General features: G+C 38.7%; 1 protein-coding gene across 1 annotated transcript; it reads left to right on the top strand.

Annotated features, from left to right (window-relative positions):
- Positions 1-38,701: 38,701 nt before the first annotated feature.
- On the top strand, positions 38,702-67,619 carry LOC146004524 (transient receptor potential cation channel subfamily A member 1-like). The gene is made up of 4 exons (XM_083143405.1): positions 38,702-38,836; positions 61,244-61,884; positions 63,007-63,173; positions 65,548-67,619. Exons 2-4 carry the CDS (start codon positions 61,318-61,320, stop codon positions 67,481-67,483), a joined length of 2,670 nt encoding a protein of 889 aa, XP_082999531.1. The 5' UTR covers positions 38,702-38,836; positions 61,244-61,317; the 3' UTR covers positions 67,484-67,619.
- The last annotated feature ends 4,470 nt before the right edge of the window (positions 67,620-72,089 follow it).

The raw sequence follows: 72,089 nt of genomic DNA, 5'->3' as shown, positions 1-72,089 counted from the left end.
TACCAGGGTTGCCTACATGCAAGGAGCACATTTTCCACGGGGCCTCTTTTAACAGACTCGCCCAGTAATAGTAATCCATTGAATATGAACATGGATTTTATCTTAAGTGGAAATTTCCCTTGCTAAAGTAAAATTGTGTTGCGACAATATGCGAATTTGACCTTATTTATTTTTCTGTTTTATCGAAAAATGTTCAAAGTGTTACTATTAAGTATACTTACTACATTTATTACAACATACAGGGAATAAATAATACAGTAATATTGCTAATAGAACTACATCATCAAAATGATGCACCTGCTTTAAATTAAGCAGTATACAAACAGTAAGCATTATATTTTAAGAAATGATATTATTAATCTAATCACTATTGAGAATACTGTTTTTATGTCTTTGTAGTGCACTTATGGTATAATTCTTCACAATTACCTCATGAAAACACCGAACACACATTTTTGTAATGCATTAATACAAGGAAAGTAAGCAAGAAAATATTTACATATATTTCTTTGCAGGCTTTCGAGAATATTAATTTAATGGGGTGTCAATACTTTCATAGGGTTCCGCGATATTTACTCTGTTCCAGCTTCTATTTTGGGTCAATCCATATGAAGTGGTACAACATGGTTGCTTGACCATTTTTAAAAAAGTTTATTTTTTGTGTGGTGTGAGCCTCATATGTTGACAGTTCAGAACCAGTGTTATATAATTTTTACTATCCCCGATTTGAGGATGGCGGGCATTTTTTATCATTCTACGCGTCATTTTCTCCATTCGTAAGCATCAGCGGCAACGTTTGTATCTCAGTTCTGGTAAGTCCTATGACAATGAGACAAAATCTGTGATGTTAACTACATTATAGGCTACAATTATATTTGTGTGTAATTTTCTAAATATTATTCCTTCATAATAAATTTTAAGGTCATAATTGTGTATTTTAATCGCTCAAAATGACATTTTTGGACATTTGTTTTAGTGGGAAGGCAGTTTGTTTGACTCTTGAATTCTTTTGTGCAAGTACCAATAGTGTGAGTCAAAATTATTTGAAGCTTGAGACTTTACTCCTTTCTTCTCTTCAGGATCATAAACATGTACTTTTTCTTAAAAAGATCCAAGTTCAGGGTTAAATATCTCTGGTGGGGAGTTGTTTAAAAATGTGAAATTTGTACACAATACAGTACTCCACGATAAGTAACTTCAGTAAAAATTTTGAGTTCGAGATTCAATTGGTTTAAGAGATACAAAACTCGTGAAAATTTCAATATTTTGCATTAAATATGGTATGCCTAATTTCATTTCTTATTAACATTTTGTGTTAAAATTCTGCAAACTGTAATTTGGAATGTCAATGAACAACATTACAATCCTGAAATGGCTCTGCAATAAAGTATATATACGAGGGCGTGCTGAAAAGTAAAGCTTCCTATGTTTTTTTTCTTTGTTACCTTGTAAACGCATTTTTAATTTTGGGTAACCATACATTGCACGTATAAAACTTTCCCGCTTCTCCATTGAACGTTTCAAACTTCTATCGCCAGGGGGTGCTGAACTATAGCGAGGAAAATGGCATCATGTAAACATGCAATGTCGGTGGAGCGCCTGAAGTAGCGTGCTGTGATCGAGTTTCTAACAGCAGGCAATGTGCTACAAATTGATATTCATCTGAGACTGAGGGCATTTTATGGGGATGAATGCGTATACATCAGTACTGTGCGATCTTGGGATTTTCATGCTCGTAAAGAAAACCCCAGCTGAACACGATTCCGATGACCTCCATCAGTTGCAGTACGCGGCCTTCCACTCCATTCTCTCGCATACACTGAGAGTTCTTCAGCTGGAACACACAAATATAATTGTAGCCTATAATGTGGTTAACATCACAGATTTTGTCTCATTGTCGTAGGACTGACCAGAGCTGAGATACAAAAGTTGCCGATGATGCTTACGAATGGAGAAAATGACGCGCACCATGATAAAAAAAATGCCCGCCATCTTCAAATCGGTGATAGTAAAAATTATATAACAGTGGTTCTCAACTGTCAACATATGAGGCTCACACCACACAAAAAATAAACTATTTAATAATGGTCAAGGAATCATGTTGTGTGACTTCATATGGATTGGCCCTTTTGCAGCTTTGGCGCCAAAAACGTGTTGATACCATGTAGCTCAATATTGTCCCGAAAATATAATGTTCGAACCCTTCCCGACTACAGAAATCCCTTGATACGACTTTTACCAATGGCGTTTTCTAAGACCATCATGACGGCATGTTTCTCTTATATTTTTCCTCTTATTTAGATTTATTTTCTTTTTGTGAGAGCCATAGGCTGTACGCACTACATAGTTTTGATTTTTCTACAATATTTTGTTACATTTAGTTTTCTCTTAAGCTGTCTCTTACTTTGTCCCTTATATACACATTCTTCCCCTCCCTCGACAGTTCTTCTTTCAGTCTTTCTTCCTTCTTCCTCGCCCCACTTCTCTTTCTGCACTCTCACAAAAAAACGCATACATTTTACTTTACACACACTTACACTACAAAGAGCAAGATCACTCATTTCGCTGCCTTCTCCAATAGCTTTTCCCCGCCGTTCTCTTACTTCTCCCAGGTATTTCCCCACTTGCTGCCCCTCTTTCTTTATCTTTATTCTGTCTTCTACCACTTCTATCACCTCCCTCCCTGTTACGTTTTTCATCCATTTGTCCCTTAGGTCACGTGTAGAAGGGCAGTTCAGTAGGATATGCTTGTCCGTCTCCTTACCATCGCACAAAGGACATATCGTTTCCCCTACTTCATTTCTCTTTCTTAGTTGTTTCCATCCCCCTGATCTGAACCATGCCAGCGCGCCTCTTTCATTTTTTCCCACAACCTGAATATATTTCGCTTTCACCCATTCTCTTACTCTTAGCTGTTCCCTGATTGAGGTCCTTGTTTGGCAGTCTGCTATTATTTCTTGTCTGTCTGTGTCGAGTAACCTGTCCCTGATTTGATTTTCTGTTGAGATGCCCCCGCCCCCCTTCCTCCCTCTTCCCATACCCAACCCATTCCGCTATTATATAACATATTTTTCACTTCCAGACCCCAGCTGTAAACGTTTTCCTCCCTTGTCTGTATTTCCAAACATTGTCCCTTCAGCGTAGTTTGGCCCTCTTGTGACAATCGCATCCAATATTTAACAACCCTCATCCGTGCTTGTACCGCGTCTCTGTTCAGGCCCAATTCCTTGAGAATCCCACAGTTAGCCGTACCTCTGCTTACGCCCATTACTCTCTTATAAAATTCGGTTTGTATGCCAATTATTGTGTTGTCCCCCCTTAACCCCCACAGTTCTACTCCATAGTTTAATGTACCTAATACTATTGATGAATATAGGTTTTGAATGACCGGGAAAGGCATTTGAGGTGCCTTATTTATTGTCCTTATGAGATTTTCTATTGCATATTTTGTTTTAGTTTTTCTTGTCCTTATGTGGTGTGTCCAGCTTCCTGTCATGGAGAGTGTTGTCCCCAGGTATGTGAAGTTTTTAACCCACTCGATTAAATCCCCCCGTATGTCCATGTCTCCTGTCTGCTAAATATGTAGCCATTTTTGAAAGCAATGATTTTTGTTTTTTTAATGTTTACCTTCATTTTACATTTGCTGCACCCCTCATATATGCTATCTATGCCCCTTTGAAGACCCTCTATTGTCTCGGGCAAGATGACTATGTCTGCATACATAAGGATTGGTATACTTTGCACTCCTATACATGGGATAATAGAATCCTGGTCCATTTTAATTTCATGCGCTACCCAATCTATGAACAGTGAGAATAGCACTGGTGACAGGATGAATCCTTGTTTGAGTCCCCTGGGCGAAGGCTGCAGTGCCGAGACTTGGGTTCCTTCGCTTCTTAATCAGAATTCTACCCTTGCATATAATGCTTGCAGTGCTCTTATCATGCGCGCGAACATTCCCTTCTCATACAATTTTCCCCACAAAATATCCCTATGAACTTTGTCGAATGCTTTTTCAAAATCAATGAAACATGCGTATAATTTCCCCCGCTTCCGTTTTATTTTCCTCTGTACGAGAGTTTGTAATATGAATATGTTGTCTAACGTGCTGTACCCTTTCCTGAAGCCCGCTTGTAGTGGTGAGATTTTGTCGAATATTTCTGTCCATTTCTGGATCCTACGGTTTAAGATGTGTGTGTAAATTTTACTCCATATACGTAATAAAGAAATGCCCCTGAAATTGTTTGCGTCATTTCTGTCCCCTTTCCCTTTATAAATAGGACAGATTATGGAGCTTGCCCAGTCCTTCGGAAAGTACCACTCTTTAAAAACCTTGTCCATTAATTTGCTTTGTGCTTCCACCATATGAATGTCAGTTTCGGTGGCTTTGAAAAATTCCGCCCCAATGGAGTCAAGTCCTGCGGCTTTCCCCTTTTTCAGTTTCCTTATCGCTATTTTTATCTCATCGACCCCTACATCTTCGTCGAGAATCGAAACAAAATCCCCTAAAAAGTATATTTTCCGCGTAACTTCTAGGCGTGGTGCCCCCCCCATCCCCCCCCCCCCCGACAACACGGCGACAGTGTGCTTCCAAAATGTAAGGTTCAATATGTGCCTATTTGCTGTTTTGGCCCCGTAATTTCCGTAATATGTCCCACATATTCTTTTCTGCTACGGCCTTTATTATAGCCTATATTCAAAATTTCCCTGTTCCCATTTCTCCTGTTCTTCCGTTAAAATGTTATTACGTATAAGCCTTTCTACTCGATATACAGGGTGTTAATTTTAACTTGACATATGAAAATAGCGGGAGTGATATGCATGTGAGGAAAATTTGGTCCAAACAAACCATGATCCTTGTCGGGGGGGGGGGGGAGTTAATGGCGTACAAATGAGCCCTCGCACAGGGCCCCCCTGGGGACAGGGGGGCACGTTGTGTTTTTCAAATAGGAACCCCCGAATTTTGTTTCATTTTGGGATTCGCGGAGTCAAAATAAATAATAATTATGCTTGACATGGGTGCAACAACATGCGAAATAAAAAAGATATGGCCATGTGTATGTTTGGAAACACGTAAATGTCGTGCATGGAAAAACGGTAACAGGCCCCCACGAAAATACGAAGAATGGCGTGTGCAGAGGAAAATTTCATTGCTGTCGATGGTGTCATTGAAGAGTGGAAGAAGTACCAAAAGAAGAGTGCGGAGGGGATAGGGGGAGGGGGCAGCATGCAACGAACAAAGTGGAAATACATCTGCTGGATTAATGCAGATGCCAAGGATATGAGGGAAACAAAATAACGAATTGTGCCTGTGCCAGAAAAGTGAAGGGGTAGGGGTGTAAATCGTGTTTCCAGAACTCACGCGAAGAGTATGTTATCGCCACCGACGTTGTCGGATCAGCTGTGTTATCAGACGCCAGCCACACGTAAGGTACAAACTAGGCCATTTGACCTTGCGCTGAAGTCAGCTCTCTGTGCCCGTGTTTGCTTGGGGAAATAGGTGGTTATTGGGCGTGAGTGCTTCAGAAGGTTAGTTGACTTGCCCGTGTTCGAAGTGAGTGCAGTGTAAAAGTGCAGGTATACCTAGGACGATGGAGCGTGTATCTGTGGAAGACAGAATTGAAATGATATTCATGCATGGTGAATGTCGACGGAATGTGGACAATGCTGTCACCGAATATGCCAGACGCTATCCGAACAGAGTGCGTTCGCGGTCGACTTTCGCCAGGGTTGTCAAGCAATTTGCAACAGTAGGAAGCGTGTGTCCGCAACAAAGACGGCGTCGAAGAACTGTCACTGGGGAAAATAATGAAATCGCTTTATTAGCTGCAGTGGCGTATGATCCCCATTCCAGCAGGCGTAACATAGCTCGCGAGAGTGGGATGTTCCATGTCAGTGTTTGGAACATACACAAGAGGCACAAGTTTCACCCGTACCATGTGTCCCTGCACCAGGAACTTCATGGTGATGATTTCCGTGCACGGATGGTGTTTTGTGAATGGGCACGTGGACAAATACATCGAAATCCGGCATTCTTTCGGGACGTTCTGTTCTCCGACGAAGCAACATTCACAAACCATGGCCAGGTTAACCGGCACAACATGCACTACTGGAGTGCCGACAACCCACACTGGTTGCGTGAAGTTGAACATCAACGCCCGTGGTCAGTGAACGTATGGTGTGGCATCATGGGTGACAAACTCATTGGTCCATTTTTCATTGACGGTACATTGAATGGGCGAAAGTATCGCAATTTCTTGCAGGACGAACTACCGATATTGCTGGAGGATCTAAGCCTTGCAGAGCGACAGGCCATGTGGTATCAGCATGATGGTTGTCCGTCGCATTATGCTTCCATAGCTCGGGAAGTATTAACGCGCAAGTTCCATCATCGCTGGATCGGACGACGTGGTCCTGTCAATTGGCCGGCTAGATCACCAGACCTTACTGCGCCAGATTTCTTTTTGTGGGGTTTTCTTAAAGGAATGGTGTATCAAACTGTACCCACAACGCGCAACGACATGATGCAACGAATACGAAATGCTTGCACACAAATTGATGCCGCCACACTTTTGCGTTGTGAACAGTCATTTCATGCAAGAATAAATAAATGCATCGACGTTCATGGTCACCATTTCGAGCATTTGCTTGGGTAAGGCATGCATGCCCACGCACCACCCCACCCCCACAGGTGAGAGGCAAGGGGACTCACGTGAAACAAGCACCCGACAGGTGAGAGGCAAGGGGACTCACTTGAAACAAGCACCCCACACGTGAGAGGGAAGGGGACTCACGTGAAACAAGCACCCCACAGGTGAGAGGCAAGGGGACTCACTTGAAACAAGCACCCCACAGGTGAAAGGCAAGGGGACTCACGTGAAACAAGCAGCCCACAGGTGAGAGGCAAGGAGACTCACGTGAAACAAGCACCCCACAGGTGAGAGGCAAGGGGACTCACGTGAAACAAGCACCCCACAGGTGAGAGGCAAAGAAACTCCCTTGAAACAAGCACCCCACAGGTTCGAGGGTAATAGTATTTGCATTTCATCCATCCCATCTCCTACACTTTTCTGGCATCCCTGAATACGTTTTAGTGTTTCCCTCATCTCCATGCCATCTGCATTAATCCAGCAGATGTATTTCCACTTTGTTTGTTGCATGCTGCCCCCTCCCCCTATCCCCTCCGCACTCTTCTTTTGGTACTTCTTCCACTCTTCAATGACACCATCGACAGCAATGAAATTTTCCTCTGCACACGCCATTCTTCGTATTTTCGTGGGGGCCTGTTACCGTTTTTCCATGCACGACATTTACGTGTTTCCAAACATACACATGGCCATATCTTTTTTATTTCGCATGTTGTTGCACCCATGTCAAGCATAATTATTATTTATTTTGACTCCGCGAATCCCAAAATGAAACAAAATTCGGGGGTTCCTATTTGAAAAACACAACGTGCCCCCCTGTCCCCCCGGGGGTCCCTGTGCCAAACGTTCCCCCGCGACAAGGATCATGGTTTGTTTGGACCAAATTTTCCTCACATGCATATCACTCCCGCTATTTTCATATGTCAAGTTAAAATTAACACCCTGTATAGTTCTTTCTGGTTTCCATGCTATTTACGTATCTATACCCTTTTAACGCGTGATATAGAATCTTTTTCATCGCTTTACACTTCCCGTTGTACCACCCTGTCTTTACAGGCCTGTCCCCCTTCACCCCTCCCTTGCCTTATTTCTTCCTGCACGTTTAAAGATATGATATCCCAGCTGGACCGCTTCGTCTATATTGGATTCGTCTAAGGCTGCGCACATGCGTTCACGCATCATTTTTGTTACGTCATCCCCCATAAAACCCACTGAAACTGATAAAACGACCCATTCATTTGCGTTGATCTTCAAAACGCGACCACTTTTGCGGCCGTACATTTGCAACCAAAAACATTTTGCACAAGTGTTTCAAGGCTATTAAATCAAGACGTTTGGTAATCTTATAATTGCATTATTGTTACGACAATGCACTAGTGAGTCCTATTTTGAATATCTGACTTCTATTATTCTTGGAAGCCAACAATACTTGTGTGCTAACTGTTTCCATAGAAATGATCATATTAAAACGCTATTAAAATATAAGTCTATCTTGAAATGCGGTTCAAAGAATAAAAGGTAATTAGAGCTTTTGCAATAATATAAATAGTGTATGCTTGTTTTCTTTCTGTCTCCGGTGCTCGAAGTGGAAATTACTACTTAAAGTTATGTTTGTTAGGGGAAGCGGAAGATGGTTGTATGAGCAACATGGAGACAATGCAGTAGGTGGGGATGCCTATGCAGATTATCCCAATTGGGGAAAGCTTTATGAAAATATTCTTAACTGAGTGCTAACCACTCTTCCACGTAGGTCGTCTTCATACTTTCGAAAACTCTGAAATCACATTAGATGTCTCCTGCAGATGTCGGCAAACTAAAATTACACATTTTATACATGTTAGATAGCAATTATTGGTGCAAAGAAATGTAATGTTTTAATTTATACACAAACTTACATTTTATTTGTCAGGCTATGACACCTTCAACGAGCCATGTGTACTGGATGATGGAGCTAAGTTAACTTCCTAGCCAGGCTGTGACGTCAAAGAAGCCAAGAACATGAAGCCATCCAAGAACAGCACCTGCCAAGAGGAGTGCCTTGTTAGTAGCAGGTAAGCTTTGAAGATAGACGTATGCTTTGATTAATTGATTTAGTTTATTTTACTTCGCTTTTCTGCCACTTTTGGCTAATTGCGAAGATGAATCACGATATGATTAAATGAATGAGGAGACACTCCCTTGCATAACCACGGATGCAAGATGGCTTTGACAGCAAAAATGGTTGTCCAGCAATGAAAATGAAGACCATATTATTTTTGGATGAGAATGCTCTAGGCATGGCAGCCAGGCGGGAACCAGACGAGACAGAAAGCGAGTCAGACGTCTGTAAAATCAAGGCTTACCACTAAGAGATTCTCGATTCACTGCAGACATCGAAAAACTAGACTGTTTTGCTGTTTGGTCTATTCGTTTCAGACAAAACAAGGGGACGTGTGATTATTACTTATGGATTGCTTGTGTACAAGAAAATTTAGATTTTTTAGTCCGTTTTAGTAATAGCGTGTGTGTATATATTTCACACCGTCTTCCTCTTTCATGACAGTCTGAATACGTAATGCCGCCGGCCTATTTTTTTCCGCCTAGTTCGTTGCACTCTTTGACTCTGCATTTACACGTCTAGTTAGTTTAAAAAGTGCCGCACCGAGGCGCCTACTTCGCTGATTTGGTGCCACGTAGTGTATTTGGTGTCTCCAGAGTTTGCACTACGTTCTGAAGCGGTGTAGTGTGTGTGGTGTAGGGTCACGTGGCACGTGGTAACCAATTAAATGAATTATGACAGCAGCAGAAAGGGATTTGTTGAATCTCCTGAACTTGAACATCGCTTATCGTCTACTTGGTTGAACACAGTTTCTTTGCACCAGCCTGACACCTTGTGTCAAAAAGTGTAGCCAACTAGGCGGGGCTATTGATAACGTCTGGTTGCATTTGGCTTCAGCTGAAATAAATAACTTTGCAGCACTTGGTTGATTTGCGTCTTACTTTGTCCCTTTCAGAGGCAACAGAGTGACACAAGGACGACAGCGAAATTCAGACACCAAGTGCTGCCTCCTGGGAGCAGAAAACTCACATGGGGCTGGTGAGTACCATATTCCATATTATTTCTATCACTCTTTGATAACAGCATGGATGCTATTAAACAATCCACAGGAAGGACTCAGTTTAGGTTCAAAATCCATTCATACATTTAATGCACTCCTGTATTTGTTTTGAGCTTGCCAGTGATTTAGTCTCATTGTTATAATTACAAACATTGTTGATTTTACAACATGTTTAGTATGAATATGTTCAATGTATTTTTAAAACGCAGCATGTTCCTTTTTCACAGAAACTAGGAGGTATATGAAGATGAAATTTTAACATAATAGTTTTAGTATTCGTTATCACTTCAGCACAGGTTTCTCCTATCATTGTGATGATATTTAAATAATTTAAATAATGGAAGTATACAATTGAAATACAATATTAGTACATAATAACCAGGCTATATCAATACAGGTAATATCAGCTGAATCACTCTCCTTAGATAAATCTGTAGGTACAGATTTTTCACTTTTTCTAATACGCGTTACTTCATAAAATATAATAATGTACCTGGTGACTTGATTAGTTAATACAGTTCCAGCTTTAAGATATCTGAAACCAAAATCTGAAAATTCATATTTCAGATATATTTCTAACACCATTAAGGGTGTTTCGTTTTTTTTGTTTTTTTTTTGTGATTCCAAAATTTACATTTCACAGCTTCACGCGACATGGTCTTTCATATGTGAGAAAATATGTCGGAATTTATAGTAAACAATGTCACATTGTTTTGAGAAAAGAAAAATACCTGTCAATGTGGACAAGAAATAACTTTTCTGTTAATGTTTTTCACAGTAGTGAAGGGTGGGGGGAGGGTTCCACCTGAGCACCCCCTAATGTGTCCTCAAAAAATGAGAAACAAGAAACATCGGTTTAAAATTCCGTCCAGAGCATCTTAGCGGGGTTTACTTTCATTGTTGCCTAGTTTTTTTGCGATAATCGTGGCACTGTAAGCTTATTTTCTATCACTTACATATCTGGACAGCAGAGAAATTAAAACACACAAATATCCGTTTCAGTGCTTTAGAAGGAATTCTGAACAAATGGTTGTTTTTTTTTCAGAATATGAAATATCATATCGCAGGCTAAAGATCCAGGACAGCCGTAACTAGAAATATTAAGCGTCAACTATTATACACTGTGCTACATCAGATTATTGTTCGATTGTTTGAGATTTTTAAGTTCACTTTGTGAACACATACATTGAAACTGGACCTACAGTTTAAAGTGCGATCCCAACCACTATGTGCATCCAGCCGGTATCGAACCTGGGGCCCTTTTATTACAAGGCGACGACGTTACAACGACGCCACTTAGATTAATTATTATTTTAAGAGGAGTCACCAGGGTGGGATAATGGGGGTTATAATCTCCCTTTGATCCAACGTTCATACAACAAGTATTGAAATGCTGTACAATATAGTAGTGACTACTAAATGAAGCATATCTCCTAAATGGTCATGCCATACCCCAACTTATGAAATTTCTGCGAACGCCACTGGCTGTCTCATTGCAATGCTTTAGCTGAGGCTTCAACAACTCTATTACCCTTGTGGAGACATGAGCGTTCCGTGCAGTGTGAGCTTAACGCCTGCACCTTAAGGCCAGCCAGCGGGAGAGCAGGAGAAGGAAAGCCGTTTGCATTGAGTGGTAAAAATAGTGTGGGAGAAGGTGAACTCATTTTCTTGGAACCACCCACTGTTCCTTCTGCCTTGATAACAATGCCACGCTGCACTGTTACACAGGAATCGAATAACGGGGGTTTTCTCATTGCACTATTAAGTCTCATCCCCTTCTCCTCTCTCCTCCTCAAGTGCTACAGTACCGCCGCTCGCTCTGCAATCAACACATGCGCACGAGAGCTCTCTTCCACAAACACGGTGGGTTGCCCAGGGCTGCTTTAGCTAATATGAGTAGAGGTGTTGTACGAAGCTTAATTTCTAACCTGAAATTAAGGTGTACTGCTGAGTACTGAAGAGTTTTTGTTGACTTTTGAAGTCCACTTTAAGCACAGATTAGTGGGGTGCCCAAGGGGTGATTGGTGGGAGTCATAAACCTTCCTTTTTCTCTTATATACGTTTATCTAGAATGTGAGATTAATATTGGTGGACTTCTTGCATTCTATTTGCATTTTTGCTAATTACCGTCGTATTTCTGCCACTTTGGCTAATCGCTGCGATGAGGACGAGTGGTGATTAGCTAAAATTGGTGAAGAATTGCCCCCATGACCATACCTGGATTCTAACCAGGAAACTTTCATCGTGTGATCTAAGTAGACCACGTAATGCGCTCGCCACCGAGTCGACAGGAACTTCATTATGTATAAAAGCAAATATGAACTAAGAATGTTCCAAACGTAGTTTGCGTAAGAGTGAAGATTTTCACAAAGCTTTAAATGAACTTGAATAATTCATTTATAAAAGTTCAGTTTTTACATTAAGGATATACAAGGCAGATTAATTATATTGCTGCTGGAAGTATTCTTGTACTTTTTTCTAGTAGGGAATTATCAGAGGATACAAGGTAAGACATGTTTATGATAAATGCTACTTGTTAACTGTTTACACCCAAAGGCCAGCGAAGAAGTGCGTGTCAATGACGACTGTAGCGCCAAGATTTCTTAACAGGAAGACGAACAACGCAAGCAATGCATATTCTGCACTGTACGGACACGCAAACCAGCCTCCTGAAGTGATTATTATACAAAATAAAGGAAATAGCTAATTAACGTTGTTTTTCAATCTAACAAACAGGACTAAAATAGATGATATTTTTTGTTACAGGTTCCACAAAAAAAAAAAAACCCATCGTTCATTGCCTAAGAAATCCCTCCCTCGATAAAAGGCCAGTTTCAGGGCCAGATGAAACACTGGAGTTCATTTCTTAAGGGTTGACTCACGAGTAGGGGAAGGGGGGAGGGTTTCAGAGGGGGGAGAAACAGCACTGCGGAGGGGTGAATGGTCCGTGGGGGATGTAACCCAGGCCGGGAGGGACGTAGGCACCAGCGGGTTGCTGAAAAAGAAGTCGTTGGTGAAAACTCCATACTTCCACCCTTTGCCGAGCCCTGTCTGAATGGGCTCCTTGGGGCTCCTGGTCTCGGTATCGGGGTGGTGTGATGGCGTACAGGAGGCGTGGGTGACTGCTCGCCTCTGTCGGTGTTCTTGAGAGGCGGGGGAGGCCGTCCCTTTTCCCTCCTTAGTTGTGTAGAGGAAGGGTTGCAGGGGATGTAGTGGTTGCATGGAAACTCGCACGAGTCACTCCTCTACACTCCACACCGCTCGGTCCTCTGTCGCCTGGAAGCAGTTCGATCTCCTTTGAATTTTTTCCAGATTTTTTCCAGTATTCTTCCAGTGACTCATGTTTCACAAGCAGCGCAGCCAGCTAAAGTAGGCATAATTTTTGGCTACACTGCATTTTGGTTATTTAACATCCGCTTTTTACTTCCTCAGGCTAATCGCAACAACAAAATGAATGACAAAAAATAAGGGACAAATGCAATGACTCTTTCATATCATCTGTTAATGCGTGTATATATTTTTTGGGACACTCTATAGCACGTGCGTTCTTTCGAACATCAGACAGTATTTATAGGAACTCTATTTCACTTTTCCTACCACAGTTTATATATCAATTTTTTTTCGAAAGCACAGACAAACACAAACTATAAATACTTGCTCAAAATAAAAATATTCATATTTTAGACCAAAACTTCATTTAGCACTGTATATACTATGTTATCTCACGTCTCAAATAACTACAGACCTCCTAGCTACTAATATCACACAACTTACCTTAGTAATAAAGATCTCTCTAACCACACTTACTTATATTAATTTCTTGTATTTTCACCATAATCTGGGAATGAGCTCGTAGGGACAGCTTCTCTTCATGTTTTGTTCCCCTTTCTTATGATTAGGAAATTATGGCATGCTTACTCAATATGTAGGACTTTAAGTCAAAATGTACGACACAAATCACTCTAACTAAATAATACATTCTAGAACATGTTAGCAACTAATGTAAAACTGATACATTCTTAGCTTTGAAATATTATGATTTTATTATGATTTCTTAAATACAAAATTTTCCAAACTTCTAATCAATACTAAAAAATAAATTCTTACTACACTTGTTTTCAGTGGCACTTCTTAGAGGAAGCAATTTTTCTCAAAATTTCAGGTTTAATCAAAGTATACATGTACAACTCCGAATAGCCAATCTCTTTGAAATTATACTGAATCAGTACCAAACCTTTCACAGACTCTGTGAGAAATGTATTTCTCTCGTCAGTTCATTCTTCTGACATTAATGAAAATAGTCTTTCAACATTTGCATTATGACCTGGAATGGCATGCAAATATTCAGCAATTAACATAAGTTGAAATACAAAATATGAAATATAATGACCCTAACATAACTTGAAATCGTTCTAGAAGTTTCACTTGGTGTGGTTATCAGTTCAAAAAAATCAAAACATTGAATTAGATTGGGAAGCACTTTGAAGGATCCATGATTACTTCCAATCGGTAATACCGTTCAGGCATTGAACAGAATGTGACTCCAAAACTTTGTTCATTAATAGCATCAGTCAGTCCTTGTCCTAGCACAACACACTATTGTTTTCAATGTCTGAATCAAATGAATTTAACTATTGACTTTGGGAGTGCAATCCACAGACTTCTAACTTACATTATTTTTTTCTTCAATTGAAGCAAGTATTTCCTCAACTTAAATTATGTAACGCTCAAAATTTAGGACATTCATGATTTCTTTTTCCAAATTCCTCCTGGAATATGTCCTGGCTATAGAGGACTCCTGGCAACCCAACCCTTTCTTCCCATTAAGCAGCCCAAAGCGTTGTTCTCTTCCTTACTCTTCCTTCTTTCTTCCACATTGCCATACATTGCCGTCTTCTACCACTTCTAAAATCTCTTTCTTGTTCAGTTCACACCTTACAAATCCATTTAAAACTTTCAATTCTCCACCAAAGCCACATATCGAATGCTTCTAGTCTTTCCCATCTCTGGTTGATGTCAGCACATAACAGACTCCTATTACTTGTGCAGTACAATACATTGATGCCTCTATCAATTTTCCATGTGACAACTTTTCACATCAGTTGCTGTTAACATTCTAAAGGCTTCCTAGCATAAAAATATATTTACAAAGCTTCTAAATCAATTTAAGCCGTACTAAGGTCCATGTGTTCAAATCTTCCTTTCGCCATATTCATCTTCTTCTCTTGCACTACAGCAGTTGGTGGGCTTTGGCATCCCAAACAATCCTCCTCCACCTCATTCTGTCTTGAGCTACATTCTCCCAATTACGTACATTCTTGCTTTCCAAATCATCATCAACTTCATCGATACATCTCCCCTAGGTCGTCCTTTAGGCCTTGTTTCTCAAAGTTTCTGGTTTAATACGAAGCATAGTAATCTGTCCTCCACCATTCTCACCAGATGTCTTGCCCATCTTTGATGTATCTCACCACGTGTTTATGTTGGATCAACTTTCTCTCTTCCTCTCAACAACATTTAGAAAAAACACAAGAACACACATTTAGGGTCAGATTACACGGTTAGGTAAGGTGAAGGCTACTTCCTAATAAGGATATTGCATCTTATCATTCATACAGTTATAGACAGAAATATTGGTGGTATAATAGCTTTGACATAGAACAAACAAAGTATTTTCATTTTTACGTCGCCTCTTACTTATCTAAGGTAATCGCGACGATGATGATACAGAGTTAATTTATAAACTAGATAGGGACACAAACTCAACATGCGTGCCTTATTCAGGATTCACACCCAGAGTAGACAAATGACGTAGGTATCCGAAAGCCATTGGATACTGAATGTGAACATGAGTCACTGGATCACGAACATCTATTTCTTTGTTATTGTCTCCATTCGCTTTACCTCGTTCATTTTAATATAAGTTGCTAATTGTCAAGCATATCATTGGTATGCGTATAATGTTAGATTCACTCAGGCTTTCTTCATAATCTTACCTTGTGGTCATTTTACGTTACATGTCAATCTCTCTATACTAATCGAAACGATGAGTGATGAAATATGTTATCAGGACAAACATATCGGCATATTCATGCTTTCAGTAAGATTCGAGCCCAGGAATCCTGAATTGGTGTGTGTCACGTGTGTGCCACTTTATCACGAAGACCAATTTCGTTAATGTAGACCTACTAGTAAACCGTTTTAGAGTTCTAAGTTTCTTCACTTGACTCTTCGTATTCCCTTAAATATACTTCATTGCTAAATTTGCCCACTAGTATTTATCCTTTAGTTTTAAATTTTAGCATATCATTTCTTACATCGGTTGTCCACTTACCCATAGTTCTTCTTGTTTGGTATTTTACCAGTAGCCGCTATTCGGAGCCAAAACTTTGGGGCAAGGGCAGTTTACTTTTTTACCAGGCTTAGCATTAAGAAGCCATAGTTTATGAGCAAAAAATGGGCCAACTGCCCCCACATCACTGTATCTTACCTTCATTTATTTGAATTCCCACCATCCTTGTAGTTTCCTGTCACTTTCCTAGGCCCTGCATGCTACCAATTTTTATAATTTTATTTTGATTACATTTCGTTGTTTTGAACTTCTCTAGCTTAATCACGGCGAATAGGAGGGATCATGAATAGGGAGGACCTTGATTTTTCGCTTTTAATTAAGGGAATTAATCGGTGTTGTTTATATCGCTTTTCGTGACATTTTCCTCAGAATTTGAGTTTTCAAGAATCAAAGCTGGACTCGGCATTAAAATAACAAATAAAACAAACGTTATTAATGCTTATTTCTTTCCGAAATTAATTTAATACACATGAACTACTTTGGACAGCAAACAAATATATTTTTGACAGAAAAGACTGTCCAAAGAACCTCGGTTGTACTGAAGAACCTAATGTATATTACTTATGTAACATCCAGCGAGAAACGTGACACTTCGTTCCTTCACTTATATCTATACGTCTTTTATATAAGATTTACAAAAACCTTTCTTTATGTGAACCAGAGATCCCGCTAAGCCATAAGGTCAGATCTCATAATTTCGATGCGGGGCTTCACATGAGTTCCAATATTTTGATGTTCACCCAGCATCTTGAAGATAATAGGTAAGAACCTAGATTTTTCGGCGTTGCATTTTTTCCAAAATTCGTGTTATTTTCTTACTTTTCCGTGCTATATATCCCAAAATTCACATTCTATTTTAGGACACTGCTCTGACAAATATTACCTAAACGTACCCCTTCATTGTGCTTTTAAATAATTATATTAGTAATTTGTAGGTCACATGGCCTTCGCTCTTCGTGATGGTTTCGTACTTTGGAACCGATTTTCGAGGAAGATATTTTCCATTATTTTTCGCGCGACAAATACTGATGTTACAACTCTTGTGTGACCCTAAGTGTTCACTCGATCTCCGTCAGAACAGCACCATTGTGGTCGGTGAAGTAAAAAGTTTCTCACGCGACAAATACCGATGTTACGGTCCCCGGGTGGCGATAAGTGTGCACTCGATGTCCGCCAAAATCATGACTCTTTGCTCGGTAAAGCAAAAGGTTTCCAGCATGATAAATATCTATGTTATGACTCCGGAGTGAGCAGTCAATCATCTGTCAGAACCCAGCCACTTTGCTCGGTGATTCACAACGTACGCACAAAAGGTGAAACATCGTGGAGAACATCCCCATAAACATGGTTTCGCCTATCTCTCGAAATGTATCCATGTATAACAAGCACCATAGTTTCTTGGGAGTATAAAACGCCCATAAATATGCCATATTTTATTTTTAAGCCTAATGTTGTATTTTCGAGGTATTTTTAGCCTTTTAAGTTATGTGTTGAAATTCGCGAAAAGGGCCACAATTCGCATTTTATGCCAAATTAGGGTTATTTTGCTATTAGGAATTTGTCAAAAATGTGTTTAGAACATGCCACTGTACATACAGCAACTATTTTGTGCAACAATTAATATTTTTCGGTGTTATCGCGTTTCCGAAAAATCAAGGTCCCTAATCATGAATTGATGAAACGTCCATGTTTTATGAAAGATTCGAACCTACGGCCTCTGCCTTCGAAGCGCTAACCACTCTGCAAGGAGACAGGCGTTACCTCCAGTTTTAAACCCTTTCAAGAGGATATCGGACTGCTTCTATGTTCCTTCCTTGCTTTCTTTTTGTCTTCCTAGTCGTTATTCATATTTGGGTCTTTCATGTATATATTTTCTCTCAAGCCATGTTTAACAGGGGAAATATCTTTATCACTACTCTTATGCATCGTTGATTGATTATTTCTTGACTATTTTCCAATTTGACTCTATCATACGATATAATTGGAAGTCATCTTCAGTTACTTCTTACCATTTGGCCTTTAGGTCATATACTTAACAACTGCATTGCTGTGAACGTAGATAGCGTCTGGATTAGTATATAAATATAGCTATACAGTATGTACACTATGAATAAACATAGATGCAAGTTACTAGTGGAAGAAAATAGAGATAGGGAGGTGTGAATAGATAAAGCAATATCAAATAGAAATCTAAGACCCGCTAAGATTTAGCTGAACATCAAGATTATAGAAAAATGATGATGTGCTTGTCACACCATGATATGCATTGATCTAAGAGATAGGGTTCTGTGATGGTACGGCGTGCCTTTGCGTATCACCAGAAAAAAAAACTCTGGATATTATTAGGTGAAAGATTCTGGCAGGAGGACAGTTAGTTTTATCTAATCCACATATAATTTAACAGTAAGTCAAACTACTGATAGGTACAAATCAGTACATAGTTTCAATGCTTCTGCTATCAAAGTAGTAGGGCCCCTTAGAAGGAATTAGGAATTATTATTGACTTTCAGAAACTACAATATAAAATAGGAAATTTCATTTATATGAAGTAGACCTAGTTTGAAATGAAGAAAATTATTTTGCAAGGATATACATACATACAACCAAAGTTTATTAGGTTTCAATGCTTCTAATATCAAAGAAATAGGGCTCCTTAGAAGGCATTACGAATTATTACGGATTAAGAATTATTAGGAATTAAGAATTATTATTGACTTTCAGAATCTACAGTACTATGTAATGACGAAATTTCATTTATATGAACTAGACCTAGTTTGAAATGAAGAAAATTATTTCGCAAGGCTATACATACAAGCAAATTTTATTAGGTTTCAATTATTCTACTATGAAATAAGTTGAGACCCTTAGAAGGGATTTGGATTTATTAGGAATTATTATTGAATTTCAGAAACTACAACACAAAATGAGGAAATTTCATTTATATTAAGTAATCCTACTTTGAAATTAAGAAAATTATCTTGCAAGGATATACACACAAGCAAGGCTTATTAGGATTGATTATATTGATATCAACCAGTTATCTGCCAACTACTTCAGAAAGTGGTACACTCATTGTACAAAGACAAAACGTTGGAAATAGGAAATTAATAGATATGAAAATATTCATGTATTTGTTGAGAATGTTAGGTTTATAATTTAGTTTTATAAGTGTCAAAGCAAGGTTTCAGATTGGAAATGATAGTAATATTATATAAATATAGAAATAAGGTGTAAAGTACAGTTACGTTCAACTTAGATAAATTATAAGTTAGGTTTAGGTTAAGGTTTAAGATGATTGATTGATTGATTGATTTGTTGTTGTAAGTCCACTTTATGCACAGTAAGGCTAATCGGGACTGGACCTACAGTTAAAAGTGGGATCCGAACCACTTGTGCCTCCACCGGGTATCGAACCCGAGTAAGGTTTAAGATGAAAGCAACGATAGTTTACAGTATTTGTAATATCGCTCAAATAGTTTGTAACATGACATCCATTCTGTCGACACTACAATCACCCATCTTCACCATTATCTGAGTTTCAAGAGGCAACAAGAGACAAAGGGGAACGGCTACGAGGCTGGGCGTAAACATGTTGTTACAGATAAACTATCTCCACATACAACAGGGTTTCCGTGTTACCGCTATTTCCGAGGTAGTGTATAGGATTTTAAGAGTGGTCTCCGGCCGTTCGAGCGGTTAGAGACCACAATAGTGATTAAGGGTGACATCCGGCTGCTGTATGGCGGCTGGTGTCACAGTAGTTACTAAGTGGTGGTTTCTGGCCGTTCGAGCGGCTGGAGACCCAATAGTTAATAAGGGTGACATCCGGCTGCTGTATGGCGGCTGGTGTCACCTTAGTGGTTAAGGGTGTTCTCCGGCCGTTCGAGCGGCTAGAGACCACAATAGATATTAAGGGTGGTCTCCGGCTGCTGTATGGCGGCCGGAGTCACAGTAGCTATTAGACTAGGGCCATTGTAGTTAATCCCCAATTCCATCTTTAACTTAGCTCATAGCTTTTGGATTTATTTTTTGTGTGTGTCTGTGTTTGTATGTTTGTGAGAGTGTGTGTGCATGTGTGTGTGCGTGGGCCTCTCTTGTCCCTTTCGGCACTTACTACGGAGGGTTGATCCCATAGACCTTCTTCTGCTGCACCATCACTACGGCGTCCGGGAACGCTGGGGGGCTCATTCCCACGGGGAGGGGGGATTCGGTGGGAAGGAGGGTGGAAGGAATGGAGGTACCCTACGTTCCCCTCCGACCTGGGCTCCCCCATTGTCCAGGATCTCCTCTGCAGTGTTGGTTTCCCCCTAGGGGAAAAGTGGGGGCTCAAGGGGGTTCTAGGGGTCCTCAAAGGGGGCCTGGGGAGCCCTCAAAGGGCCAAAGGGGGCCTAAAGAGCCAAGTTGGGTCTTAAAGGGTCCAGGTGGCTCTAAGGGCGCAGGGTGGGAGGTGTGGTCAGTCTTCCTCTTAGAGAGTGGTACTCCAGTCCGTGGAAGCATAAAAAAAAGAAAAAAGAAAAAAAAGATATAGAAAAAAACTTAGGCAGCGATCAGCGTCAAATTTGAAGCCAGCCATGATCAAGGGAAGCAGCATGAACAGGTAAGACTTATTGTTTTGTGAAATATTGATATAAACCGAGTGTAAATTCAATGGAAGTAAAACAGCATGTAGAAATAGAAGTAGTTTCATTGATATCAATGTCAGCTGAGTTTTCAATAACACTCTATTAATTTATATTTTAGAGTAACATTGGTATTCGCTACAATAATCTATTACACCACAAAACATTCTACTTTGTAGAAGAAGTGTTCTATTTACAGAGTTTTCTAACCTTCACTTGATACAATTAGAATTAGATAGAACATGAATTACATAGAACACCCATCCACCCAACTATGTGTACATATATTATTGTTGGACACGAGCGAAGTAGCACATGGTCAATTGGATTGGTCCCAGCTGCAAAGGGTATATGTGGAGGGGGATGGAAAAGTAGGTAGGGGAAGCGGAGGCTAGTTGCAACAGGGGTAAGTTGCAACACTGTTAATATCTCCTCAACGTGAAGAGTTACGAGAACGAACTTGCCCTTCGTGCATGCGCATTTTGTGGAGGAAGAAACGTTCTAATTGTTGGTGCACGCTAGCTGATAACAGTTACAGGAAATAAGAATTGTTGTTTTCAGACTAGGTGAGTAAAATGTGATCTATTTATTTTGAAGTAACTGGCGACTAGGGCAAGTAACTGTCGTTGACTATGTTGCTATTAATGATACACATGTACTTTCACCCGTAAAAGAATAACAGCCACGTTTACAATGAGATTCATGTTCCAGACATTTTCATCCTTTTGTTAAGTAAAGTGGGTGAGGGGTAAGTTGCAACAGGTGGAAGGGAGTGGGTACAGTGTATAGAGTGTGACGGGTGGGCACAATTCAAGAAATGTGCGAAAGAAGATGCGTTCTCTAGGATTTCCAGAGAAAAGTGAAGATCGATGAGTGGAACAAAACTGCAGCTACTGTAGGACCTAGAGAAGTTGACTCGCATGTATATTTGCTTAAAAGGCATAAATAATTTTAATTTAGCCATTAAATGTAAGCAGACTTTTAAGAGTGTGTATTGGTTACCAACTATCATAAGTATGTAAGGTAATGTTTCCACAAATTTAATATGTGCATGTTCCAATTCGGGCTATGGATGTATCAGTAGGTAGAATAAAAATCGCCCAAATATCGAATTTTATCGGTAAGTATCCTCATTTAATGAAGTACAATTCCGTGTAAGCTTAAATTTAATTACTGAAAATGTTATATTCATGACAAATCTTTCTGAAGAAAGTTCTTGCTCTTTGAATGTCTCCAGCGCCGTATTTATAGACTCTCGATCAATTTTTCAAATATTTCTATTTTCTAACTAGCAATCGACATATTTCAAAGCGTAAATTATCTTTACAATTTTAAAAACAATATGACTAATGAAGGGTAATTACAAATACCATTAAATGAATAAATGGTTCTAGAGCCACTACAGGTTATTGAAACTTCAAATTGAAGGGAAAGTGAGAATAGAACAGTGATATGCCTTATCCAGTATTGATAATCATAAATTATACAAAGCCATTGATTTGCTAAGTTGTAAATTATTGACTTAGATGGCTCATGACGTTTGAAATCTTGTGAAATGTTACTCTTTGGAGTTACGTTACTTATAAGGGTTTACGAAAGTAAAAACTAAATTAATTTTTTCAAGTACTTGGAAGCCTTTTATGTATGACAAAAATTTGGGTTCGATTGTTTATTTTTCACCCATTTCAATTGTCTTGACACGTTTAGGTTAAGCGTAACGTATCTTATTCCAGTGAGTCATGCAATTTCGTAATTGATTTACGAGGTTTGTCCAAAAAGAAATCGAACTTCATCGAAAAAAATGTATACCTTGTACGCAACTTAATAGTATTTATCACCTTCAAAGTAGCGTCCTCTGCTGCTAATACAGAGCCTCCAGTGCTTTTTCTACTGTTGGAATTCGACACCCCTTGCTATTGCATTGCTTCTTTTTTCCGCTCGGATTGGTTCAAGGTTGAAGGACCTCAAACCTTTTTCGTGGAAATTAAGGATCGTTTAAAAGTTTTTAAACTTACGCAAAAGGTTTCCAAGGCATTTTTTAGGTATAAACATGGCTTTTAGGCATTTTTAGGAATTTATGGTTCATTTACGCGTTTAAGGTCCTATACAATTTCAGTAGAGGAGTTGTGTACAAGAAACGCAAAGATCTCTAAATAGCGTACATCTAGGATGTAGCAAAGAAATAGGTATGGAACTAGAAATCCGTTATCTAGTGATAACATGCAGTGCCTGTGCTTACGAACAAAATTGTTGCGTTCAGTATTTGTACATTAATCGGCAAATTGTTAGAATTTAACTATGGAATATTATAAATTTTACGTTAACTGCTAAGAAGACAGACAATTTCGAAATTCTTATTTAGCATTAATTGTTTGCCCTTCTGTGATATCGTGACTTCCGTGTCACACAATTCACAAAATAAAATTATGTTTCCTTCAAAACAATATAAGTTGCAACACTTATTTCCGGACCACGGTCGAAAATTGGTAACTTCACAGGCATGCCTACCATACGCTGCCAAACGTATTTCTTTGATCTAAGATGAGGTTTTATCTAAGATCGATTAATGGCCAATTAGTTTTGTAGCTACAACATGACAGGAGTGTAAACTTACTTCATTCCCAAATAGTACGAGATCAAATCGGGAAGTTCCGAAAAGTTCCGGACGTGGTCTGGAAATGGAGCATTTATTCAGTCCCGAGCGGCAGGATTACTAATATTTCCTTCCCCATCCCGTCCCGACCAAAAATTTTCCGTCCCGCACACCTCTAGTTACGGCAGTCAACATGATTCTAATGTTTCTTGTGAAAAAGCATCTCGGTTATTTTGTTAGACATGGCAGTTAAGTGCTGTAACTGACAGCCTGTAAATTGCAGTAAACATTAACATTTGTAATAAAATATTGCTACAATTTCACCATTAGAATTACATGAACTTTTTTCCAGATATCCCAGGGTGGGGAAGTGTCCCCCATGCGGGAGCCCTTGCCTCATAATGTACTCACATAACCTTTTTAATCTGTTATCGATACAGTATCGCTCAACCTGTCCCACACACTTAACCTTAACTGCCATATGGGAACAGTTGCAACGCCGAGGATTTAATTTAGTTTCTTACCATCGAGTCTAGTGGGCGTGTGGAGTCTGAGCAGGGGGCTTAGCGATAGGTTCTATGTTGAGATGACGTCAGCGGCTCGCTTCGTTGATTGGCTGCTTCGAGAGTTGTGACTCGTTCCGAAGCTTCTAATGCATACCAGCCAAAGATGTTATGGAAATAATCTTCCTCTACCTGTGTTGTAGCTACAACTATTTGTAAATAGAAATAATTCGGGAAGTCAAGGGTTAAGCATTGAATACACTTAATAAGTTTTGAATAGAATTATTTCGATTTCATATATTTTTGTCTACGTTATGTTAATATTAATACTTGGATGTTAAAATGTCGTAGAAATGTGTAATACAATAACTTTGTGTACCTAGGCAGTTACACTAGACTAGACTAGTACCTGTAGTCCCAAAATATCCCCAGGATATCTGCTAAGTTTTATGAAGACCATATTTCTATTAACTTTTAATTATATTTTCATTAAATAAGTTGGATTAAATCATTTAACATTATAAAAAATGTCATCCATAGTAGAATAATGATAACGCTGATATATACACATGATTTGAATGAAAGAGGGATGGAAGGCATTTTTAATTAAAAAATGAAACTCACATTTTAATGATTGCGTTTGAACATGAAGGCTACAGTAGTATTTTATAATCTACTGTAGAACAAGTTATTGTACTTTATTGATAATTGCTTTTGAATTATCCGTTTGAATACTGTTAAGGGCAATTTTATTGAGACGGGTGTGAAATTCAGACAAATTTACATTCATTTTTTAAATAGTTTCTTAGCACCTTCAAATATGTAATTCTATCAATTCACGTAATTCCATTGTCATGATGAAAGTTATTTAATTTCAGAATATTCCTCCCTCATCTCAATTTTCAAATACAGAAAATATATTTTTTGTAATTGTGACGGGTGTGACACTTCTGAGACATGACTTTCGGGTTTCCTCAGCCTTTCAGAAATTTTACTGAAACAATTTGATTTCATTCTCAGAAAGGAGACTTTACTCGACATTTAGATGCTTTTCGTTTCTAAAAATTTTACTACAAACTTCTTTTATATAAACATTTTTTGGCTGTGATGGGTGTGACATCATGCACATTAAGGATTATGGTACAATGCAAAGGCTTACAAAATTATCATAAATAGATTCCTGAAACTAAGATTTGTTTCAGAAACGAAGTAGCATACTTCAGAGCTTAAAGAAATAAATGAGACAATTTGAACGAAATTAGAATTAATTTAGTTTTCTTATGGTATAATACTATAAGTGGAAGAACCACACATAAAATTCCACTTCTACTATAAAAAGTATTTGGTTTGAAACAATATGTCATTTGAAAGCCATTATACTAATGTTTGTATTAATAATTCCAAATTCTACATAGTTTTCCTTTGATTTCGCAAATAATATGTGATAGCCTACTTTGAATAAAAATAAATTAACCTTGATTGTCCACTTTTACATGGAATGACTCTTAGCAACTTTAATAATACTGCTAATTAGTAATTAAAATACACTGAAAATGAGAAACTTTGGAAATATTTATGTAAAAAAGCGCCCAAATTAAAAGAAAATGCAATTCTCTTTTTCTTTTCATTCTCTCCGAAACATGGCAGACCTCAATTGTCGCATTTAACAATAAGAACCTTTACATTACGCCGCCAATTGTTGCGGGAAATAGGAAGAACATTATCAAGACTCTCGCTTTTTTATTTGTTGTTTTAAGTCCACTTTATGCACAGATAGGCTAATCGGTACTGGACGTACAGTTTAAATTGGGATTCAAACCACTGTGCATTCACAAGGTATCGCACTCGGGACCCCTTGATTACAAGAAGACGACTTTACCACTACGCAATCGGAGAGGCCAACTTCGAAATCTCAAGTGAAGTCAAACTTCTACATTGGTTTCTGATACGGAAAAGCATATTTCATATTACTCAAATCGTGTACATAGAGATCAACAAAGCAAAAATTGTTAGTGTCAGCAAGAGTTCTACTAAAATTAACTTTACGGACTAGTACAAAATTGTTATAGTTGTCAAAATGAAAACGATAAAATGCTGACGTGCATCATGAAATCATACCTTCGCCTCTTGTCAACATATACGTGAAACCAGAAGTATTGGGTTCACTGGCCAAACGAAACGAAAGTACGAGGTGCGTATCATAAAGAATTACACTTTATTGTTTTAATGCAAAATGAAATGGCGTAATTCCACGCACTGCGCAGGATGGGCGCATAGGTACCGTGTCTACCGCCAGGTGGCAGCACCGTGTGACAGTGCGTAGTCTGTGGCCTGTGCAGCCGTCGAGGCACAATGTCACGAGTGCTGTTGCGGACAACATGGAACAAGATGAACGTGATAAACGATGGACGAGTTGGTTTTTGTGGAAGGAAGGGGAAACACGGCACGTATCCATAGACGGTTAGTGGCTGTGTGTGGCGAGTATGCAGTGTCACGGAAAACGGTGTATAATTGGGTAACTGGCTGGAAAAACGGTCAAACGTCGACGGAGAAGGGAAAGAGTCCAGGGCGACACGTGAGTGTGAAAACAGACGCAAACATCGCGTGTGTGGAAAATGTCATACTAGAGAACAGACGTGTGACGTTTACGGAACTGGAGAGGATTACGGGATTAAGCAGACGAACCCTGCAACGCATTGTGCACAGTGACTTGAAAATGGGTAAAGTGTCAGCTCGGTAGGTACCGAAATGTCTTAACGCATGCCACAAACAACAACGCGTAGACATTTCCAGGGAGCTTTTAGAACTTTACGACCAGAATCCAGCTGATTTCATGGGGAAGCTTGTGACAGGTGATGAAGTGTGGCTGCATTACCACGAACCGGAAACCAAATCCCAATCCATGCAGTGGAAACATAAGGGAAGCCCCCCACCCAAGAAATTCAAAACAGCGCCCACGGCTTTGAAACAAATGGCCACTGTGTTTTGGGATAGTGATGGCATCATCCTCATTGATTGGCTACCGAGGGGAACCACCGTTAACAGTGCAGTCTACGTGGCAACACTGACGCGGTTGCGTCGTGCAATTCAAAAGAAGAGGCAAGGCAAATGGGGCAAAGGTGTGCTTCTCCAACATGACAATGCCCGGCCGCACACCAGTCGTGAAACAACAGCTGCTATTGACCCACTGGGTTTCAAGGTGTTACCACATCCAGCATACTCTCCCGATTTGGCACCGTCCGATTTTCACTTGTTTGGCGCCATGAATAAGCCCCTGCGTGGTCACCATTTCAACAATTGTGAGGAACTCCATGAGGCTGTCCAGCGATGGGTGCACACAACTCCAAAGAACTGGTTTCAAAATGGTCTCGAACGACTTCCACACCGCTGGCGTAAGTGTCTACATCTCCAGGGGGACTATGTTGAGAAAGTGCATATAGCCGATTAAATGTATCTATGTCTGTATGTATCGAATACAATAAAGTGTAATTCTTTATGATACGCCCCTCGTATATCTACATTTTGGCAGAAGGTTTACTCTAATGAGTAAGGTTAACCAGAGGGTATACGGGGTATGTCACATATACCCTCGACCACAGCCCTAGGTATATGATGTGTACAAGCACATGTATTTAAACAGGATTCACATGATTTACCACCTTAGCAAAAAATAGTACTTGCACCCCCCCCCCCACACACACACACACACCCACACACACTCGCTCGGCGCGTGTTAAAATTACCGTAAGGTAAATGTCAGGCTAGACTTAGGTGGTTAAATAACTCTGATGATACAAATCTAAACAATTATAATAGAATAAAGCGAGAAGTTAACCGAACGTTTAGAAGTAAAAAAAGAGATTACTTGAAAAGCAAAATTAACGAAATTGAAACAAACAGCAAAAATAAAAATATCAGAGATTTATATAAAGGTGTAAATGAGTTTAGAAAGGGGTGGCAACCTAAAGTAAACTTGATAAAAGATAATGACGGTGATTTTCTTGCTGACCCAAGCGATATTCTAAATAGATGGAAGAACTACTTTAATGACCTTTTAAATGTCCATGTAGGAGATAAATCAGAAGTGAATGAAGTACACACAGCAGAACCTAACTTGACTGAAGTTAAAGATGCTATTAAAAGGCTAAAGAATAACAAAGCACCTGGCATTGATTTAATACCAGCTGAGTTATTTAAATATGGTGGAAATTCATTAATATGTCAAATTCATAAATTAATTTGTTTAATATGGAATAAAGAAGAAATCCCTCAACAGTGGAAAGAATCCATAATTGTTCCTGTGTTTAAAAAAGGTGATAAAATGAACTGCAATAATTACCGTGGAATCTCTCTACTCTCAACAACATATAAAATATTATCTAACATTCTTTTAACAAGACTAACCCCATATGCTAATGAAATTATAGGTGATTATCAATGTGGATTTAAACGTAACAGATCAACTACAGATCAAATTTTTCACATCAGACAGACACTTGAAAAAAAGTGGGAATATAATCAAAATGTCCATCAACTATTCATTGATTTCAAAAAAGCATATGATTCGGTCAAAAGAGATAAATTATATAATATATTAGTAGAGTTTGGAATACCTAAGAAGCTTGTTAGTATGATAAAAATATGCACCAGTGAAACAGAAAGTAAAATTCGTGTGGGTATTAATTTGTCTGACAAATTTACAATTCATGATGGGTTAAAACAAGGAGATGCATTATCTCCATTGCTCTTTAATTTTGCCTTAGAATATGCTGTTAGGAAGGTAAAAGAAACTAAAGAAGGACTAAAATTAAATGGTGTGACTCAGTTGTTAGCATATGCAGATGATGTAGACTTACTGGGGGATGATGTGAATACAATTAAGAATAATGCTAAAAAAAAATTTCAAAACTGCTAAAGAGATAGGTTTGGAAGTTAACAAAGAGAAAACTAAATATATGCTTACAGGCCGAAACCAAGTGTTAGGTAATAATCAAAATCTAATTATTGATAACAACTCGTTTGAACCAGTTTCCAAATTCAAATACTTAGGAGTAATATTAACAAATGAAAATTATATTAAAGAGGAAATAAAAAGTAGGCTTAATTCAGGAAATGCATGTTACTTCTCTCTTCATAAACTTTTGTCTTCTCGTTTAATATCTAAGAAACTAAAAGTTAAAATATACAAAACAGTAATTTTGCCTGTAGTATTATATGGATGTGAAACTTGGTCCCTTACATTGAAAGAGGAACATAAATTGAGAGTATTTGAGAATAAAATCCTTAGGAAAATCTTTGGACCTAAAAGGGATGAGGAGACAGGTGAGTGGAGAAGGTTACATAATTTAGAACTACATAATTTGTATTCATGTCCAGATATTATTAGAATAATTAAATCAAGAAGACTTAGGTGGGCAGGCCATGTGGCACGAATGGGAGAGGAAAGAGGAGTATACAGGATTCTTGTTGGGAAACCTGATGGTAAGAGACCTGTAGGAAGGCCAAGACGAAGATGGAGGGACAACGTTGAGATGGACCTAAGGGAAATCGGTAGGGATGGAAAAGAGTATATAGATCTTGCTCAAGATAGGGAAAGATGGAAGGCCTGTGTTGCTGCAGCCATGAACCTTCGGGTTTAAGAAGGCTAGAGAATTAGTTAGTTAGTTAGTAAGGTAAATGTCTCCTGTGCTATGAACCGAAGACGTTTTCGAACGGTAAAAGCAGAGCTGCTGATAGTGCACACTAAAATAAATGAATGATGCATTTATTTGAGGAAAAGTGCACTTGCAACGCTCTGCATAGGTAAAGCATTTCTTAAGATGCTTCTATGCTTGTGTGTAACTGTATCATCCAATATCTCAGCAATCATATTTTCAAAATCCTCTCTTTTCAGACGCCACTGTACAGTCACCCGCAATAAAAATGGGATTGATTGTTCATCGATTATTCAAAATAATCGTTTTTAATTCTGTCTAGGTTTTCTGTAGTTTACACGTCAGTGGAAACTCGCTTCTCAGCTACATTGGTTGATCGAGACAAAAAATGGAGGGCTAGGATTTTTATGACCCAAAAATCACCAAAATATGCAAAATAAAATATGCTCTTATGACCTAAAGTTTTACAAAATATGCACTATAATTTGAAAAATATGCCCTTAACTGGACTGTTTCAAACATCAATAATTCTGAGATATTTTCACATATTTTTAGTTCACTTTATGGGCCCTGAGTTGCAATACACAATGAATACATTCTCTAAATTTTCAAATAAAAATGAAAAGGATTTTGCTACAGTGGAAAAAAAACTAGAGTAAAGATGGAAGTAAGAACGAATCCACTTCGAAAATGACTGTATATTTCTTGAAAATGCAAAAATATGCTGAATATGACAGAAAATCCGTTACAATATGCTCTATCATGTAGAAGGGGCCAAATATGCCAAAATATGCCCTTAAAAAGCACCTTAATTTAATTAGTTTCCTCATAATATGAATTTCTACATGTTTAGGGAACACATCACCCTTACCCAAAAAAAAGCTAAGTCATGAAAACCTAATGAATACTAATTAATACTAATGAAAGGGCACACACAAAGAACCCTCCCTGGAAATAACATCGTTTAATTTCAACCACGAAAAATATTTAATATTTTCTTTTTTAGCAGAAATACAATTCTTATTCCAGCATATCCAAAAGGAAAAAAAAATGAGTTAGTTCGATTTAGAAGTTGATGCTTTCAATTCTACCTGTTAATCCAAAGAATAAATAATGGTTGTCCCAAAAGTAACGCAGGATTTATATTATGCGCCATTTTTTCCCCCGCAGGGTTGGCAGCGTTCTGCGAGGTCGCATGTTGTAGTAAAAACATTGCGGTTAGTGAATATGGAGTGCTACATGACGGAGGAGTGAGTCACGATCGTTAAAATTCATTTGAAGTACGGAGATCAAACACTCTGCGACCTCACATCGTTTCTCTCTGGGGATTCATTAAGTCCAAAGTTTATGCTCAAAAATAAGGACGATTCCTGAATTGATTTCGCAGTTATGCGAAAAAGTGATTCAGAATTTTGTCAATAGAATTTGAATGTGTCAAATGCGTTGTGCAGGACATTTGTCAGATATCGTATTCCACAATTAATGGCCATGTTTACGCTTTCAAATAATGTAATAACTTAGCCAACTAATAAATATATAAAATATTTTTTTTCTTAAATTAAATCCTGCGTTCCTTTTGGGATACCCTTTAGTTTCATGAATTTTCAATAGTCTCAAAATTAGATTTTTATTAACAGGTCATACAAACTACACAATTAAAATTTCCCCTAACTTCTAAAGATTCTTATTGAATTGCGTGCATCAAAGATTATATCAAAATATTATAACTATTCATTTGAGTATAATGAATGTATGAAGTGTAAAAAAAAAATAACAATTAAAATTTATCACTTTTACGATAAATTTTAATTGTTAATTTTTTTTTACACTTCATACATTCATTATACTCAAATGAATAGTTATAATATTTTGATATAATCTTTGATGCACGCAATTCAATATGAATAAGAATAAGATGAGTAGGTCAGGTAGGTTAGGTTTGTGTTCGATAAATTTCAAATGTTATATTTCATCTGGGCATAACATTGCCAGGTGTCAGGCACACCTAGTACTGACCTCTGACACGACCAGTGTTGCCAGTACACTTCATAATTTCGAAAAAAACTACTTCTCTATGAATATGCCATAATTAACCCCATAAAATAGTCTATAATGCATAAACTGAGTAGACATGTATCGTTCTTTTATCGATTTGATAAAATACCCACGCAGACCATCAATACACATTGAAAATTTTTGCAAGTGATTCCGCAGCTGCCTTTCATCCATGTTTGTTCATACTTCGTACAAAACTTTTGCATACTTAACCTTCATGTAGAGCATGATTTTCTTGTTTAATACAAAAAATATCCACACAGACATAGTTAATACCCAGTGTAAGTTTCATGTCTCTATCACTTTCTGTACAAACGTTACGTGCATTTGAAGTGTCGGTTGCGTGACTTTTCGGGACACCCGGTATTAAGCACAAAGTGATGAACGTGCCCTACTACATCAACAGGTTGATTAGTTCACTAGCAACAGAGGCGCAACCACTAATTTTTGTCGGTGGGGGTTGGGCAAGTACCAGGATAAAAGTATCAACAATAGTAACATTATTATTATTATTATTAGTAGTAGTAGAAATATTAGAAACGTTATTATCCTCGTAAATTACGCAAGAAGAGAACACGATTTGAAGTATTTTTCAACAGGTTCAATTTCACATTATCTAATAATGGGAAACAAACCGTATTTTTGAATGGCCGTTATTTTTGTTCATATAACATGTATAACTTTCACGTACAACATATGTTTCACACATATGCAACATGGAGCGACGAAAATACATACGCAACATGCTAACGGTAATGCTACGTATTGAAAGTTCATATACAACATATATTATTTAAATACATTACACTAAAGAAAGTATCCATATTGCGAGCGAAGCGAGCAAGAAAATTCATAGATCAAATTTTTTGCAAACTGAAAACAATATTGATTTAACAGGGCGCAAAAAAATTTACCTGACGCTATGGCATTTGCTCTTTTAGAACTTCTTTCACTTAGATCGTTCGGCGCCCAGGGTCGACTCGCGCCGCTTTCTAGCCACGTCTCTCAACTTGGAGCGAAGTGAGCAAGAAAATTTTACGAAATGTGTTTCTATTTCGATAAAATTTGAAATCGAGGGGTACATTGCCCCTCTGTACCCCCCTGCAGATGCCCTTGGCCGTCAATGTTTGCGCCCCCTTGCCCCCTAGAATTGACTTCCGTCCAGCGTTAGGGGGCAATGCCCCCCTGTGGTTGCGCCACTGACTACCAATTGTCTTGTGAGGAAAATGCGAATATAAAGATTTAAATTAAAGAATACTGGCCGATTTTTCAAAACGGTAGCAACACGATACATGCAAGTAGCGCTACGGGGATTTCTCGTATATACTGTAGAAATATTCCCGTAGTTGATGCTAAGCAAATTGTGAGAATATGCGACGCTAAATAACAGAGTAAATGAACAAATACAAGGAAGGCAAGCAATCGCTTGGGTAAGCAGGTATCTTTGTCCTTCCCGCATGATCGACGATTTTTCAAGGACACAGCAATCATTAATTCTAATGCATTAATTCTAATGCCCGATAGTAAATGCTGACACTGTTATATCTTTTTTTTTAATGTTTTTCTTAAGGGGAAGTAGCATGTATGCACATGCTACGGTGACCAATGAAAGGCTAGATTTCGGTTATTAGGAACGGGGTGAAGTAATGGTTCGTATCGAAAGTGTATCTCTGCATTTCTAATTTAAACCCCTTTTGTACTTTCATGGTCTTTATAATTCCAATAGCTTTCATCGATGGATGTAAGTTCCAAACGATGTCTCAACGGGGTAAACGTTATTAAGAAAAGATGTTCCCTTTGTTATCCTCTAGCCCGTCAGGCCGCGGAGAATGGAATCAATTATACCGGGCCGCGAGAAGCTTTCCTGACGCATTGTTTACGCAGCAATTTTTATTGAGTTTTAAAAAAAAGAATTTACCGGAACTCGGACTCAAGAAGGTTGAGAACCTTCTTCACAACTTCCTATTGAAACATTTTTATTGGAGTTGTACATCGCTGTAGAGTTAGGTAACACACATAACGTAATGCAAGGAGGACAGTATTTTGGGATATTTTAGTACTTTTTTTATTTCTGGTGACTGTACATGAACAACTGGTTTCCATTTACTGCCGAGAATTTATCATCAGCTTGCAAGAGATTCTTTTCCTGTGTTTCTATGCTTCTCGAGTCTCGAATTTGCAAGTCCCTGTACCTTGTAATCAGGCACGTATTTAGAAATTTATTTCGGGGGGGGGGGGGGTCCGAACCAAATGTGTCACTAATAATAATAAATAATATAAACGTTTAAATTAAAATAATTATATTATTATAGTAAATTAAACTAATAAATATTAAATTAATAGTACATATTCTAGATAAAAATCGGTGTAAGAATAGAGATATAAAAGCATGTATTCATTATCTAGCGTACGTGTAGTTAAGATAACTAAAATTTGTATAAAGGCAACTGACCTGGCAAGGAAATCAGTGCCAAATAGATAAAGAATTGAATATTTATTAAATAACAAAAATAATGTTAGATCCAGCTGACGAAAATTAAAGTCAGATTAATATCATTGATACTTCCATTCAAAGTTTCGGCGGAAATAACCTTCGATTATACATCAAATGCTAAATATGTATATTTTAATTTCTTAATGGCTTCGAACCTAAATATGTCACTGACAGTGCGGTAGGATAGTTTAATGTCAAGCGTCTCCCAATAAAATAATTATGTTGGTGTTATGGAACAAAAGAGTCATTGTACTACAGGGTGGCCCAAAAAGTCACTTAACACCCTCGGTACAAGGCCACTGCAGCGCGCAACATGGATATGGTGATGACCAATCGTTATCAGGCCAAGGAGAACCACATTGCTGCCACCCGCACAGTCGGCGGCCATCTTAATGTCCGCCATCTTGAATTCAACTTCAGAATTTTAAATGCGAAGGGGGTGATATGATATATCAAATGAGGCTAGAATTTCACGAGAAATGCAATGGTGAAGGTTTTTTCGACGTATCTTTAACCAGTAAAAAGTTATGACTGAATTCTTGTACCAATTTGCTCCTTTTCGAGGTGTTAGAAAAATGCCTTAAAATTTGATTAGCTCATCGGTAATGCATCGAGATCAAAGTGATGTCTAGGGAGATAAGTTCGCATGCCATTGCACACGATTTTAATCGGATACATCCACGAAGAGCTGCGCATTATGAATGGTTGTCGCGAACAATTTACAGCGTGACGCTTCCATTGAATTAAAAGTCCTGCACAGTAAGGCTAATGTTTATGTTCATAAGGAAGTTCATAAACAGAATATGCGACCCTTGTCATCTGATAACTAACTTTGGACAGAAACTGCTTCACAACGTTCCCACAGTGTTCTAGTGTTCCTCCCTATTGAAAATAAAAATCTGTAAAAAGTACCTTCTTCCATAAGCAAGGATGAAAAAACCTGTTTATTTAACAAATCCAAGTAGCCCTAAGCATTTAAGGTTCCGTTGATAAAAAATTGACTAACCAATCGCGTTCCACACAGCACGACACACCATTAACTTACCAGCACTAACCATTCAGCTTTGATCTGTTGAAAATGAGTTATCAGATAAAAAGGATTGAATGTTAAGTGACTTTTTGAGCCACCCTGTACGTTAGCTATTGTTTAGACACACATACATCAAATTAATGTTAAATAAAGGAATTGTAAATACTAAATATTTACTGTCTAAAAGAAATTGAAACAAATAACCCTCGACTATACGAGAAATGTTTAACAATGCATATTTTAATTATTTAATTTTTGTACTTGGTACTGTCTTTCTGGGGGGGGGGGGCAGGGACCCCTAAATACGTGTTTGCTTGTAATCAATAGGTCCAGGGTACGATTCCTGGTGAAGGCACATTACACGCAGGTTCGGATTCCACTCAAAACGTTAATCCCGATTTGCTCACTTGAGTGTACTTGACACAGGCCCCTCACTCCCAAACAAAATGCAAGTTACATCGACAGGCGGAAGGCAGGTTTTGAAGACCCAAGCTTTTTTCGAGAAAGGTTAGGAGTTTGACGTGAACATCAGGAAAGATTACCGTGCTTTCCGCAGGGGGAGGGTGGAATAAGTGTAAAACTTAACCTTTAAACAGCCAATGGGTCATATATGACCCATAGAATGTATAGGCGAAAAGAGCCAATGGGTCATATATGACCCATGGTGCCGATTACAACATTCACGTGCTTTTAGGACCTTCATACTTGTATGTGAGGTTGTAAACGCTGACAGATGTTGAGATAAGACTTTGAAATGTCATGTGGATGAAAACCCACCCCTCCCCCCTTTCTCTAATATTCAAATTAGCTATTTTTAGCCAAAATGCAGGATTGTACATATTGCATCATATTTCAGCCTGTATGAGAACTAAAGACTTGAAATAAGTTTCACTTTGTTGCAAAAGGTCTACTCTTTGAAAACAATGCAAAAGATTGCCGAGCTAATCCACCTAACCAAACTGAAAATTGCCGGCGGCATATCCGTACATGTGCATTATGTGTCATTTTTCATGCTTTGTAAAAAAATTTCATTTACACTTCCCGTTACATCTGGCAACACCGCGTGGACACTAATGAAATCCAATCATTCTTCCCCGATTTAAATATATATGCATGAACAAGGCTTCAATTTGGTATAAGGATTATATGTGTTCCACTTCCGGTTCAAAAGTTGTAGCCTCCTCGATGGCGCAGTGGTAGCGTCGTTGCCTTGTAAGCAAGGGGTCCCGGGTTCGATACCCGGTGGAGGCACATAGTGGTTCGGATCCCACTTTAAACTGTAGGTCCAGTCCCGATTAGCCTTTCTGTACATAAAGTGGACTTAAAACTACAAATCAATCAATCAAAAAATCAAAAGTTGTGCCATCCCAACTCCGGGTTGCGTTGTAAATGGAACACCCGATATTATAATTGCTTAGATTATGTATGTTAATCATGAGCGTGCAGCAAGGCCAGGAGTGGTGGCACACAGCATAACTTTTAAAAATTAATTCTTTAACTTTTGGTTTCTCATTATTTCTTCCTGGTTGCCTCAACAGAATATCAACCTGCAAGCCTCCAAGGTTCGTCCTTTTCCGATATGGGACCATCAACACCTGTTTACAAGACATCTGCGTAGTATCACCACCCTGGCAATGCCATCAGAAACCCGAAAAATTCCCCGGCGACCTTCAAGTTCAAGGATCCAATGAGAGGGGATGTTGTGTGGAGACAAAGTTTGATTTCCAACCCGTAATGGCTGGAAGAAAGCAGAGTGTGCCATAGGTCAGCCTGCTAATGTCCTCAGTGTTGCGAACTGCACGATTAAGTGCCCAAGTGTACTGTATACTGTCAGCGATGTAGCATGTCCACCAAGCTAGTTTAAATTTATATTCATAAATAAACTATAAAGTTTCAAAACACAGGAGAAACACAAATATATGATTGCTAACATACGGATGATATATTCTATGTGAAGATAAACCATGCGCGTTCACTTCGGTACAACAAGGCCAGCAGTGGTGGCACACAGCATAACTGTTACAAATTAATTCTTTAACTTTTGTTTTTTTTATTATTTCTTTCGGGTTGCCTCAATCTGCAAGCCTCCAAGGTTCGTCTTTTTCGGGTATAGGGCCATCACCACCCTCTCGCGGCGAGGTGACAAAACATGTCCGTCGGATCAGGGAGACCTTGACGGATTCAATGGGACTTTAAGCTATGTAAGGGGAAATTTGGTTTCCAAATGGGCAAGCGCTGAATGAAAGCCAGAGTGCCATCGTTTCACTCGGTTGATGGCCCCAGTGTTACGATCTTCACGATAAGTGTCCAAGTGCGCTGTATACTGTCAGCGATGTAGCATATCCACCAAGCTAGTTAAAATTTATATTCACAAATAAATTATAAAGTTTTAAAACACAGGAGAAACACAAAAATATGATTGCTGACGTACGGATGACATATTCTATGTGAAGATAATCGTTTCCGAGCGTTCGGTCTATTAAGACAGTTAACATGTCCATGGACACATCCGCCAAATAGAGTTGGTAAAACTCGCTGGCCGCGGTCACACTTTTTCAAGCGCTTTGCGAGGTGAAAAGTTATGGCTTCTCAGGCGGGTGAATTTCTATTTGTTTGCTTCAAAAACTTTAGTGTTGACATTGTTTACTATTTATTATGGAAAGAACTAAGTAGTGCCAAAGTGAATTTGTGAATATTGCAATGTGTGAAAATCTTGAAAATTGTTTCAATCATCCGCGATCGTCTGTTGCATTAAATACGTTTGACAACAGACCAACTGAAATTCGAAAAAATGAACAACTGCACCAGGACATTCATCTTTCCCTTAGACGTTATAGAAACAGTATCAGGTAGAGTGCTATTTTTTTCATTATAACCTATCATGTATAAGCAATGAATTATTGGTTTTCTTAATTTTTCGGGATCTTCTCCCCCAACGGAAAATGTCACCGCACGCCACTGATGTTAATGCATTGAAATTCAGCAAGTTTTCCAGCTTAAATACGTTCATCTTTACGCATATATACGTCGTCACAAATTTCATGAAAATAATATGATATCTCGTGTAGCTAAATAACTTTGTGAAACTAAAAGAAGTTCACCTAATGTCGTATCAAGTAAACCACTAGCCTTTCACTTTCATTAATTGACTCGCCTTTTATCTACCCAACTTGGACTGCTTGAAAATATCCGCATTGCGGCATCGATTTTGAAATTTGTGTGTATGTTCAAGCTTCTGATCAGTGCTAAAATACAGTGAAGTGTAATATTACAATATCTTTACGACCACAACTTACTATGACTTCGATTCAATGGTACTTCTGCTCAAAAGTGTAGTACAGTGGGATCCATGAGTATTACCTCGCAAATTGTCCATCACCATGTTCGTGCACTTTATTTGACGCAATAAGAGCTTCAAGAATTAAAAGAAAACTCAAAACAAGCTGTTGATAAGTTCTGCACTGGGATACATAAAAATCCATCGCTTAAAAACACATAGGATGTAAGAGAAAAAATAATGAAAATGGTCATGGACAATTTGCACGGTAATACTCATGGATCCCACTGTACATCGCAGACCTTTGACCAAAACTGCCATATACCCGGCGGTAAGGGTCACGAAGAAGAAGAAGAAGAGAGGAACGCGCATGCGTATTTTATGGAAAGTCTTCCAACTTTAAGAATCATGTATCCATTTGTTCTTGAGATATTCTTGATTTTTCATTGTTTTGCGACAATTGTGAGATGCCGGTTTACATGGCCATGTTCTAGAAGAAAGCAACATCATTTTGGTATGAATTATTAGTATTTTGTTCTTTTAATTTGTTATATACGTACTTCAAGTTTTGTTTCGTAGATTAGCCACTATCTTAAGGCTGACGTTTTGTTTTGTACATCGAATTGAACTTCTTACCTACATTGTGTGTATGTCATTTCAGAGGTATTTTTGTAGATTATGTAGTTGTTACATGAAAGATTCTTGTCCTTGTGCATAAGAACACATTACGAACGCAAATACTTTTACACCATATTGTTCAAAATACGTCTCGGATCAGAAAAAGACGTACATTTGCTGCCCTGTTATTGGTAGGTAGGCATTTTCAGGGCCGGCTCTACCGTACGACCGACACGTGCATTTGCACGGGGCCGCAAGCTCAAGGGGGCGGCAAAATGTATAAAAAAATGGAAGCTGCATTATTTGAGGCAGTTTGGTATTCTTGGGGCGGAGAAAATTCAAATTAAATCCATTTGCATATGCAATATAAAGCAGAAACGGATAAGAAAGGCACAAGCCTTTTCTTCCACTTAACCATCTCTACTTTACATTTTATAAATTGATTTTTATAGCTAACTAAATATATAAAATCTAAAGACATTAAGATACCAAGAAATGAAATATATAAAAACTAAGAACATTAAGATACCAAAAAAAGAAAAATACAAGAAAAAAGAAAAGAAGAAGACGCAAAAAACATAAAAAAAAATAAAAGCAAAAATACATACACACTAAGTAAAAAAAATACACGTAAAACATAAACACACACACCACAAACATAGTCAAATTACAGAAAAAGTCGGTGGGTGTTGGTCCTACAAATTTACACGAAGGTTTAATTTTATTTCCATTTTTTCAGTACTGGTAAGTTGACTCCAGAAGATGATTTGTTAATTTTGATTTGAATTGGCCGAGAGAAGACGAGTTTCTTATGTCATTGGGGAGGTCGTTCCACGCTCAGGTAGCAGTGACCGTTAAGGAATTTCCATAAAACGTTGTCTTGTGGGAGGGGATGACCAGCAGAGAGTTGTCTCTCGAACGGGTGGCAAAGGTGTGTGCTGCAGTTAGGGGTTGAAAACGAGAAAGTAGGTAGACGGCTCTCGTGAGTTTACTATTTTGTAGAGCGCTGTAAGAGCGTGAAAGCGGCGGCGAGTGGAAAGGTCGAACCAGCCTAGGTCCTTGAAAGCCGGGGTCAGGTGGTCAAAATATTTGATATTATAAATGTAGCGCGCACATGCATTTTGTATTCGCTGTAGACGTCTTGCTAGTTCACCGTTGAGGTCAATATATGTCAAGTCGCAGTAATCTATTTTGAGACATAACTAACGACTCCACGGAGGTTTTCTTTACTTCTTGTGGTAAAATATTTTTAAGGCTGTACAGCGAGTGTAATGCTTCGTAGAATTTTTTGCATATGGCCTTCACATGGTCACTCCAAGTGAGGTTTTCGTCCACGACGACTCCCAGGTCTTTGACCGAAACCGACAACGAAATGGGGTTTCCTTCGACAAGAATGTCAGATATGGAGGACTTCTCTGTTGTGGAATAAGCTGACGTGAGCCAATTAAAATACATTTCATTTTCTCAGCATTTACTCGCAGGCCGTTTGCCTGAGACCACTTGCAGACGTTCATAATATCAGCGTTTAGGGCTTTGATGGCCATATTGATGCTTGTTTTAAGGAACGACAAATAACATTGGACGTCATCAGCGTACAGATGGTAGTTTGTTGATTGAAAGTTTCCAGATATATCATTTACGTACAAGGAGAACAGCAGCGGAGACAGAACGCTACCTTGGGGTACACCGCAATTCGTCGGCAGCCTCGACGACTTATTGTCAGAAACGGATGTGCGTTGCTGTCTGGCTGCTAAATATGAGCGAGTCCAGTCAACAACGGGTTGGGAAAAGTTGAAATAAGATGACAATTTTGCGAGAAGGATATCGTGGTCTACGGTTTGGAAGGCTTTGCTGTAATCGAGGAGAACTAGCATTGTCAAATATATCTTATCCATCGCCGACCTTACATCTTCCACCACTTTAATGAGCGCTGTGCTGGTGCTGTGATGTGGGCGGAAACCGGACTGGAAGGGGTTTAACAATTTTTTCGATTGCACATAGTTAAAAATTTGCTCGTGAACGATGTTTTCAAATACTTTTGACAAAGTTGGGAGAATACTGATCTGTCTGTCGAAAATCTTCAGCGCTTACTGGGTTGGTGATTTTAGGCAGGGGGCGTATGTGAGCGAGTTTCCAAATGCTTGGGAATATGCCAGTGTACAGGGATATGTTGAAAATATCTGCAATTGTGGGTGAGATGTGGGTAGCGATATATTTTAACATGTTAATAGAAATTTCGTCCAATTTGCATTGGATTTGATTTTATTAATTATAGTTTGGACCTTTGCATGCGTTATAAAAGAGAAATTGAAACTATTGTTGTTGTTGCTTTTATGAACACTTATGGAGTCGATTGTACGTTTCTTAATTTCAGGATTTATACCTAATACGTTTTGGAACTGGCCATGTAGTTCTTCTGTGGAGATGCCAACAATTTCATTACTATCATATTTTTTCCCAACGCCGAACATTTTAAGTTTATTCCACAGCAATTTCGGCTGCGATCTGTAGTTTAATAGTTGTCCCGCAAAGCAAAACTTTCTCCTTCGTATTTCTTGCTTGCACCGATTCCGAAGAATGCGGTATTCTTCGAAATAATCATGTACTGATTGCATGTTTGCTTTGAGTGCAGACTTATACAGCCTGTAAGCTGCATCCCTGCGGGACATCAGCTGCAGAATCTCGGGGGTAATCCACGGGCTGTGAGGTCTCGAAACTCTCTTTCTTTTCACGGGCGCGTGCTTGTTGTAAATATGAAGGATGAGTGAGTTTAAGAGATTCACTTTCTCGTCAACTGTTTGAAAAGAGGACACGAGGTGCCATGGCATGTTTCCTGCTTCAATATTCAGGGCTCGAATATCAAGCCGTTTAAAATCTCTGAAGGAGATTACTTTTTGTTTATATTTATATGTTTTCAGAGAATAGGACAGAAAAATAAGATCGTGCTTCGATATGCCTGGGACTGGAAATTGTCCGAAATTTAGAATTTTTAGTGGGTTGGTTGTTAATATATGGTCAATAAGCGTTTCGCTTTGATGAGAACGATGTGTGGCTTTTAACGAACAGGCTGATAGGTTGAGAGACGATATTGTCTCTTTGTAATTCCGTACTTCCGGTTTGGAGGTCAAGAGGTCGACGTTTACGTCACCCAGGATAATACAATGTTCGTATATCGGTAAAAAATTAGATATTTCTTTTTCGAAATTTTCAAAATCAGTTTTCGGGGGTCGATACACTCCGCTGAGGAGGATTTTTTGGTTGTTTACATTTAGCTCAAGGATCAAATATTCCGAACTACTCGAGTATTCTCCTTGCGTTGTCCTCTTACAAAAGAAGCTATTATTGTTTTGTCTGTGAAAATGGTAAGCAATGTATACTGTGCGTGTGCGGTGCCAAGTTACAACGCTATCTATTGTTTGATCGCGCGTCAGTCCGCCAGTCCTCCGCAGGGACTGCAGTTGAAACCTACTTTCAGTTTCAGTTTCAGTTCGGCTCGGAATGAAACATTGCGGTTCACTTTCAGTTCTCGAACTGAAACTGGAATGAAACCGGAGTATATATGTCCGAACCAGAACTGGAATGATCTGATGTTTTACATCCAGTTCGGCACGGAATGAAACCATTCGGTTCATTTTCAGTTCTCGAACTGAAACTGGAATGGAACCGGAATATATATGTCCGAACCGTAACTGGAATGATCTGAGGTTATAGTTTCAGTTCGACCCGGAATGAAACCTTTCGGTTCACTTTCAGTTCTTGAACTGAAACTGGAATGAAACCAGAATATATCTATCCGAACCGTAACTGAAATACTCTGGGGTTTTAGTTTCAGTTCGGCCCAGAATGAAACCTTTCGGTTCACTTTCAGTTCTCCAACTGAAACTGGAATGAAACCGGAGTATATATGTCCGAACCACAACTGTAATGATATGAGGTTATAGTTTCAGTTCGGCCCGGAATGAAACCTTTCGGTTCACTTTCAGTTCTCGAACTGAAACTGGAATGAAACCGGAGCATATCTATCCGAACCGTAAATGGATGGTCTGAACTTTCACTTCCAGTTTGGCCCGGAATGAAAGTTTTCAGTTTTCAACATACTTGTTCACACATAAACACATGTGCAGATGTAATAAACAAGTTCTTATGGGTTGGCAACTATGGCAGGTTCCAGCTTTGTTGTTATTTGTTTTTTTACAATAGAGGATAAGGAAACTCTTGTTCTTTTTTAATTTCTGAAAGTAGCGTATGACATCAAAGTACAGTAACCAAATTGTAGTTAAACAAATACATTTATGAAAGTAACGTATGTCATCACAGTACAGCAACCTAATTGTAGTTAATAAAACAGATACAATTCTATGTGAGCTGTGGCTAGCTTCATAAGTGTGTCCATTTTCGCGCAAAACTACATCAATAAGATTAATACACATTAGATTTTCCTATGGCAGCAAATTTTCCAATTCATGGAAAATGGCATTTACTCTTTTGTATTACTCTTTTGTATGCAATTACATAATTTTGTTTGGTTTTCTGAATTCCTGAAAATAGAAAATTAAAATAAAATAGTGTATGAACTGTTAATTTATGAAAAACGCAATAAGCATCTATCTTCGATGGATATTTTCACACCTACAAATAACCATGGATTAAAGAAAAATCACTTAAAAATATGCTTCACAAACTTTGGTTGATTGTAAATGATACATGTCATAATTTTGTAGTACGAGTTCCTCCTCCTCGTATGTAACCTCGTATTTGCACTTTAACAGCTATTATTTAAATTTTGAATAAAAAAGGAAATTAGGTCATACATAAATCTTACAATGTTAATCTTTTAAATGTCTTTCCAAACGAGAATTATGAAAAACGACAGCAAACATGTGTGCATTAAAAACAATGACTATTGACCTTCCTCCTCGACGAACTCGTAAACACTACTGGAGCTAATAGAGGAACTGAAAGAATTTTCATCTTGGTTTAAGGCTGGCAAGTGCTGATCAGAACGCTTTTGGAATAAAGCATTCGTCCGCAAGACCATGAGATCATCAAGTGTTGGAGAGGAAAGGTTGTACCTCAAATCTGACATTACAAACTTCACACTTGAGAACAACCGCTCCACGCTTACCTGGGTGGCTGGTGCAGCCAAAACCACCGGTGTCGGGAAAAATGCGTCCGGGAAAAGTGCGCTCTCGCAATAAAAGTGGGGAAAATGCGCCCTCTCAAGAGTAACCACAAGGAAAAGTGGGGAAAATGCGCATTGCACTTGCCTTCCCCAGTTACCCATTGAAAGAAAATGTATTGTGGTTTAAGCCGACAGTGTATCGATCAAACTTCTTTCGTGACCGCAGAACCAATGACCACCACTCTTGGACAATGCCGATATGAGAATTGTTTCTTGAATTGCGCTGCAGCTGTGGTGAAAAACACGATTCCAATGTGGATTTGATTAATATCTTGTATGAACAGGGTTATTTATAGTACCTGGATTTAAACAGTTTGATGGCATCGCAATCGGGTAGGAGGCCACGTGATTGGTTGGGAACGGGCATGCAATGCGATGTAAGGCACTGTTGGAAAATACATACTTCCTGTTCCCTTCCTACAGGTGCTGACGCAACAGAAACTGGACCGGACGGACGTAGTGACTAGTGAGTCACCTACTGACTATTTGAATCAACAATGTTATTTTTTTATGTTGTAACAATATTATATTTATTTTGTTATAATTGAAATCTGGGCTATAAAATATGAAAAATGACACCAAACACGACCAAGATATACGAATTACAAACATATTGCCACTCAAAAGTAATAACTACGTATCCATATTATTATGTAGCGTATTGGAAGCAATGAGTTCGTGTTTGGTGTCATTTTTTACACTTATATCATACAATGTTTAGGTATATAAAATATTGAGAATTCAGGGGTACACAGAAATATTCAATTATGTCAAGGGGGACTCTCAGGCAAAAAAATTGAGAAACACTGCCTTAATGGCATTTCGGATTTTATCTATTTCCAAACATTCGGATCTGGCAGCCCCCAAAATACCAAATTGTTCACTACGAAGTTTTATTCCGAAACAAAACTTAAACTGAAAGTACAAGGAGGGTTATGGTGCACCAGAATGTAGCGAAACATTTCAGTTCAGGTTCGGGTGCGAACCGAAAGTGTTCACAATGAAGTTTCATTCCGGAACTGAACTGAAACTGAAAGTACACGGAGGGTTATGGTGCACCACAATGTAGCGAAACATTTCAGTTCAGGTTCGGGTGCGAACCAAAAGTGTTCACAATGAAGTTTCATTCCGGAACTGAACTGAAACTGAAAGTACACGGAGGGTTATGGTGCACCAGAATGTAGCGAAACATTTCAGTTCAGGTTCGGGTGCGAACCGAAAGTGTTCACAGTGAGGTTTCATTCCGGAACTGAACTGAAACTGAAAGTACACGGAGGGTTATGGTGCACCGGAATATAGCGAAACATTTCAGTTCAGGTTCGGGTGCGAACCAAAAGTGTTCACAATGAGGTTTCATTCCGGAACTGAACTGAAACTGAAAGTACACGGAGGGTTATGGTGCACCGGAATATAGCGAAACATTTCAGTTCAGGTTCGAGTGCGAACTATAAGTCGAACTGGAGCATGTTTCAGTTCGAGTTCAAATTCGGTTCGCAGTCCCTGGTCCTCCGTCCCCGCCCTCTGTTATCGAGGTTTGAGTTAAACTGACGTGTCGCATCCGGTAGTCGTAAATAGAGCTTCATTGTTCTTTGACGTGTTGATCGCGAAAGGTGGTAATGATAGGTATTGCCGAATCTCGCAAGACGCAATAGTAAGTACGAATATCCGCTGTTTTTGTCGTTGCTGTTTGCACCTCATTTACGATCTTGACGGTGTAACGATAGTGCAGTTAGTGTATGTCATGTGTGAGAAAGTGCGCGCGTTTGAGTGTGACAATGTATTGAGAGACTTGTGTATTTGTGCTGTCATTAAAACAATTGGTTTGTCAAGTCGTCGTAAGAGATTCAAAATTATTTTATTTGTTGCTCTAGATTTGCGAGAATGGTTTCGCTCCAAATGTAGCCGTAGCTTTGAGAATACTTCTTACTCTGCCGGTAACAGTTGTAAGTGGTGAACGTAGTTTTTCGAAAATGAAGCTTATTAAAAATTATTTACGTTCCACAATGGGCGAATCGCGGTTAGAAGGACTTGCCATGATCTCAATTGAACATAAAGTTGGTAAAAAATTAGACTATGGTTCTGTTATTCCCGACTTTGAAAATAGAAAAGCTAGAAAAGTTCATTTGTAATCTTTCCAATTTAAGGGGGGAAATGGTACAAAGTGAATAGTGTAATCATGAAGAAATCATGGTTAACGAGGCGTACATAATTGTACATGCATAGTTTATTGTAAATAGTGATGAAATGAAGATATGTTGCTTCATGTAAAACGTTCTGCAAAATGTGCATAATTATGTACAGTATAAATAGTCATGAAGAAATAGTGAAACAAAACAGAAGAGCTGAGAGTTCTGCACGTCAGCAGAAACTATGGTGAGTAAATGCAAAAGATACTTTATTATTCTATATATTACTTTCTAATTTATGAATAACTCATCTTCTCACATTATGTATTCTTTCATTTTATTATGTTAAAAAATGGTTATACTATGTGAAATTGCCACGGATAACAAACTTAGTTGTTCATACATTACGTTTTCTTAGGACATATTTTGGGGGGAGACAGCAAGAAGTAAAATTGCACGGGGCTGCAAAATTCCTAGGGCCGGGGCCTTTCAAATATAGGTCACCGTTGTCTTTCACAGTTTATATAGCTCTCCGAAGATCTGCTGCGTTACGTCTGGTTTAGTTTGGTTCTACAATGAGGTATCATTCCCTTATTTAAGTTCCCTTGTACAGTTTAAGGTTACAAGAAGTGTGCTGTAGTGAATCCGAAATGTGCGCACGAGAAGTCAATCTTATTTCTTGATTTGGAAATTGCTTGAAAGCAATGGGCAAGCATTCGGATTTGTGAAAACGTCTTTTCTTTCTGGTTTTCGCTGCCATTGTACGTACTATAATGTATTGCAAGCGATTGGCAACACTAATTGAATACATCCTAGTGAGTGTAATTAACGAATGAAATGTACATCGTAAGTAGCCTCTTGACATGAACATACTGCAAACGCATTGTCTTATTTGTGTACGAAAGAAGGGGCACGTTAGTTTCTGCAATTATCATTGTGAACGAAACGGTGTGATATGTCATTTTCACGCCTTTTTGAAATGGTGCGAGCTAACTCGGAAGACATGAATTATGTACGATTTATTTTACAACCAAGTGCATCGTGTGAGTGCATTGGTGTGAAGGCAACCCGTTTCCGTATAAAGCTGCTCAACTCGTGGATTTAACAAGCTAAAGTTTACGCTGCTTCCCTTTTCAAACATAACGCCAGGCGTCAGCACTGGAAATTGCTATCTCTTACCGAGACTAATTGATTGGCTTATCTTGAAGTGTATATACTGTACCCCGTGCTTCTGTTTTGACGTAAAAGTAAATGTTTCTCTGTCGTGGATGAGCTGTTATAATATGCAAGTTTTACGCCCGGGAAAAAAAGCGATAAATATGTTTTTTTCTGGAGTTAAAAGTGTAACTCTCCGAGCAAGCCTTAATTGAGACATTTAAATTGCACTAAGTAGATGTTTATTGCTAATATTTTCTTCTCTGCGCTCTTAATTGCAAGCCTATTGTTCTTCGGAGTGCTCGAGGTGCAACTTTTCCAGCTTGAAAACGGCTGAAATTGCCCGGTGCAGATCTCTGCAAAGATGGCGATTACTCTTCAGTGGAGTTTGCTTTTGTGCCAGAGTTCGCGTGTTCAGTTCTGAACTGCTTCAGTAATTGCAGTGATCTTCAAGGAGATGGTACTCAAAGTCGAGAGGTAATAAGGGAGGAAGGCTATGGAAGGAGACCATGTATTGGAAGAGTTAGGTATAATTATGTTGTCCTCTTGCATCTTCTGATAGGTTAGCTTTTGTTAAGTGTCTGTACACGATTGAAGAAAAATTTAAAAGGAGCAGTCAACACAATGAATTACTCCATTCAGTGCCGGACCTAGAAGCCTCGAACCCCCGCAGTGCGGGGGGGGGGGGGGTGGTGGAGACAAGTAAACTTTTAGGGGGCCCTCAGCCATTGACATACTAGAGGGTACACGTATGTAAAAAATTAACGTAGTTACTCAAGGGTACAGAACCGAATACAATATATATATGTAAGAGTAAAGTCAAAGTTCCCCTTTCATATAGCACCGTGCCATGATGTGATCAGCACCACGCTCCCGCCGCCTTTACCACCAATCTTGTACTATTTGATTTGAGGGGCGGAGTTTGAGCTTTTGCTTTGGGGGGGCAGACTCTGGGAGAAGCATATGATGTATACCTGAGGATTGTTGAATATCCCCTAGCTTATAAGGGGTCCGGAGACCTTCCTCCGGAAATTAAAGAGCAACAACATAAAAACACTGAGTTCTAGGCCTTTTAGATTTGAAAACATTAAATTTCCTTGCTTAAGTAAACAAATATTAATTAGTATATTGGTTGTCAGTTTTAAAATAAGCAAAACAGTACGATTATTGCATTTTGCATTTCATTAAGTTTTTATTGATACAATACTCGTATTACTTTTAAAAAGTTACGGTACAATAGTAAGCTTCAGAAATTTTAGAAAAATTAAATTGAAAAGTTCTTTTGATGCCTCAGCAGTAATTGTTGACTCAACACAAAGTCATTTTACGTTTTTTTTTCTTCAAAAAGTACACATCAATCAAATCGTCTAAGACCCGCTATTGCGGCGCAATTACCGCACATGGCATCATACCAAATGTCAAGATTTGCGATATGGCTTCATAACAAAATTGCAGTAATTGAACTTAATCATGTGTTATTTTTTTAGTCTCTTTTAAGTTGGGGGGCAGGCCCCCCTGGCCCCTCCAGAACTCCGCCTATGTCTGGAGCCGATTTAGGCGGGGAGAAAGCAGAAAAAATCCGACGACCCACTCCGGGTTTCCAGCGTGGCAGTCAGACTAGAATTTCACAAGAAATGCAGTGGTGAAGGTTTCTTCAACCTGTCTGTAATCAGGAAAAGTTATGACTGCAGGATTATAACAAATGTATCATTTTCCAGGTGTGAGAAAACAGTGGCATCACATCAATCACCCCCTTCCCATTTAAAAATTTTACCCAGCCAAATTTTTACAGGTGTCTTAAGGAACTTTTGAATCGTCCTGTAGACCCTTGAATGTGACTTTGTCAACATGAGATCATATGTGTTTGTGTGTGTGTCTGTGTGTGTGTGTATGAAGGTAGGAAGGTAGAAGGGTGCCTTTGGTAATATTTTGCGGGGGCTTAGATTGTAACGGTCGGATTGACCATTACTGGTTTTGGTAATATGTTAATTAATTGCTGGCCAGCTACAAGATGTAGGATTAAGTAATATGTTTCCATGAGTGTACTTTTATGTTATTATTGCATGTAAGTGTATATGCTAATTAGATTGTGCTTTGCTGGATGTTAGATTCCCCTGCTTTTTACCTCCCCGGTTGGGGGAGCTAGCTGTCTTTCAAAAGACCGTTGCAGTGGAATTTTCCAACGCTACGGGGTCCACGTCCACGGACGTTTACCCGGCTATAAAAAAGGCCAGTGTGCTTTAGCAAAAAATCAGTTTTCCCCATTGATCGACGAAAGAGGAACGTCTCCTCAAGTTTAGTCCACTTATGGTGGCTAAACTGGATATAATAATGTAGCATCTGGTTAAGCCAGCCCCTGTTGCTGTCCCAAGTCGCCATTTAGAAAAAGTTTTGAATATGTGGTTATTTCCATATTGAATAATTTATGCCCAAAAGAAGGAGTGAAGGCGTAAGGAAACGAATTTGTAATGAACGTAATATCATTTAAGATGAGGATAGGCCCGCAGAGATAGTTATGCTAACTCTGCGGTAAAGGAAGTGCAGATGGTTATGCCATAGGTGCGCAATTATATTGATTTAGAGATTTGTTAATTTGGTCTATGCAAGACACACATGGAAACGCAATGTAAATGTGTATATATATATATAACTACATATAATAAACCAATATATCCTACTAGAATGTTATGATTCAAAGAACTACAGTACTGTCAATATTTAACAAGTTGAATATTCACTTTCTGTACATGTGTAAACGAACCAGGGACATAAGAATATAAATGATTGTGTGAAACCCCCCCTTTTGTAATTCCGGCGCAAATATAATCTGCTCGCTTGGCACCCAGGGTGAGGTGAAAGGAGAGATTTAGTGATTAAGGTAGGAAGTAATCCAGAGGGCCGGATAGAAACGAGGGACTCGGGGGCCGACGTTTTCACAAGATTTGTAGATGCGGCACTGTCTCCATTCAAGTTACATGAACACGATTGAAGCTTAAAAGTTGGATTATTCAAATAACTTTTTTTGCCAGCCTTCGTGGCGGAGTGGTTAGCACATTGCGCTACGTCGTCAGGAATCCCGGGCTCAAATCCAGGCCTGTGCATGAATGTTCTTTTTTGTGAGTGTCCTTCATCAGTTTCATCAAATCATCATTCACCCCGATCTTTGCTATTAGGCAACAATGGAGGAGAAACGAAGAAAAATGAACCAAATCAATCAATCAAGCAAGCAACTTTAAATCTGACTAAAATATAATGAATTGTTGATTGATTGGTTGTTTTTCGATTCGCTTTTCTACCATTTTGAGCTAATCGCAAAGATGTAGATGAGTGGTGATAAGTTCCATCGCATGTGTTCGATTGGAAATTGCTTGAAAGCAGTGAGCAAGCATTCGGATTTGCAAGCGAATCTGTCAAGTTGATGAAAGAACAAACGCACATACACAGGGACAAGACACAAAACAGGCTATGAGTCTAGACGCTAAAGCCTCGTTAGCCTGCAAGAATGCAGTCCAGAATGTCCTACGTGGAACCGAGGATTGCACCTCTAATAGATAACAGAAAACATTAGTTTTGTCACATTGGAGATGATAAATAGCTGTGTTATTTTATCTACTCTTTCTACCTCTTTATAGGTCAATCGCTACAATGAGGATAAAATTTAGTGTTGCAAACCAGGGTACGAATTGAATGTACATGCTCCAGCACTTTTAACAACTGTACAATGAACGTATTATTGTTGTTTATTTGCTTTAAATTCCATACGCATTACAGATTAAACAACGAGGTTACGATGTTGAAACATAAAACTTGAATCAGTCTGATATTGTGTTTCTTTATATCAGATTCTTAGAACTTTCCGAACAGCCCTCGTAATTTTTAAAACACGAGCAGACCTACTCTACTCTACGCCGTAGTGGTAAGTGCTCGAGAAGTGATTGACATTTCCAGAGGTGCCACTGTCGCCACTTGTAGCAGTAGTATCACCCATGGACTTCGGGAGGGGAGATAGAACGGGTTTATGAAGCTCCCCCCTCCGAAAAATTGGCACCGTTCATTTAAAAAAAAACAAAAAAAAAACAGAAGGCTAGAATGTTATTTTCAGTCGTAATAGTAGAGATAATTTTCATTTAGTTAACATTCGAACAGAATAACCAAAGTAAAAACTGCATTACATTGAAAATATTAAGTGTAAAATCCAGAAACCACGTTATTATTTTCATATTCTACACTTAATCCAAATAATAAATGGTTCCATAATTTCAAAAATTAAAAAAAAAAAATATAGTTATGTGAGAAGTCACAACATAAACTTCATGAGTAAAATTTCTCCACAGCTGTTAAATCCCTTTCTTGAACGAGGTGTGTAAAACTTTATAACAAAATACAATAAGTATGAATTTCATACACTATCTTCATGAACTGTAAAAATAATGGAAATCAGCTGGCTGGATATTCACTCATCTTTTGGATGGCATAGCAAAGCGTCTTCATTTTATAAGAATAATAATAAATTTGAATAAAATGGGTTTATTTTATCTCTCTATATATAAAAATGAATGTATGTGTGTGGGTGCGTGTGTGTGTGTATATGTTTGTTTGTTCCGGCATAACTCTCGAACGCCTGGAGCAATTTCAACCAAACCTGGTACACGTATCACTTGGAATCTGGAAATAATATTTTGGGGGTAAGACACCCCTGGCACCCCTAGGGGTGAGGTGGGAAGAGGTGACATGTAAAACTAATCCAAAACGACCGATATTGAATTCCGCACAAACAGACATCCGTGATTCTATGCAATCCCGCACAACGATAGTGTTTCTCAGGTTGTCTAATATCCAGGCTGATATGACTTTGTGTTGCGAAAATGACCGATATTAGTGTGGGATTAATAGTTTACGTGGTCGCTAAGATGAATAGTGACACTCCCAATGCCGTTCAACTCCAAGTTCATTTTACACTATAGTTAGAATTCATTATTTTCCTGTCTAATAGAAGATTGGGATAAATAAATACCCGACAACGCCGGTTATTCAGCTAGTTAGTTTATGATAGTTATTATTTTAAAATAACAATTATAACCGTGGTTATATATATATATATATATATATATATATATATATATATATATATATAATGGGTTTTATTGGGTTCCGTTACAGGACCGGAATCTTTTCTCTCGCAAAATTTAAATTCGGTTTAATTTACGTATTGTTTCATTAAAAAAGGTTTCTGGACCGTATTGAGATTGATCCGGAAAATAGGTTCCTGTACCGAATTGAAATACTTTACAGATAAAGGTTCTTTACGGTCCAGAACCCATTTACGCTTGCTGATTTTCTCTCCTGGACCGGAATGGAATTTATTTAAATTTCCTGGATCTTTAGCAACGTTGACTGCAAGTGTAGCTAGCCGAGTAGTGTGTGGTTTAGGAATACCTGCACGAGAACTCAATCCAGGAAGAATAGTCATGGTTACTCGGTTATAAATCGACAGGCGTGGATAATCCACGGACACGTTTAAAGCTTTTTGGCATTGAAAAAAGATAGCCAATCGGATGAGGCGTCTTTAAGGGGAAACTAGGAAAACGTTGTTTTCAGAAATTAAGACTGTGCATTGGCAACACTGCTGGTGTTTCAGTGCCACAAAACGTGTGTTTCGAAACTGTATATAGATCCACCAAGCTTTCTGAAACCTCGGAAAATAGGCGAACTACAGGCTTCCCCGTAACTTTAACTAGCGACACTAGCGCCACTGCTTCCACGCCAGGGTTTCAGATGGGTTGGTGGATCTATACATCATGCAATTACTGAAAACAAGAAAAAAAGAAACTTGGAAATTTTCAAGAAAATAGTTTTACTTACATGCTCCTGGCAACAATGCGAAAATGAGAATAGCTCATTGTGATAAATTCCTGATGCCAGGTTGCCAGGTGTATCACTATTGCCATGAAAATTTCCAAGTTTCCATTTCATTGTTTTCAGTAATTGCATGATGTATACAGTTTCGAAACACCTTTTGTGGCACTGAAACACCAGCAGTGTTGCCAATGCTCAGTCTTAATTTCTAAAAACAATGATTTTCCTAGTTCCCCCTTAAAGACGCCTCATCCGATTGGCTATCGGTAGAAATGAATATTTCTTTTTTTCACGGCCATAGATGCCGAGCTAATCCACCTAACCAAACTGAAAATTGCCGACGGCATATCCGTACCTGTGTATTATGTGTCATTTTTTATGCTTTGTAAAAAAAAATATTTACACTTCCCGATACATCTGGCAACACTGCGTGGACACTAATGAAATCCAATCATTCTTCTCCGATTTAAAAATATATGCATGAACAAGGCTTCAATTTGGTATAAGGATTATATGTGTACCACTTGCGGTTCAAAAGTTATACTATATCCCAACTCCAGGTTGCGTTGTAAATGAAACACCCTATAGAATAAGGCGAGAAGTTAACCCAATGTTTAGAAGTAAAAAAAGAGATTAATTGAAAAGCAAAGTTAACGAAATTGAAACAAACAGCAAAAATATGAATATAAGATATTTATACGAGATGTGTGTATAATGAATTTAGAAAGGGGTGACAACCAAAAGTAAACTTGATTGATTGAATTATTGTTTTAAGTCCACTTGTGCACAGAAAGGCTAATCGGGACTGGGCCTATAGTTTAAAGTGGGATCTGAACCACTATGTGCCTCCACCGGGTATCGAACCCGGGACCCCTTGATTACAAGGCAAGGACGCTACCACTGCGCCATCGAAAAAAGTAAACTGGATAAAAAAAACTGTGAATTTTTGGCTAATCGAAGCGATAGTTTAAATAGATGGAAATATAAATAATAAATTATATTGTGAATCTTCGTCTGAAGAAGACTCTGGTAGAGGGTGGAAACGTTACGTATTTAGTGTATATTTTTATATACAATAAATTTTGCCTTGGTCAGCATTTTTAATGTTTATTCATAATTATTATTTTCAATAGTGATCAGCGAAGATATAAAGTGTCAAATCTTGGACAATTTCGTATCACTTACCCAAAAGAGTGGTTAGTATATTTATACAATATATTGAAATAAATTTGGAATATTATGTAGAAGCACAATTTATTCTTGGATTTGGTTGTCTAATCTTGTGTATTATTCAGTTGATATCAAAAACATTCATGTTAAAAGTAGAAATACAATTTTAATAAATTATTATGACGTATTGAAATATTAAAATTTACAATATAGACCACTACAGTCATATTTTATAACCAATTATATAGGTTATCTACTTATGCTGGATTCCTTTTACTCGTATTATTCATGGTCATAATTAGGGCTCGAAAAATCCTGGTCGCCAGTTTGCCATGGTGACTAAAAATTTCAGCCTGGCGACTGTGATTTTTTGCTGTATTATGTACGAAATTTTGAAGACTCTAATTTCGATTTGCAGTACAGCGTAAGTTAGCAATTTTTTTATCAACGTTGTGAACATTCCATAGATTCAGTAACAATTTCTTACTCTTTGTCCCCCATTTCCTGCTTTCTCAAATGATTTAGCGATGTTTTGAATACCGTGATGCTCAGCTTCTTATAAAGAATGTCTCAAAAGTCGCCTAACCCAAACTTTGAAAATGTATGTCATGAAAACCGTAAGAGATATTTACTCCGGGTTTTCTGCATTATAAAGCCTTATCCATTGAGATATTTTGCATTGCATAAATTTATCAGTTTACGCCATACAAAAAATTAGATAAATTAATAACTGGCGGAAGGCAGGGTTAAAATTTTTCCAGAAATGAACTTTTGAGTGAGAAAAATATCTAAGAAATTATCGAAGGGTCATAATTAGATGTCTGATGACTGATACCATGCCAATCTATCATTTACGACCAATATTGGTTATGTGCAATATTTGATGGATTTTTGACTGACGAATTTATGGTTTGAGTGAAAAAGTGACATTTTTGAGACATATCTCCGTAGATGGCGACCCAAGCAAGTCGAAATATTGTCAACAGACGCATGCAACATGTGCCTAAGTATTGGCCATACATTTACATGAAAAATCATAAATCAAGATTTTGTGTCGAAATTGAACCCTTGAGAGAATACTAGACTGACCCTGGTTATCCTGAATTCTCTTCGCTCACTTTCGCCGCTACTGTGCATGTTTTTTTTTTTTTTAATTGATTCAGCATAGCGTATACATTGGAGCAGCGTGTATGCTTTGCTGAAGAGTATTTTACTACTAATTCTTACACTCAGCTGCAAGAAGTTTTCATAGAAAAATACCCTGCTTCTGCTGTACCTCACAAAACAACTGTTTTACGACAAGTCAAACACCAACAAATGATCCCACAAATTGTTAAGAGTTGGTATTTATTGTTGAAAATTAATTCGCAGATGTTCTCTTCAAATTAACAATGTCTTTTTTTGTTCAAATAATGTAATTGTTTTTATTTGGATAAATGTTAAAATAAATTTAGTAACCCAGTGATAGCTTACATGATCAGTTTAGTGCAGAGAACCAGGTGTAAATATCTCTTACGTTTTAATGATATACTTTTCAAAGTTTGGGTTGCGTGACTTTTGAAACAATCTGTAGTATGCACAATTGCTAGTAGGTGGTTTCCTGGCGCCTGATTTTCAGAGTTGGCGCCTAGCTTTGAAGAACATTTTTCGAGCACTGGTCATAATGTCAAAATAAAACCTATTGCTCTGAGAGTAACTAACTTTTAGGATATTTATTAATTTTATTGTAATAAAATCTTTGCATCTTTAGAGTTAAGGGTTTATGCTCGTTGTCTGATATCATGGCACATTTCAGTTTTTGATGTTCTGTTCGCGTTGTGACTATAAATAAAGCCTGAGAGCGATATTTACTACTGCGCACGACGGTCTCTGCAAAACGTCAATTTTTTAAGGAAGATTGGATTTCAGGTATTGGTGTTGTAGCTGGCTTTGGAAATGATAGCGTTTTGGACTTAAACTTTTTGCAGAGTTCGAAGCAACCTTGTTGGGAATCGTTAAAGATAATTATGAGACTCAATCTAAGCTTATTCTTCTCGCAACTTTAGAGAGAATAGATTAAACTTATTGAGATTTCATGTAATTTTGTGATTTCTGAATATTAAGTTAAAATGGGGAAGGAACAATCAGATGTCCCATTGGACATGATCATGTCTTTCATGAAAGAAATTAAACCAGAAGTTTCGTTGAGTCACGAAATTTTGGAGAAGAAAATGGACCACAACCGCCAAGAATTTATAAACGTGTGTTCACGAAATAAGGAAGAGATAAGTGAAGAACTGAAGGTTAAGATAGAATAAGTTTTTCTCGCCAACAAACAAGCATAATTGAACTAAAAGGTTAATTGAATAATCTAAGAGATTAATCACAGTTTAAGTTTAAGGAATTCGGGAATGACATAAGGGAAACTTCTGAAATTTTGCATACTGAAAAGAAAGAATGCGTTACCAGATCAGAAAGTATGGACAAGAAGCATTATGTGCAGATTTCTCGTCTGGAGGCAGAAGTTAAAGAATTGTACATTCGTTTAGATATTAAAGAATCTCAGTCTCAGGCTCAAATAGATGCATGTAGTAAGGAAATACTAGCATTGAAAGATAAGTTGAGAGGAAAATAATGCAATTGTCATCCGGGAAGGATATTGGAGGAATCTGATGATGAAAGTCGTGGGATGGATCTTAAGGCAAGATGAAGTGAAAAGGATGAAAGTGGTTCGGAAATGGAAATATTACGCAGAAACATGGAACGATTAAGTAGTGATAAGGACTCGAATGAAGAAGAAGAATTTTTCCACCATTCGAGGTACGCATTTGAAGTTTTAGGAAGATCAGTAAAGGATCTTAATTAATATTTCTCTTTCGAAATGAGATAGGCAGTTTTCAGACCTTAAGAAGAAGCCATACAGAACATCGAGAGACGTTCCTTTAGTCAAAGAATATGAATATGAAAATTCAATTTTTAGGAATTCGAAGTTGAAGAAGTACTCTAATTCGGAAGAGTCAGATTCAGAAATATCATATTGTAATTCATATAATGGGATTATAATAGGATCGCTAATAGAATGAAGAGGAAGAAAGCCCCCGAAACCTCAGATCCTGAAGAGGAATTGAATCAATCTAAACATAATACTTCTGGAGCAAAGAAAAAGCTTCATTAGGAAATATAAATTCTCACAGAATAAAACCTGAACGAACATCTGAAAAACAAGGAAATGATGAGTTTCGTAGAGGTTCCATGACTACAAACATTCCTTTCATTAAACCGCAGGAATTAATGAAATTTCCTAAATTCAGTTGTCTTAAAACTGAGTGTACATCAACAGAATTCCTTGAGTAAGCCGAGGAATTGCTACAATTGTAGGTCGTAAAGGCAGATCGGTACATGGAATATGGAATATGGAATATATTCCGAAATTAATAACGGATAGTGCAAAATTATGGTTCCGTGAGAGAAACAATTTGGGACAGACCTCTATCAAGAATTTCGAAAAAAAACCTTGTATCTCACTATGAGAATTTAAGATGCCAAAGTGCCTACTTAACTAAAATTCTTAACACGCCATAATGCAAAAATGATAATGAAACTGTGTTGTAATTCTTCTCTAAAACTTTTAAGAAATTGAAATCTATTCAACCATCTGCAGAAGAATCTCATTTGGTGGCACAGTTGCTACACTGTTACCATTTAAGTTAAGGGAACATTTTGATATGATGGGCATTGCCTCATTCAATGAAGCCATTAGTGCTATTGAAAGCTTTGAATCACTGAAAGAAGCATCAATTAAGAAAGACTTAGGTTCGATGTCAAAAACGAAAAAATGGAAGAGGTGTTTTAAGAGCCGTCTCTGTTGTTGCATCAGGAAAGGAAACCTCTGCAGTTGATCCTTCCAGAATTCGTAAGAGTGATACTGACATATCACAGAATTGCCATCACAAAAAGCAATGGAGGAATTAATCCTCAGCTAATAAAAGTAATCTTCAGGGAAATGAAACGAGACCCACCCAATAGGAGGCAACGTGAGTTCTGTAGAATTGAATCCTCCCGACTATAGTTTATCCGGCAATGCTTTTGAAGTTAATCATACGTCCCTGGATCAGACACCATTAAACCGACCTATGTTAGGTGATAATCAAATGCTAGGAGACAATTCAGCTTTAGTGTTTTTCGCACAAGGAAGTTGAATTTCCATCTCTGAAGGTAAGTGGAGAGTATATTTATGTGTTAGTGGACAAACTGCTGGTAAATTGGTGGATATAATTGAAATTATGTCATCTGTAATTTGTTTGATAACTCTCGTGGTTATCCAATGCTTTTGAGGTTGGCCTATAATTGGTGGTATACCTAGTACTCTAAATAGTACCTCATACATCAGAAAGACAAAGTTTACTCAACATTTGTCATTTTTATATATGACTTTTGAAGAGTTCAGGTACAGCGCCTTGAATAATGTAGTGTGGAAAACGACCCAAGAAACTGGTTCCCGAGACGGATGAGAAACATAGATGGCAGTGCGATCAGTGTCGGTGCAAATTTTCTTATGAAAGTAATGCGGCTTTGTTAGTTTTTGGAATATATTATGTAGATTTGTTTGTCTTGAAAGGCGGTACGTGAATTGATGGAAACAGTTATATTTGTGGAGTGATTTGCAGTCACGAAATGGCATTAATTTGGAAAGAAAACTAAAATAAAATGAATAAATAAATAGCATGCGTGCGTAACACAAGAAGAAACATCGCAATGTGATTCCGGACGTCAGGTCTTGGACTGTGTATTAGAGTTTATTTTTCTATGTTATTAGAATATATGTAGTATCCTGAGAGATATTTTTCATACCGAGGCGACAAACCACAAGTGTCGCTTGAAAGCGAGCAGTCTGTAATGAATGCAGTTTTTCGAACCGTAGGGGCCAAGCTCTGACTGCACCGTTTCCTCAAGGAGAGTTTAGACCAAAGCGACACGCGACAAACGATACGACGATTTCACACCAAAGCGACACGGGTCCTTCGGTCCAAGGCAACTTTCATACCGAAGCGAGACGCGACACATGTTGCTTGGAAACGAGCCAATCAAGAGCAACATTTCACATTGTAAAGGCATGACGGGCAGCACAGGCCAGCGTTCGGTTGGTGAAATCCTCAAGCGATAAGTGTCGCGTGCCGCTTTGGTGCGCAATATCCTTAAAGCAATACACTCATTGCATCGCGCATGCGCGAACAACAAACCACGGTAACACGTTGCAAGCTATTGAGGAAATGGCCCAGTTTGAGCGACACACAAGCGACACGTGTGGCTTATCGTGTTGCCTAGATCTGGTGTTCGCACAATTAGCAACAAACGCTTGCTAATAGACTGAAGTGCCGCTTCTGGGCTGTCGCTTGTCACTTAGTTGGGATCTCCCCCTGTAGCGCGTCGCTTCGGGCTGAGCACCCTTCTTTCCGACCGAAAAAACAAGTAGCATGCGAATACGACATATGAACGTGTCGTTTGCTGTTTGGACCCTCATGTGCAATGAATGCTATTTTACAGTCTGGAAGTGTGTGTCACTAGTGTGACAGTGTGAACATCCCGTGTCGCTTGTCCCATTGGTTTGAAAGTTTCCTTACACTCATGTCGATGACACTAAGAAAGTTTTGTGGGATTCCCCTTGTCGTTTCATGGAATCATCATTATCATCATCGCCGCGATTAGTTTAAATCGGAAGAAAAGAGACAGTAAATATCAAAAATACAAATGCTTCAGTGTGTATATCTTTAAAAGAAATGATGATGATAATAATAATAATAATGAACCTAATTCATACACAAAAATGTAGTTGCCAAGAGCATTCCACGCGTATTTTTCTCCCGTATTATTAACGAAAGTATGACGATAACAGGACGTGGTCGACTGTCTAGAATGTTCGTTAATATATTCACGACCACTGTACCAAATATCATAGGAATTATCACATTCATAGAAATGCTTCATGTAAAAGAATCAGACGTTGCAGCGAAAACTCCATTTACTTCCATTATAAGCAGACGAATACGAAGCACCGGGTCCAACACCAGCGCCTCTAGCGGATCATTTTCCAGTGGAACCAGCCAGAGAGCGCAGAACCGTGCCATTTTCAAGGCGCTGTAGTTCAGGGATTAACTTGTCTGACGTCACATGGGATTCTAAGATATTGATGGCTAATCTACGAAGCTTCAAATTAAGGAACAAGCGTTTGAAGAAGCTGAATGATTTGAAAAAAATGATCTGAAGTACTTTTAGTAGACTTAGTATTTCTTAGGAATCATGCTTCAGGCAGTTTGTTGAATAAGACAATTAAAAAATATTGTGAATTATATATAGGTCCATATGTTCGCATTGCAAACATATATGATCCAACTCTAAAATTGATGGACTGGGTCTCTGGGGAGTTAATGCACAATCATTCCATAGAACATGTTAAACTTTGGAAATATTCAAAGGAAAGATTAACGGTTACAAACACTTTAAAGTATTGCACATGATTGTAAATCTTATGTACAGAGTAATATTGAACATAAATAATATTCAGAATGAATCTTGATAAAATACATTTTTGAAAGGCATAATCGATAAGAGTAATATATTGTAGTTTATAACTATTCTATGATAATATCTTACCGAAATTCAATATCAATTTTTTATAATGGATTGATTAACATAAAGTTCCATAGACGTGTGTATATATCTGATAAAATGAGTAAATTGTTGTAAGCATAAACCTATTAATATGTATGTTGTACATTAATTATTTTTGTATTGAGGAGATCCTACATTATTTTACTAATGTTTGATCTTCTTTCAGGCTCTCGTATACGAAGTGTCTTATAAGTCGATGACCATTTGCCCAGTGGATTTCATCGTCAAGTAGAACGAACAATGGACAAGAAGAAGCAAACAGCTCAACCGAAACATTTTGGAATGAATCATTCCACCACTAAATATTCAGTAGTCTATGAAACCGACAAGGAAGATAGGATATCACAGGATCACTCAGAATGCAGTATGATACATGGATTTGTGAGGATGCCTATAATTCAGCACACTCTAGATCTCATGAAAGCCACCAGGAAGAGTGAGAGGGAAAAAATGGAATATTTTCTAGGTAATGGAGCATTGGTGAACGCACACTGCGGGACGTATGGCGTCACCCCGTTGCACGTTGCGGCATTCTTCGGTACATCGCTGGAAGTGGACGTTTTGCTATGTCACGGCGCAAAGGTGAACGCGAGAGACATTATCGGCAGGACGGCTCTCTTCCACGCAGCTGCGGCCGGGAAAGGTTGTACTTTGAAGCTCCTTCTGGATTCGGGGGCTGATATGAACACTCAAGTGCACGAAGAGGTTTCCCTGGAAGCAGTAATGTTTGAAGACTTGGAGGAGGAACTTGTGTTCGAAAATCCTGACTTTATGAGACAAATGAGGCTCATCAATGACTACAATCACGTGAGTATAGTGTTTCAATAAACCATAGTTTTAAGAACTCTTTTGTCGATCGAGTCCTGTAATTTCTTATGGACTCGCCTGTTTTTGTAATTCGGGGTGGATACCCCAGTATTTCTTCTTTTCCCTCTAGATGTAAAATATCCTACCCATTTGTTTTCCTGGGGAACATCCTCTATAAGTAGAGTGGGATGCATAAGTATTACCAAGAAAAGCAAAGTAAAATAAACCAGCCGACCTCCGTTGCGGAGTGGTTAGCATATCGCGCGACGACCTCAGGAGTTCTGGGCTCAAATCCCGGTGTGAATGTTCTTTGTGATTGTTTCTTCAACTTCATCATGGCATCACTCATCCTCATCTTCACGATTAGCCACGAGTGGCAGAAATGCGAAGTAAAGCAAATCGATCAAACAATTCCATCAATAAAATATACCAAATCAATTAATCAAGCGAGCATAACTATTACCAAGCAAATTGACCACAACAATGTTTAGTTTCACGCAGTGAGTTTCAAGAATTCAAACAATACACAAACAGCTGACAACTCCTGCACCACCATACGTAAAAAGAACATTGAAAATAGTTACGAACTATTTACCGAGCAATACGTGTGTATTCCACTGTACATTTTCCCCTTTGTGTGGTTACACAATAGACTTTGGAAAGGATTAATTGATAAAATCTCTACCGCACGTAGAAATTTGATCAAATGTAATTGCATTCTAATTACGGTTTTACAATTTTAAAAAACAACTTAGTTTAGCTATATTGCGGTTTAAACTCTCTCTTAAGAAATCTTTTGCAAAACTGTATGTGGAACGCAAAGTGAAATGTGAACAGAATTAAGATTTAATCATACTTTTGAACTAGCCTCCGTGTAATGTTGAGTGGACATGTACTGCAATATTTGGTTGCCATAATCAAAACTTAATAACTTATTCAATAAAGAAAAATTGATGATCAAATCGTTAAGGTCTGTTCTCAGGGCCTAACTTGCTTCTCAAATGATCTTTCTCTGACCTCACATGTATTTCAACAAACTCAAACATCCTTTTTCTCTAAGAATACAATATTGTACTGAACTCTAGCAAACTAAAATGTCAATACGTGTTTCTCTGCTTGCAGTTGTTACCCAAACCAATTGTTGGAGATACGGCCTTGCACATTGCGGCGGAACAGAATCACTTGGTTTCCGTGGCGCGGTTGGTGAATGAAGGAGCAAACATCAAAGACGGAACGGCCTTGCTTCGTGCAGGATGGATAGCTCTGGAGAGTGCAGCGGAAATGGAACGGTGAGTAGCACATTTAACTCCGTTCACCCATAGATCTAGATTTTCTGCTAGAACACCTTTCTAGAAGTACTAAGTGCTAACTCCAACTGTTCCGCTACTTACTTCTAAACTAAAATAGGCTTGACAGCCATGTTTACGTTGCTGCCTCAAGCGTAGGAATTGATGGTCTGTTATTCCGTTTTTTTTGTTTTTTTTTTAAAATTGTGCACAAGGTACTTTAGCAAGATCATTTAAAAAAAGTTATATTAGCGATATTTACTTCTTTGCCTAAATAACAAAAATAGTTGTGTCTTTTGCCTGTAATAACAGCAAATGAAAGAAGGGTAGTACAGTCCCTCTGTAGTACTACATTAGAAATTCTTTACTCATGGTCAAAGTTTAGCCTGTGGCTGGTCTATCACTTAATCCGTAAAACTTGCAGATCAATTAAAATAATACAACACTATTATGACAGATATAGTTATTCCTACTAAATATATCAATAACAAACACTTCAAACACATATAAAAAAATACTAAATCGCACAAATAAAAGATTATTCATTTCTGACCTGAAACTGCTCATGTATTTGGTTTACATTTAAACGCAGTAAGCGACAATGAGCACTAATCTAGACAAATATTAAGCACACTCTTTCGATTAAATTTGTCAAGTATAAGCTTAATATACAGGGTGACAATTTGCTGTAGGTTTTTAATATTTAAGCAATTTCAATGAAACTTTCTGTACATCTACATTATGGAATAGGATTGCATTATGTACACACGTATTTCACAATATGATAGCCGATAGGGTCGCAGGTGTATATTTATGAACGACACCATGCCGAACGATACCCGACGATGTTGGAAAGGCCTGTTTGGCGCATCGTTTCTCGCTGGGAAGCATTAATGAACTTGTTTTCCTGCAAGACGGTGCGCCGCCACACTTTTCACGTACCGTACGGGCCTGGTTGGACGACAATTTTCCGGGACGTTGGCTGGGGCGACCTCACGCCCTGTGACTTCTTCCTGTGGGGATGGGCAAAGGAGGAGGTGTAAAAGACAAATCCCCACACTGTGGAACAATTGGAGGCACGGATTCGGGATGTTCAGAAGGAAGACCGTGGATTTCACCCCGTTCGTTGGAGGAAGCTGGTGGATGCATGGAATTCTGAGTTGGCACCAGGGGCGATTGCCCTATGTAGGAAGTGAGGAACTTCCTACAGTTCATTTATACTTGCTTCCAGTTTAATGAGCATTATAAAATTATGAGCGAAATGTACAAACAATTGCCTAGGTTAGCTACTGTCAAGAGTTGACTGCTCTCGCTCGCTCCAGCAGCAGCCCAAAGACGATGGTCAAAGGCTTGCTGCCGCTCGCTGAGGAACATCTGCGGTCATCCTTCAGACAGATGGGTGAGAAGTGGAAGGGGCAATGAAGGGAGGGGGGAGAAGTATGCGAATATCGGCGAGGGTCGAGGAACCAGCAAGAGTTTCCTCATCAGCGATGCCAACCCCAGCAAAATGGTACTAAACCAACTACAGTTTGATCTTGCTTCTGGCATAATGATAAAAATCTAGCATAATCTGCAAACGCCAGTCCTTGGGAGAGTGAAATCGAATTCAAACGAATATGTTTTCAGCAAATAAAAATAAAATTATGTCCAAATCTAATTTCTACTTCACCAGGGAGGATGCCGATCCAGTGGAAAGCTTTTTTTCCAACCATGCCACGATTCATCCTCTTATCTTTTCCTCATCCTGACCGATTTAGTTCGTAAGGAGATTTTATGTTAGGAAATCGGTAGAAAGTTAGGGGTAAACAATTTTCTCAAACATTTATAAGTTCTACTATGTTGAACCCATGTCGTTTGTTGCACCATTTTAAACAATTTGAGGGGGGGGACTATTACATAACTGTTAAAAATAAATAACGCAAGTTCCAAACTCTGGGAAAGTAGATGCAAAATTACAGTTATCTGAAAGTTAATAATTAATAATAAATCCTAGCACAATTTTGAAGCACTTACCATAATTCCAGAGTTTAAGCAGCACTTTTATTATCGTCAATCCACACGACAACAGGGAGAGGGAAGAAAATCGAAATTCTTGCAAAATCTGAAATATCGTCAATGTTATTTTCGTCTGTTTTTATAGGTTCATATTTAAATATTTCATAGTTGAAGGTGAGGAGCAATGGCCCCTTGCCATACCTTGAGAACGGGTCTGCAGCTAACATTCTAAATGCAATGGTTAGTAAAGCAATACGTGTGAATGTAATTGAACGCATTTTTCAAGCCTTCCTCTGTTAACCATAACTTCTTCCTACACTCCGAAAAAAAAACAAGAGTCGGCACTGCTTGTCACGTACCCTGTATATTTCTTTCTTTTCAGATATGCAGATATTGTTGATCTCTTGATTGAACATGGTTCCGATGTCAACATCTCCAGTCGTCAAACGGGACTTTCTCCAACGTTCGTCGCGGTGAGGAATGGGTCTGTGAGGGCCGCAATGTCCCTGCTCGATGCCGGTGCGAATCCAAAAGCCAAGGGACCTTACGGAAGAACCGTGCTGCACGAAGCTGCAAGCCAGGAATTTCCGTTCATGGTGCGACGCTTGCTGCGGTACCGCGAGTTTCTGGACTTAGTGAACACGCCCGACGACAACTCCAAGACACCCTTGCACATGGCCGCCGAGAATTTAAACTGGAACACCCTGAAGGTGTTGATCTTCGCCGGCGGTGATCTCTCTCGCAGAACGGCCAACGATACGGACACCGTCGGCCTGATCTACGAGTGCCACCCGTATCCAAAGAGGTATCTTAAGGAAGTGTTCGATGCAGGCATGCAACCGGGTGCTCTACGTAAAGGTGAAGATATCAGAAATTTGTACATCGCTCTGCATTTCGATGTGCTCGCGCCTCCAGATCAGCATAACCAGATGGCGGTGTTACAGTCAATTTTGAGATACAAAGGTGAAGAAGAGGCAATGTACATCTTCCGACATCCTCTGGTGAGCGCGTTCGTGAATCTCAAGTGGAAGAGACTCAGGTACTTCTTTATGTTATTCTTATTAATATATACACTCTACCTGCTGTCCTTTACGACGTTCATCCATTACCAGTTCAAATACGACAGGATCACCACGAACAGGACGCGGGAAATAATGATAGAAAAGCATCAGTCACTGAGTAACTTTTCGTATACATGTAAAGTCATCGTCGTGTTCGGCTGCATCTGTATGATCGCGTACTTCATCTTGCTTCTCGCAGTCTTCTTCAACATCGTTGTGAGGCAAATTGAATCTTGGATGTGTCTAGCCTGCGCGGTGCTGTCCATCGTCGCCATCAACCAGGACTTCATAAACGACACGAAGGGTTGGGCAGCCCATGTCTCGAGTTGCGCGATCCTCCTAGCCTGGCTCGAGATGTTCCTTCTCTTAGGCCGGTTACCCTGTCAAGGGTACTACGGCGTCGTATTCACCGCCATGCTCAGAAAAGTCTCCGGCCTGTTCCCAACCTACATCATCCTCACCGTGTCGTTTGCCATGGGTTTTGTCCTCCTCTTCAGGTACGAGCATGACTTCAGCGACCCCTATCACTCCTATTTGAAGAGCTTGGTAATGTCCATGGGCGAGTTTGAGTACCTGATCCTCTTCATGAACAAGGATCACTATCTGCGGTTCTCCACTCGGATAATCTTCATAATATACAATATACTTGCCTTCCTCGCACTCGTACACCTGATGATACACTTTGCTGTGATCGACGCGAAGTCGATCAAACTGATGGTGAGATTGGGCATGCACATCAAGCAGACTGTTTACATGTCGCATCTTCAAATGATCATCACCCACCGTAGGATCCAGAGCTTCCCGTTACGTCTTCGACATGTTATCGAGTGGAGCATGAACATTCCTGTTAAGCTAGTGACATATCCTGTGAAGTCAAGTAACATGATTCCCGACAGGCGGCTGCCTGCAGAATGGAACGAAGAGCTCATGCATGCTGTCTTCAGAATGAAACTGGATGCACAAGAAAGAGAACTTATGCAAGAAGACGACGAACAAGGCGATGAAGGAAGTGTCCCGACCCAGCGCCACTCGGAAGCAACCAATGACAAGACGCTGAAACTTGACCCTTTCCTTGAGAGCCTTGGTCCCGACCTGGACGGTATAAAAGAAAAGTTGCATTCGCGAAAATCTGGCGCAGACAACACAAATGTCAGCCTCGATTCCTGGAAGAAAGACTGCGGGCAAATTGAGGCAAAACTTCCTCAAACCATGGTATTCCTGAGAAAAGCTCTACGACGAGCAAAGTATATAAAGTAGATATCTCCCATGCACAGGTAACAATAACGCAAACATATGAAGTTGCGTTGAACGAACAGTTAACAAAATGATTTCGTAGATGTAGATATTAATTAATGTACATATGTGTCAAAATTATAATTATGTATACATAAAATAAAATAGTGTACTTGATATTACATGACTTATTTCGCACAATATCTTCCTTTTAAAATAAAAGATAAACAGGATAACCAAAAAGTAATTTTTAAAACGTTTTTCAGATTCAGCATGAGGTGTGCTAATCGTTGTACAAGATATGTTACATTTTAGCACACAAAGGAGTACACTCAATAAATTTAGTAGTAGCATATGAGTTACAAGCGTAAAAGATATTCATTCACTTTGTATATTTGATTACATATTTTTGTCAATTTCGCTACGAATACAGAGACAACGACTCGAAGGAAACAGAAAATAAAGCAAACAAATGAAGAGAATTATATCTGGTGTAAATATGCTGTGTGAAGAAACATAGTGCTGGATTACAAACTAATTTGACTGAACTATTCCAGACCAGTAAAATGTATGCCTGGGCTTCAGTTAAATCACGATCAGGCCTACATGTTTTGGTTAAGTCTCTACAATTTGATAAATTTGCAAGAGGTTAGTAGTTTTCTTCTCCTGTGCCGTATTTCATCTTCTTGGACCTGGTATTTTGATATAGATAGTTAAAACGGACTAAGAAGATTGTCTACTGTAGAAATGAATACACAGAGAAACTGGAATTCATATAATTGCAAAATGATAGTGATGAAGTTCTTGGTAACGACAAACAAAAACCAAAATTACTAAATTTGGAACTTCTAAACAAATAGCTTCTACTTTGTACAACATTTGTACTAGTAACAACCATTTGTTTGTAGCATAATTAGAGAAAATGTGTGGCCCCAACGCATTTTTTTCCTATCCCAAATATCTCTTTTTATGCCCATTAAAAGATCATCCACGTAAACATTGTTCTAGAACATGTAGTCCATTGGCCAGCCCAGATATCGGTACCACCCAAGGTGGGCAAAACTTCAATGGTACTGAAGAATCTGTTGCACCAATATAAGTAAATTAATATGTGATAACCTTTCCACATGAGTAGCTTTTTCATTCTTCTTAGAGGTAACATGTATTTGCATCAATTTCATTAGTAATGCATCATATGCGATAATACAAGTTCAAAACTTACACGAAAGAACCATATTCTATGGAATAATTCACTGTTTTTCTTCATTTGATCTTTTTAATATGATCGTTTAACAAAAGTGTAGTACATAATAATAATAATTATTATTATTACAATTTCAATAATAAATATTATTACATAAAAACATAGACACTGTGTTGGGTCGTTGTCCCATCTGAACGTTTTGGAAATAATTGTATTCGCTTCATCATGAAGCCTGAAAAAAGATTAACTTGATAAAAACGTGTTAAATATTATAATTTCTTCGTTGCTGCTAAGGCATCTATGACTGAAGCTGGCCGGGGCAAGCAATCTCCATCAAAGAGGTCCCGAGTTGAGAACATTACCCACTGTTTTCACCATATGATATGGACTAGTGGAATGCACTAAAGGACAGCAAAAATTTGTAAACACACACAATATTTGGAACTTGCAAAATATATCACAAATTTCGGCAATCCAGTCCCATCAGTAGTGTCATAGTATTTTTACCATGGACAAACTTATTTGGCCTATACTTGCAAAAGAGCAGTCCAGTTTCAGTGATCCACCGCCTGATAAAGAGTCGAGAAATCAGCTTTACAATATACATGTGGTTCCTGGGATTGTGATGCAGAGTGAATCTTTTGACAGAAAAGTACACCAAGTGACAGAACACAAGGAAAGTTTTAATACACTTTCAGGAATTGCATGCTGGTGAGAAGATAAGGAGTGCAGTTTCTCGTAAATGGGAAGCTGAGCCTATCATCCTTCTGAATGTCCCACTTAGACATGATGGGAGATCATGCTAGCCCTGATCCGAGCATTTAGAGAGGGAGTTAGGATGCTACATTTATCATCCATTCGAGCAATGATACCATGGTGCTTTGTATGTGACCTACCGGATTATGCACGCTGACTACTATACTAATGTGCACAGATGTGTCAGCTGGCCACTACGCACCCAGATGATGTGCACTATGAATTAATGTGAGGCTTTTCAGTTCAACTCAGATCCACCAAACACTTTTGGCTGAATTCCAATTGAGCAAACGATTGAAGAAAGTTTGAACAAAGATACCTAGACAGCAGGAGAGACATAGGGGTTAAGTTTGAAGGAAGGTGCAGTGACCAAGTACTACCTTCCATCTGAGTACAAAAGCATGTATCTCAAGCAGCTGAGATGCATGATAGGTGAAGACAGATTCAAATTGTCTCATCAAGATTTAAAAAGTCAAAGGATCAGGAAAGGCGAAGCAGCTGTGAAGTCCCTCATGGATCTCATGGAGACCAGCTGGCTGAATCCCGTGTCTCCTGATGATGATAACTTGGTTAATCTGTCCACTGGCAGCATGACTCCACTTGATGTAGCCAAGGATCATCTGAGAACTCTTGAGGTCAGAAATAAAGCCTAGAAGACATTTAAGCGAACGCGGTTCGGTGAAGATCACCTTCAGTAAAATTTTATGATGAGATGGCCAAACAAAACGTGAAAACCTTCCCCAGCGTCTGCACAAGGACAACCCAAATATAAAAAGCAGACTTTTAGTCACAGATCGCTAGTAACTGAACATGAAAAGGCCATCTGTGACCTACTGGGCTTATTACGATGGGCTCTGGAAAATGTTAATGGTTCACACAGCAAGACAAATAAGGCCACATTTGCAAGAAAGCTCGAAGAGAATGTTGCCTTAGTTAAATCTATTCCAGGACTCCAATCTCCATCACTGATGGGATGAACCTTGTGCAAAAGAATTAAAGGAAGCAACTAAACCATCGCACAGCTGGCATTGTTGGCTTTGAACAGGGTTTCTATGACGGAGTACAGATGTCTACCGCCAACGTTCAATCAAAGTGCTGAAAGATTGAAGAGAGGTTCAGCCACGATGTGCAAGTATAGTATGCTTCTTAGTCTGTGGTATAGCATCAATGCAGGAGGACTCAACATCTAGCAGTGAGAAGAAATATTGTGAGGTTCCCTCATTAAGATCAGCCTTATTAAGTTCCTAGTAGAAGAGTGGAAATCCTTGTGATGCAGAAAGATGCTGAACGACGTGACCTGCGAGGAAACCTGCTACAAGATAATGGAGAGTGAGTGGGAGATTTACGGTCCACACAAGAAGAGCTGACACTAGACTGTTCCTGCATGCCTTGCATACTTCAAATTTTGGATCATAGACAATCATGATTGCAGCTGAGGATACCGATATCATGGTCCTCTGTCTGGGGTTCCAAAAGAAGATTCACTGCACCATTACTATGTGTGTGGGACTCAGATTCAAACACAATTTCTTGACATCAAGCTAGCAAATTAAATCGGAGAAAACATGTGTGACAGTCTAATTAGCTTAAATGCCTTTAAAGAGTGTGACACTGTAAGTGCCTTTGCCGTTTGTGGGGAGCTCATAGCTCTGAAGATGGTCAAGAAGGACCGGTCCTACTAGGAAATCTTTAGTCAGCTTGGGCAGTCATGGGAGGTCAGTGATGAAGTCTTTCAGAAGTTTGAGCACTTTACGTCCTGCATGTATGTTGTATGTTGCCATTTCAAACACTGGTTAGGTAAATGAACTGTGCCATCAGCTATTCTGTACCAAAAAGGGAGAGCTTTAATCCAGCCACCTGGAACCATGCAGAGACTGCCATTTCATAGATGTTATTTGAGCCAACTACCAGGCAGTAATATGAAAGTGTGGTTTGCCTATCATGGTGCCAACCCCCACAGAATATCCATGGACGAATGGTTAAGATAAAAATCTTGCGTTCCTTACCTGACCTGCACCTGATGTGTTTTTGGAACAGTTAGCATGCAGTTGCGTGCGTTCCTGTAAACTGCACTTGCCTGTCCAGTGGATTCAAGTGAATATAAAAAGGCAAGTTACGAACCTGCTATATCCAGAAACAGCAGGAAGATGAAGGATCTGATTTTCTACTTGAGGACTCGGACAAATGGTATTTGAGAGCAGTATGATGATTGATTCCTATAACGTTTTATTGCAGTTATTGTCCTAATTTGTTTTATAATAATAATGTTCTTAACTTACAATGCTGTCAACGTTAACAATGAATAATGAAATGTTTTGTAGCTTTCATCTTAATCATTATTTACTTACTGAACAGGCGAACTCCAACCTGTTTAATATAGTCCACTAAGCCTAAAACTAATGATTGTGGGAGATTAGTTGCTACTATTGCATTCCACATTACAATGTGCAATCATCTTTTGCTAAAAGAAGGTGATGTAGAATAATTTTGTAGCTTATTTTGCTTTAATTAAGTACTTTCTAAAAAGTAACTGTTTTTCTCAGTCTGAAAAGCCTTTCATGGGATGGGGAAAGAAATGGTTATAGCTCCCATTAAGCTACCACTCTGCTGAGATTATCATATCAGAAAATTTCCCTCATACATGGAGCATTACAAAAATCATTACTAGAC

The sequence above is a fragment of the Lepisma saccharinum genome, chromosome 21 (genome assembly GCF_977018435.1).
Source record: "Lepisma saccharinum chromosome 21, izLepSacc3.1, whole genome shotgun sequence".
NCBI lineage: Eukaryota > Metazoa > Arthropoda > Insecta > Zygentoma > Lepismatidae > Lepisma > Lepisma saccharinum.
This window is presented reverse-complemented; position numbering and strand designations above follow the sequence as displayed.

Excerpts from the sequence above, each read along its gene's own strand:
- LOC146004524 (XM_083143405.1), top strand. The coding sequence starts at position 61,318 with ATGGACAAGAAGAAGCAAACAGCTCAACCGAAACATTTTGGAATGAAT. Across the intron at positions 61,885-63,006 it reads TCATCAATGACTACAATCAC|TTGTTACCCAAACCAATTGT; the intron begins GTGAGTATAGTG and ends CTCTGCTTGCAG. Across the intron at positions 63,174-65,547 it reads AGTGCAGCGGAAATGGAACG|ATATGCAGATATTGTTGATC; the intron begins GTGAGTAGCACA and ends CTTTCTTTTCAG.